This window comes from Melanerpes formicivorus, unplaced genomic scaffold, assembly GCF_026170545.1.
Source record: "Melanerpes formicivorus ecotype bairdi unplaced genomic scaffold, bMelFor1.0.p_v2 SCAF_7, whole genome shotgun sequence".
In the NCBI taxonomy this organism is placed as follows: Eukaryota; Metazoa; Chordata; class Aves; order Piciformes; family Picidae; genus Melanerpes; species Melanerpes formicivorus.
Window position 1 is genome coordinate 17,548,984 of NW_027142359.1, and position 72,089 is coordinate 17,621,072.

A 72,089-nucleotide genomic window follows, 5' to 3' on the forward strand; every position below is an offset into this window, starting at 1 on the left:
ACTGGCTCTGCTGGTAAGGAGAAATTATCACTGTGCTTGGGGGATCTAAGTATGTGCTCACCCAAGATATGGGGAGGGGGAGGGGGCCGGGAGCACTCTGTCATGTCTTGAGAAGAACATTCAGCAATGTTTGAATTAAAAAGGATTTCAACCACTGCTTTGTCTGCTAAGCTGGAGGCAGAAAAGATCGGATGGAGTGGTTCTGGATTAGATGCATGAAACTGTCAAAGGAGTCTCCAGTCTAAAATCTCAGTTTAAATCTTCTTCCTAAAATGCAGATGTAAAGCAAAAGTGGGCTCACCCAAGGGTGTGAAGTCTCACCATTTTCTCCACAGAGTGCACTCCTGCACTCCTGTACCTTGTGTGCAGCCCTCGGTAGCTCCTGCCCATAGCAGGCTGCTCACCCTGTAACACAGGGCTGAGCAGGCTCAGGCTATAGAGAAATCGTCTCTTGGAGAAGGTCCAAACAGAGGCTGAGGAGACTGTGTTCAGCTTGGGATCTTACCGTGGCCAGGGCTAAGGCTGCGCTGCTGCAATCTGTGAGCTGTTTTGGGGGAAATAACATTGAAGAGGTTCAGCACTGGCTGTAATGTCTCCTCAGGCATAAAAATTAGCTACATATTTTAGAATCTGAAAGGCTTGTTGTTTGTTTTATTTTTTTCTTTTGCATAGATTAAAAAGGAGAGGAAACCAAGATAAACTCATATTAGTACAGCTGAGCCGCATGTGCATGTGCCTGTGTGTTTCTTTTCAAAGCCCTGTCTTGCAACATGGCACTTGCCCCTGCAGGCAGGCATGGTGCTTAGAAACAGAAAGGTGCAGTTCAGAGAAAAGGTCTCTTACAGGAAAGAAGTGTTATGGCTTAGCCAAACACAAGTTATTAGGCTTGGTGCAGGGCAGCTGGGTAAGATGCAGTGGTCTGTGATGCAGAAGATGTTAGTTCAGATGGTCAAATGTTTCTGTCTACCCTTAGGTTCTATTAATTAAACTACACAGAAAAAGTCACGGGAGTTGTGTTTGTTAAAGTCTCTTGACCTTCAGTGGTTAAAGATTGAGATCAGCTATTGTTGTGAGATTTGTGTTATTTTAGGGGGGGGAAAAAAAAATCTGTTTAGAAAGGCTTGGAGAATTTTGGAGCCATCTAACCCAGATTAGATTCCTGGCTCAGAATTGAATCACAGACACTAGTTTAAACCCCATAGCTAAACAGTGCCTCCTTTCCCATTTCCAAAAATATTATGCTGCTTTCTACATTTTGGCCACATGTGCCATTTCTTGTATAGAAATAAATCATCTGGGATTTAGTATGATTTAGTTCATTTAAATGAAAGCAACTTTCATGTTGAGTTGAATATTCTGCTTCCTAGATTATATTCCAAGCATTTGGTGGTTGTTTTTTTTTTTGTTGTTGTTGTTGTGGGGTGGGGTTTTGTTTGGTTGGTTGGTTTGTTTTGTTTTAGTAGAAGAAAACCAGCACCCTTTCTTTTTGTGCTCCAGCATCACGAGCATTTGCATGGTGTGATGTATTTCTCACCACATGCTGACTGCAAATTGTATTTGAAATGGAAAGTATCAATTAAATAGGCCTTTCTGAACTGTCTGGTGACAGCTGCCATGCTGCTGAATGCTGATGACACTTGCAATATCAACAGATTTGGGCCTTTGCACTGAACATTATAAAACACTTTCTAGCCATTTCAATACTGGTTTAACAAGCAGATTAAGATCATAATTTAAGACGTTAAAGACGGAAACATTCACTGGGGAAGTCTTTTCTCCACAAGCATACCCAATAGCATCTACACTGGTAATGGCTTCAAAATCCTGCACAAGCTAATGGAGGGGCAAAATGAAGTCGGTGCACAAGGTCAGTGGGAGGCTAGGCTAACTGCTCAGATAGGCAAAATCACCCTAGCAATCCAGGGATGGTTTGAGGGTCTGAAGACTCACTGAGAATTCCCTTGGAGAAGTCCCTCATCTGGTCTAGCCAAGAGGCTTGCCTTGGCTGTGGATGGCAGGGCTCTTCCTCACCAGCTCAGCCACAGCACAACAGGCATCGGGAGGCAAGGGTGGACAAAAAAATTGAACATTTTCTTTACAAAATGCCCATCTGATTAAGACAATTTTTCTTTTGAATGAACATGGCAAGTTTAAGTGAAGCTGCCTTTTATTCCAGGTTGCAGCTCCTGAGCTGAAGAGAAAGACCTCAGACATTCCAGTGGAGAGACCTCAACTGGGATACTCAGCATTCCTGGTAGACAGTGTGCCTGTGGAGCTACTGGTGATTGTGCGTTATACTTTTTGCCCTGGGGGTTTCTTTTTCTTGGTAAGTTTGTAAGATCTTGTATTTAGTCCAAATGAAAATTATTATTATTATTGTTGTTGTTGTTGTTACTGTTTTATGCTTCTCATGGTCAAGGGGCGATAGTGATAGAGTGTACGGTACATGGAAAAGGAAGTAATTTAGCAAAACCAGGAATTCCTCCACTAACAACTGAACCTTAACAACATCTCCATTTCTCTAGCACATCTCTCCATTTCTCTAGGCATTTTCCACATGCCTTTGCCAGCCTTGCATGAAAAAAATTCCGTGTAGACAGGAGGCATGAGTTGACGTGCCTATGCCAACACACAGAATGTGTGCGATCCGGCTCCTGCAAAGTCTAGGGGAAAACATGACCTGGGTATTGCTTTTATGAATAGCAGATGCACTGCATTTTTAATATGAGCAGTGTGCATGATCATGTCTAGTGTACAGTACTTAGGTTAACAATATAAACTAGACACTGAGAAATACAGCTATTGTACTCTTTTCATTATTTATCCATTTTAATCTCTCTCTATTAGAAGATTATATATAATTTATTTTTTATTTCTGCAATGAATACTATAACTAACATCTCTTGGCATTATTTTTTATTTGAAAATTCTGGTTTAAAGCACTCTGTTGGGTGACATCAGCTATATTTTCTATTTATTTTTTTTTTCATATAATGAAAGGGAAAATAATATGCTAAGCTTTTGTATAGGAATGCATATTAAAATACCCTTAATGCAGTGGTGTGCCTGGCACTCCAGAGTCAAGAAGTCCTTCAGCTGTACATTGAGACCTTGGAGCTGTATGGCCCAGCACTGAAGACCTGAATACTTGTACTAAATTGTTGGATTCCTGTGCCTTTATAATCCTGTCTTAAATTTCTTCTCTTCCTCTATCCTATCCAGATTGTATTGCCCTTGAAACTGTTGTTGCTGTCATCAGAACTGCTCCGTTTGCCAGCAGAGCTGAAATGAGGACTGGGCATGGACCCTACACTGCACCTGGAATAGGCAAAATCACAAGTGGGGAAGAGGTCAGTAAGAGGTGTTCTGGTCAGAGAAATGTGATCCAGGATCCATGCCTTCTGCAATCCTCTTTCTCAGCGGTCTTGAGGGGGAGTATCTGAAGGTGTGGATTGCTTCCCAAAATGTCTGTTCAGAGGTTTGCCCCCAGGTGAGGGTGAAAAGTGTCTGGATGGAGATGGCCTTCAAAACAAAACCTCCTCTTCAAAGATGCAAATTGCAAATAATACTAGTCTGACAGCCTCCAAAAACAAAATGGCAACAAATTTTGTGGAATGACAGACAAAAATAAAAAGGGCTGTCTCCATCAATTTGTCTCTTGAAGGGAAGTAGGTTGAGCAGCACTGCAGAAAGCAAGGATAGAAAAATATCACCCAAGTCTCAGTCCAAGAGACATGCTCCTTAAGTGGCCTTCTGGCAGACCTGCATTAATATCCTGGCTATGGTGGAGGAGACAAGTCCCTAGGCTGTCCATTGCACTGAGCTTCCATCAGCCTGCACACTCCAGGAGGACTTGGCTCTGATTTTAGGAGGCCTATGTATCTCAGCTCCCCATGAGAAGTGACAAACAGAATGTCTGTTTCAAATCTTGTCCTCGAGAGTTCCTCCTCTCTTTTAATGGTTGCCATCACTTCCACAGGTATTTATCCCTCCGGAAAATCAGAGCTAAGTAAAAGAAATAGGAAAATTCTAGTCCCGTGGGATTTATTTCCTGAATTAAAAGATTGGTACAAACTATTAAATATGAGCCATGTCCTTCTGGAAACACAACTGCCAAATTAATTTGGTGTACAGTAAGGCTAGTTCCCTGCCTTTCAAAATTCCCTGCATGACCATAAAGAACTAGAACTAGACCATCTTAATTCAGAATTAAAATTGTTCAGAATCAAAATTAACTCTGCTGTGGTTTCCCCGCTGCCCTCCCTGCCTTGCAATTCACAGCAGCAGCATCTACGGTAATGGAGAACAGCTGTATAGTTTATGCAAAAGCCAAGAGGTTTGGACACCATGAAAGCAACCCTCCCTACTCCCTGCCTCATGGAAGGAAAGGCATTGTGCCCATGAATGTAGGGCCCTAGGGTGGTTTTAAATTAGCTGAAGACTCTACTTCTGTGTGAAGTTTGACTGCAAGAACAGTGTGGTAAAACACATATTACCACTTTCCTACATTATAGTTAATCACTATTTTCTAGAATAGTTAAACTGCCATCCCCTCCCAGAGAATAATTACTGCTATTTAATTGTATTTATAATTTAGTATACACCTGAAAAATATGCTATAAAATATCAGGGGGGTTCCCTTTAATACTGGTGTTCCATTTACAAACTGTCACATTTATAATGCGTCTTTAATCTTCTGTGGTCTGCTAGAATTTTATATTAAAGTCTGCTTTGTGCTTTAAATATTAAAGATTCTGCAGTACTTCAAAAGGTGATAATGCCTGATGCTCTGGTGGTGCTTAAATCTCAACAGCTAAATATATTGAGGAATGTTCGGTGGCCCTGGCTTAATTAAACATGTATGTGTATTTTCAAATGCAATCTTTTTCTGCTTGTTAGGTTTTTGACAAACCTCCAAACAGGTCCAGGTGGAACAAAGCATGTAAACAAGCTTGTGAATGCAAGCTTAAAACACTCAAATTAGCACCTTCTTACAATTAATATGCAAACCCTGGGATCTCTGTTATTGATAATGCCATTTAATATTATTTGCAGCTGAGCCTTATACTCTAGCCTTTTCATTTTTCTAAACCATATCCACTTTAATTATGTGAAAATGTACTGTTAGAGACTAGTCATCCAATAAGAGCCTATTTACTGCAAGAAACTTATTCTGCCCTGTGTAACAGTATAAATTGCAAGGCTGTGATAGCATTTCAGTGTGCCACTTGCCTTGCAGTGTTTAATGGTATAATTTAGCGCATACAGCTAAATCTAGAAGCATGCACATAGGTTAACACATAGTCTTTTTTATTCTTTTCATTGCTTGTCCCCACCCCCAGTGAGTTAATAAATTCACTTACGTCCATCTTCTTCTAGTTTGGATTGCAAGTGCTATAGGGGAGGGAAATACTCTGGTAGGAGCAAGTACAATACCCACTGATGAGGCTCTGCTCAGAGCTGGGGCAGAATGTGAACACTTCTCAGCACCCTGCTACGAAGTGATGCATTTATTAGGAGCAGACTTCTCTTTATGTGAGTAAAATCAGTCTGACGGCAGCACACGCTCACGCAAGTTTTTAGCAACAGAAAGATGTTTCAGAAGGCTTTCATTCTTCCCAAAATAACAGAAATGCCTCAAAACATGCAGAGATTGTGCCCTACAGCTGGTCCACTCATGCAGTCAATTTCATTTGCAGTCCCTTTAATCTGTCTGCTTTTACCTAGTTAGAGTAACTGGTGCGGTCATAGATAGTGTGTGTAATTAAGGTCTCATGTTAATGCTATGCTACTTTTGCTACCTTAAAATTAGTCTGTATCCAAGTGACCTGACCTGCCACTTATTTTTATATTTTGCACTTTAAAGTGTAGGTTTTCTTTTAAATCAAAGTGCTGTATATTAAAAAAAAACCAAACCACAATAGCACACCCATGTACTCTGAACACAGATCATGTTATACATATGCATATGATATGAGATACATATAGATATAGATGTATCAACAAACCAAACAGTTCTGTATGCGTGTGAGAGCATTGCCTTCCAAATAGAAATTTTCCATAATTTGAACAAGGAAGGAGATATTCCATATGTGAAGAGATGTGGGGAATTATTCCATTTGTTTTAGTGCAAATGTGTAGCAATTGTCTGAAGGCATTTGAAATCTGATGAAAATATCTATGAATGCACTCAGGAAATGTTCTTTTATTCTACTGTAATAGGTAAGGTGATGGCAGAAACTGGGGAAGCTGAAATAGAGCTACTGCAGTTTTACAGGTGAGGCAGTGTTAGCAGGAAATGACAAGCAGGCTATAGTTATTATAATACCCAGGGCAAAGCAGCAAGCATGCACAGTGATAGACAAATCTAAATTAATGATAGTAAGGGTGGTGTGGCATTTTAATGTAAACTTACTCTACTGTAGGGAAACTTGTAAGAATCCTGTAAAATAGGTGAAATACCAGTCATGATGTGTGACTAACAAAATGTTTTGTATAGAAAATACAAATGCAAGCTGTAATATTGCAGCTGTCTGTTGTTAAGGGAACTAACTTTATTTTAGCAACACCTTAAAAGCCTAATGATTTCTTTTGGCAAACATAGGACTACTATAATTTTAAACCTGTCAAACAAACACCTTGAGAAACCAAACACCCCATTTTGCCTTGCATTTTAGTATTATTCTATTATATTTAGACAGAAGGTGACTGGTTAGAGGTAGTCATCATTAAGTCGTTACGAGTGAAAACTATTTGTTTCCCTGTTGGAATCAGCATGTTTTCTCAGTCTGTAATCACCACCTGTAATTAAAATGTTGTCCTAACAACATCAACATACAGAGAGTTCACCTCCCAACTGCATGCTTTATGGAGCTCTGTAACCCCTCAGAAATGGAAGCTTGGAGAACCTGTCTCTGTGATCTTTAATGGATTTTTAAAGATGACAAGAAAGGAAATGGGAAACTAAAGGCATGGAAGACATAAATTCCCTAAAGGTGCATTCTGAAGTAAATCAGAGCAACTGAAAAAGTGAATTCTTTGAGCCCTGGGATATCTCCCAGGTTTTTCAGCTGGACACTTACAGCTTGTCGGGTCCCTGAACACCTCTGCTCTGGGCATGCTTTGACACAGTGAGTCACAGAAAGATGAACAACATCACCTGAAGTGCTGTTTGAGGGGCAGAAAATTGCTCCCACTGCACACTGCGCTGCCTTTACTCTAAATCACATGACTTATTACAACCTTCTCTTTATGAAAGAAGTGCCATTTAGGTATGTTAACTTCTCCAGCTGCAATAGGCATGTTTCCCTCCTTATTTCCACAACAGCTAAATGCAGTCAGAGAAGGAGGTGAAGATCAGGTTTTATAAAATCAGACCCTAATTGTTCTGAGGGCTACAGCTGCACCAAAGGTAAATAACAATAGGCAAGAACAAGAAGCTTTAAAAAAGCTCTATGCTATCCAATATGTGTTATTTATATATGTCTGTTTCTATAAACTGGTAGGAGAAAAAAGGAAATCTGTTTCCCTTCCAAAGATATTAGAATTAGAATAAACCTTTATTAGAATAAACCAAACCAGGTTGGAAGAGACCTTCAAGATCATCGTGTCCAACCCATCAACCAATCCAACCCACCCAAACAGCTAACCCATGGCACCAAGCACCCCGTCAAGTCTCCTACAAGTCTGACTACAGTTGTGTTTTGTAGTTCTCAGTGAATGATGCAGGCTAAAGCTGAACACAGTCAAACTCCAGAAGCAAAAATATATTGTATTTTTAAGCAGTTTCATTTGTTTTTCAATTTATTAAATCAAGTAACACATATTCATCTTGCCAAATAGAATTTGCTTATAGAGCTTACAGGCAAAATTGCAATGCTAGTATCATGTCTTAATAATGAAAATACTTGATCACATGCACAAGCACAAGAACTGCATATATTTGAGTGGGAAAGAGGTTTGTGCAGACCTGATTCAATCTCTTTGATATGTGATGGTACAATAGCAAATGCACCATCTCTCCTGTTTTGAATATGTTAGTATCACTGCTACTGTCCCTCTCTGGTGTCTCTTCATGTGACACCACCTGACCATATATTCCTACCCCACTGAGGACCCAGTGCCCTGCTCGTGAGGCTTTGCTGGGAAGGAGGACACAACACACTGTGTTGTGTTGGGGAACCAACAGAACTCACATCTGTCAGAACTGCCACTGGTACCTGCATGGCTGACACCAGCCTGCTCTCATTGTACCAGGGCTTTATGCTGAAACAAGGGAGGCATTCCTGCATTATAGTACTTAATTATTTTTTACTCTTTCAGATCTTCAGTTTAAAAAAGGAAAAAACACCATTTAAGCTGTTTTTTACATTGACTTCTTACTTTCTTTTTGCCTGCAATCTATTGCTAAATCAATATGATTAAATGTGATTCTCGAGTTACAAGATCACTTTGGAGAAACTTTAGTTCCTACCTTTTACATTTCTTATGTGTACTATGTGCAGTGCATTTATCTATCCTCCAGGGAGAAAAAAAATCCTTCTATTAAGTGAAAAGAGGAACACTGATAAAGGTAGTGGCAAGTATTACAGGAGGTATGGAACGTATACCGGAGCAATACCTTTAGACTACTCTGTTTGGAAAGTGTTATTCTGACTTTTTTCTCCAGTGTGAATAGGTCCATAGAAAATATTACACTTTGCCAGTCAGTCACAATTTTACCCAATAATCATAAATAACACCAATCAGATATAAGCAAAAAAGAAATTTTCTGTATTCTCCAGCATCCTTGAATCATACATGCTAAATCATACAAGGAAGATGACTTGCTCAAAACTATTAGTATTATAAACTACTAGCCCAGAAGTCAGCTGCAGCGTTCATGTACCAGCATTGTTTACAGTTCAGTAAAATTTGGTTTGGGAAGGACAAGACAGGATTTCTTAAAATACTACTGTATTGCCAAGTGTGGAGTGTGGCTGTATAAGAGGTCAAAGGAAGTCACTGAAGGACAGGAATTCAGTGTTCACTTGGACTAAAGGCAGAATATGTAACTGCAGCTAAATCATTTGGCAACAGGAGCAGCATTTTTCTCTCCCAACAGGTACAACGTGAATACAAAGGCCACAGTAACTTTGCATCCAGTACAATACAATCACTTCATGGGTGCAAGTGCTCTGCTGGAACATCTCCCAGTATGAGCTTTTCGGAAGCAAAGGGCACAAGATCAGCCCCTTAATCTGAGTAACTCATTCTTACAGTAGGTTTTGGTTTTATTAGCTTTCTAGCATTACAGCCCTATCGATTAATGAGTGCATCTGGAGACCTGTATAGGAGGAAGAAGTGTGAGTGATATGATCACATACTACCTGATACTGCTCAGGGGAAATAGCAATAACCATAGTGAGAATTCAGGGTAAATGTCCTAAGAATCTGTCTTAAATCACTCACAGTTCCCTTGCTCTCTTTTTCCCCTTTTACCTTTTTACTTCTGGCCACTTTTCCATGCAGCTCTCTGCCTCTTTGCTTTCTGATGCCATTATCTCCAGGAAAAAAAAAAAAAGTCCCCAAACCAACCTTTACTTCTGCCAATCTCTGTTGGCACCTTTGTGTTTAAAGCACTCATTTGTAAATAATTCCCCCCACCTGTACACCAGGTAATCACTTCTAAAGTTAATTGAAAAGAAACAGATAATCTTGTTTTGTGAGGCTACTTTCCAATATGTTATCATTTTCAGACTCCAGTAAAGTTCTTCCTGGTGAAATATTCCTCATATCTCTATCAGCCTGATTTATTGGATTATTGCTTTTATTTTTCTTTAGGGGGATTATGCTGGCCATTTTCAGTGATACCATTGCCTCCAATCAGAAATGGATTTTTTTCCAGCCTCAGAACACACCAGGATTTGCAACTTGATAATGTCTCCTGTTCTTGATTTTCAAGTGCCTGCTACATTGGAGAAAAGGTAACCACAATCCCAGAACTTGCCATGTATCAGCCTGCTGCTGCCTTTTCCACTGATAGTACTTAATTGCATTTACAATTTCCTCAGTTTTCCAACTATTTCTGTCAGATTTGCTTTTAACTCACTACAGATTGTGTGCATTGACTGTGCAACAACCTCACTCAGAGCTAAAATATTTAATCACTACCTGTGGATAAATGTTTTTATACTTTATGCTATGTTGTTTAGAAGTGAGGCATATATAAGGAACAAAAAATCTGTCAGTATGCATTTTCTATTGGAATGTTGCATAGGTTTTTAATTGGAAAATAGGCTTTTAAAGGTAATCATTGCTGAAGACTAGAGTTAGGAAGTGAAGCATATTTTTGCGTGATTTTCCTTCTTAACATAATGAACCTTTTTGTGTCTGTCATGGAAAACATGGAAATTTCATTCTCTTCTCTGTAACTATCTTCACTTAAATGTTTTAGGTTCAGTTGCTTTGAATGGTTTGCAAGTAACCTAAAGGGCTGTGTTAATATTAGCCTGCAGTGAGCACGTACTGGCACTTTGTTGCTGTTTGGAGAAATGACCGGTTTACTTGGTTATATTGACAGCTCTACTGTAAAATTTGCTGGCATTAAAGGTCAAAAAGATCCAGTTTTTCCTCCAGTTGCTTCTATCCAAAAGAGAATAAATCTCAGAGCAGAATCACTTCTCTGACAATAATTTATGAATTATGCACTGACTGTGTTTGAATTGAGAAAGGCTTTCATATCCTTTCCATTAGCTCAGATTAAGTTTTCATATAGATGCTGGGAAGCATGCTAGCAATATCCTTAGCTCATTTTTATGAAAATTTTATCAGTGCTTTTTTCTGTACTACACTCCAATTGGGATGTCTCAGAATCTAAAGCTCAGCTTTGGACATGAACTTCTCTCAACCTGGCTGGCTGCTGCTCTAAAGGTTTCAATATTTTATGGGCTCTGGCTAACTCAGCCGTGAGATTCAAGCTGCAGAGATTTAACTCTAATGTAAAATCATGAACGGATGAAAACTGGGATGTCATAAGTAATACATCTACAAGAGCAGGATGCAGTTACCATTTTTAAAAGGTTTTTAAAAAGAAAACAGCATTCTCTACTCCCTCTTTGTATCCTAAAATGAAAAGCCTCTGAGCTATTGTACTAATACATAGCCATCTTTTCTTGCCTGCTTTTCTTCAATTGCTGCTTAATTGTTGTGGGTTTTTTCCTTCAGGTCCACCATCAACAAGAAAGCCCCTAATGTCAGCTTCCTAGAGAAATGGGCATCACATCACTTAATGTTTTGAGGCCAAATCCATTCCTTAGCATCTTCTCTTTTTGTCTCAAAACTGATTTAAAACATTTGGAAAATCTGTCTATTCAGCCAGAGTGTTCTGGTGCATTCTTTCCTAGAAACAGTGGGGTCAGATGCGATCTGTCTGATGGACTTTTTTGCTGCAATCTATAGCTGTTTCCCTTGAGTCCTGCCGAGTCTAGCAAAGCAGCACAACCCTATAATGGCCCCAATGACAATATGTTCTTTGTGTGAAAGAATCCAGGGGGAAGTGCTGGAAGGTGCTCTGGTCAGTAAAAAAATAGTTTTAGTGTTTGCTTATTTTTATCATTATGTACGTTGCCTCCACTGGAAATATTTTCTTGACAGTAAATAAGCGTCACCATAAAACATTTAACAAGCATGAAGAGAACAAATATAGAGTCCTTTTCATCTTAAAAGGCTTCAGTTGTTAATGTCTGTTATTAGCACGTTTCATTTGAGAGGGCATAAAAGGAGGACTGTATCTTCTGTATTTTTGGAGTCACAGTCAAGAGTTTAATCTGTTTACAAATGTAACTCCCTTATGTGTCATGACAGAAAGATTTCTCTCCCTTTTAAAAAATTTGGCCTAGTCCAAAACTCTGTTAGGCCAATACAATGACAAGATCTGTAGTTGCATTTTGCCAGGGTTATTCAGGCAGAAAGCGTAGGCATAATTAGGGAAGCCCCTCTGTACAAACTGCTTCAGATGCTCGCATAATTGGTGCCCATTTCTGGCTCCTCTAGTACACTGCTCCAGTGTGCAATCTTGCCTTTGTTTTTTCTGGACTCCAGTAATACCTACTCACCATGCTAAGTGCAAATCATGCTCTACTCTTTCAGCTTTGCACAGTATTTATTGACAGCTATAAATATTCACAGTCAGAAACATCTCAGCCCTGTATAACTGGCGTGTGAAGTAAAACAAAGCTCTGCTGCACTGGCTTAGAGTACCCCTTAGGACTAAGTCCTCTGTCACCTCTCCTTAATAAATAATTCGAGGTGTATAGGACTTGGAAATATACAGGTAAATAGGTACCTCTTTTTCTAAAATTTCTAGCCATTTGCCTGATCATAACCACACTGTAAAGCTGTCACAAAAATGTGGCTTCCACAGTGAGGGGGCACCAGCCTGCTGTGGTGAAAGGGAAGGATAGAGACATTTTAAAAGGTCAGTAATGGACCAGGTTTTACACTTTAACTTCAATTACCCACACACAGGTCAGGCAGAACATTTATCTGGCTTGTCATCACCTCGCTGTGCTTGCCCTTGGCAATACCATCATCTGGGCAAGCCCTTGCCAAGAGATAACAACACCATGGCCAAGCATTGCCAGCAGCAGCCATGCTGAGCACCCACTCCGCCAGCCAGCCAGCCAGAGCTTTTCCCCACATGTCCTGGGTGCCGCTTAGCACAGGGCATCCTCCTGCAGACAGCACCAGTGTTAAACCTTGCCTGCTAATTTAGAGCCAAATTCCCTGACTGATTCAGAAGCAGTAGACCCACTGGGGTGAGCAGATTTACCAGCTGTCCAGCTTCCTTCCAGATTGATCTCTGAATGTTTGATGTTTGATTCACTTTTGCTTCCTTTCAGCTGTAAGACTATTTGCATTTGTGCTGTCCTCTACCCATACTCTTCTCTCTTGGCAATGGGGTGGATCTTCTCTTTGCAGCCCACAGTCCTTTCCTAGTTTTCGTATCTGCAGTAATCCCTACCTGCACCTTGTTATCATTTAAAATCAGAGTGGGGAAACGGTGGGATTATACTAACAACCTGACTGAAAATAACCTAAAAAGAAGAGTTTTGCAGTTTGATTACTCTTTGTATTTCCCATATTAGAGTCATCTAAGGCTTTTGTTTTATGCTAGGCATTGCATGAAATCCTTAACCCAGGTCATCTGGTATCGCTCTTGCAGCTTTGCTGTGGCATGTTAATGTATATCAACTGAGGGTCTGGCAGGTCTGGTCCCACTGCAGGCGTGTTGGGAGCAGCCCCAGTGAGGTCTGCTCTCCACATAGCAGGGTCTGGCCAGGGCTCTGTAACTGCACAAGGGTGTGTAATATCAAGTGCCTAGTGGAGACTCACAAGGAGTCTGGAAACAAAGCAAGCCCAGGAAATCAGCAAGGCGATGCTGACCCACAGAGAGGAATGTGTACCTCTGCTCAAGAGCTGGTTTGTACCTATGTGTTAGCAAGTACTTTCTCCTGAACAGCTGGGTCTCTAGCAAAGTTCTGAAAAATTGCTTTTCAGAAATTAATACAATTATAGAGCTTAGATTAAAATCTATATGCTTCTTACAAGTGACTGTTATGTATAGCAAAAGAAGCAAGCAATAGCCACAGAAAAGGTTATTGAACAGAATCTTTAAGCATAAACAAGTGCAGCTTGCTTTATCAGTGCTGCTATTGTGTGCTGCTTATTAACCTTTGAAAGCTTAACACTTCCAAATAGTGTTAGTGCTTATGAGAGGTCTTTGCTCATTGCCACTTGCTACATGTTCCGGTGTTTAAAGGGTGGATACCAAGAAAGAGATGGAGACCCCCTTTTCTCAAGGAATTCTGCTGAAAAGATGAGGGATAATGGGCCCAAGTTACTCTTGGGGACATTCTGATCAGACACAAGAGGATAATTTTTCACAGTGAGAACAATCAGACATTGGAATAATGTCCATGGGGAAGTGGTGGATTCTCCAACACTGGATACTTTTGAGATGCAGCTGGATAGGGTGCTGGGCCCTCTTATCTAGGTTGTGCTTTTGCCAAGAAAGGTTGAACCAGATGATCCTTGAGTTCCCTTCCAACCTGCTATTCTATGAGCATCTTAACTTTGTTAGTTGCTTATTGGAAATGAGATGGGTACAGCTGGATTAGATGTAGGAGGGATAGTTTCTCCGTAATATTCCCAAAATCTTGTTCTGCACAGTAGGAACTTTGGTCTCCTCTGAGAAAAGGGTGTGTGAGAGAGAAACAGCATGGAGGAGCATTTGCCAGCTGACCTGTTTTCAGCACAGGAAAGACCAGAGCCAGATCCCCCAGGCAGGTTGCTCTGGTCTGCAAGACATTGCCAAAGGTGAGTTGGGCTGTGAGATAGATGATAATCTTACTCTTAATCTGCCTCAGATTTGCCTGGCTAACTCTCTTTTGGATTTCAGCAAGGTATTGTTGTTAATACTGATGAGCCTTTTTTAGATAAGTATTCCTAAAGCTAATATAAAAGATTTGAGATCTGGGGAGCCAACACCACTTTTCAGACCAGCCACCACATTATTCTCCATCACGGTGAGACATGACAGCAGGGTATGACAGGATGTGTTTTGGAGGATGAAGGTGCTGGGTCTTTGGCCTAGTCTGAGGCCTGTCTCTGACTATTGTCTAAAATGAAGCCATTCACTAAAGGCAAACCATATCTTAAATGTAGCCACTGAAGGAACACACAGATATCTTTGAGAGATTATCTAAGTGTACTAGATCCTGCCTCAGTGCAGGAATTTAAAGAAGGTGGTCTATTTTTCCATGCATTTTTAGGACTCAGTAGGGTTTTTTCTATATTACACAACTGAGTCAGGCTGATTTTGAGGAAGGAGGGCTGCCATATAACTGATTAGCAAGTGGTTTTCTACTAGCTTCTCTGGTAGACAAATGTTCTCATTAGCAGCAGAAGCATGGTGGCAATATCTTGCTTGTACTAGCTCCAGGAAAACAGGCCAGAGAAAACACCTCTAACTGTAAGATCCAGCAGTGGAAAAAGGAATTGCTCCTTGGTGTCTTTGGTATCACTGAGTACTTCCCTTGTATGGGGGATCTGGCTGTCCATATCCCTCCATTTGAGGCCTGGAGGGGATAAAAAAGACCGAATAACCTTAAGATCCATCAGAACTACTGCAAACAGTCTTTAGTCTAAGAGTTTGCATTGATCCACTTCGGTTTTGGATGCTTCCACTGTTTATGGTGGCAGAGTTGCTCTGCTCCAGAAATAGCTCCAGCAGGCAGCTGTGCGGTAGCTTCAGCAGTGGCAATCACAGAAAAAACAGCAAGCAGTGGGGCTGCTACCTGGTGTACACACACAGGTTCTCAGAGCAGTCTCCATTTGACTGTCTGTAGACTATAAGACAGCTTGCTCCACCTGAAAGAAAGGCAGTGCCACAGAGTTTTCTGTGAAAAAGGGATTGTTGTATACTGGTGTTTGTGTTTCATAGCAGCAGTATGAGATGCTCAGTTTCCTGAGGCATACCCGCAGATCCAGAAGTAATCCAAAATACATGGCTGCTTCTAAAACAAGATAAACCATCAGGCACAGACTTGATGACCTTCTGTCTCCAGATGGACATTACGTACATGGCCAATCATTAAAGGTAAACCATATGGCAATCTCTCCTTTTGTGTGTGTGTGTGTGTGTGTGTGTGTGTATTTCGCTCATATGTCAATGTCTGGAATACATTTGGAGTACTTGACTGGAACAGGGGCAGGAGTTGGCCTTTCCCACCTTACAAGTGTTTTACCAGCCAGAGCTCTATCAGGCTGCAGAAAGGCAGATTTTGTACATTTCCTTGCACTGGGTCTCTTTTTGTAATTCCGGTGTGGACTCTCTAGACAGTGCCATTAGAGCATGTAAAATTTAATTTCCATCTCATCAGTGTCAGAAGCTGATCAAAGAATGCCTGCAAAAAAATTATTGTGCCATTGGCTGCATCCAGAACATATGGGCATAGCATTAGTCACCATGGCCTCCATAGCTCCTCCAGCAATTACCATCAAGGAGAAGAGGCATGTCATACACTTTAAAGGAAGACACATATTTCCCATGTCTTCTAATAGCAAACACCTCTAATTCTAGAAAGGCAAGAGAAGTCAGAAGTTGAGTCTTATTTAAATCCATAATGTAAAGAGTTGGCCTCATTGTCATCTAAACCACAGTGCCCAGGGCATGTGTGTTACAAGCCACTTCTATGCACTTTGTCTGGGGGCAACCCTCCAGTGCAAGCAAACACGGCTCCTGCCTAGGGCAGCAAGGTTGATAGGGTGGCAAGAAACAGCAGGACTGGGATTTTCCCCTCTTCTAATACCAGCTTCTTATTTCTGCCTTAACATACTGAGGAATGACACATTCCTTACACTCCTCACACCAACGGGTATTTTCTGTTCCCTAAACAACATAAAGTATGTCATTTTATTTAACCATCTTTGTAATCTCAGATAATGAAGCCACCAGGCACATATTAAAATTAGCATCACTGCCCCAAATTAGACATTTGGGTCCTGGGCAGACTTGTCCCTAGGTTTGTTCTGCAGCAGGAAAAATGCTGATTAAAGTGCAAAAATGAAGTTTACCAGAAAAGTCCAGAGCCTTTGTAACATGCACAAATTGTACCATTTTCTGGGGAAGGTGTCTGGTGCACATCCACTCAGGGCCCTGGGAGGATCTTAACCATTAGGAACAATTTTTCAGCTATTTTCTCATCTTGATTACCACAAGGGATGAAACCCAGTGAGGGGAAGTCAGTGGCCATCCTTCATGGGACACAGGCTAGGAAGGACTGCTGGTCATCCACCAGTCAAGGAGGAAGAGGAGGTCTGAGGATTCCTTCAGACTCTGTAAACCTTGTTAGTAACAGAGTTTGGGGGTGTTTTTTTTGTGCCATTTGATCTTTTTCTGGGGCAACTGACCTTGGCATGAGGATGGCCTAAAGACCACATTGCTCTTTGGAACCCTTAAGGATTTATCTAGCACAGGAACATCACCTCAAAGTAGCCACTGATCACAACAAAAAAAAAAAAATAAGGCAGAGGAATTTGTATATCTCATCAACTTTGTGAGGGCTGCAGAAATAAGAAGAAAGCTTGCTGATTGATGTGCTGCTTGTTCAGAAAACACTTGTGCTATAGTGCATATAGATGTGCAGTCTTTCATACCTCCTTGTTTGTTCTCATGTAGACATGTATCAAAAGAGATGCCTCCTCCTGCCATAGCTGGGGTACTGACTTGCCTCAGGAAATTCACCTTGACTGAATTTCAGTGTCTACAGGCTCCCACAAATCCCGTCATATATAATTTTGTTATTGTTTACTGTTAATAACCATATGTATAGTAGATAAATATATGGCTGTTTCTTGCCTCCCGTGTGTGCAAAGAGGAGCAAATATATCACCTCTACTCTGACTCTGTTTACATGATGATGAAGTTGAAAGTTTCCACCTTTATGTTTTATACCCTCTGTGATACAGACTTACTTGGAATTATGGTCTTTCTTTCTTTACTCCTGTGGTGGGTTGAAGGTTCCCTCAGCATTAACTTTTAAGCCAGACCAACTCAGAAGCAAATGAAGCTGTATTTACAAGCAAAACCTATGCTCTACAATGGAATACAATGAACATGTACAAAATATACAGTATTTACAATATTATACAGATATTTACAATTAGCAAACAACATGGAAACCCCCCTGGTCTAAAAGACCAGGGAGGCTGCTCCACTGCCCTTCCCCCTCTGCCCCCTACCAGAGAGAAAAAAGGGTAGTTGAGAGGAAGCAGTGTTAGTTAGCCAAGTTAGTCAGTGTTAGTTAGCCAAGGTCAAAGGAGAAGAGAAAAAGAATGGGAATGGAAGTGAAATGTGAAGAATTGTTATGATACAGCTTTTACCCCAAACACTTATCCAATGAATTTGTTTAGAATAATCTTTTGTTTGGCTTTTTACACCCAATAGTGATTTGTTTATATTTTTCTACTTTTCTGCTCACAATCTGCAGCTAACTTTTAAAGGCATAGCCTAACACTGCCACAACTCCTTCAGATGATCATTCACTAGCTGCTGTGGTCCCCTGTCTGTCTGCACAAACAGAAGAAAAAAATACAGAAACCTTCTCCTATGACATTTCCATCAGGAATAAAATTCCCTCTCTGTGTGCCCTTTGCTAACTTCTCACTTGTGTTTGAGTTTGCTCCAAACAGTAAAGAAAGAGCCATTCTCAGAAGCACTAGCTCTTTGTGAAAAGCCATTCTACAAGCCATAGGCAGATTTCAAACCATGCCAGATAGTAGTCTTTTTAGATAAAATTTAGCTTTAAAAAAAATATTGCTATATTAATATTAGGTAGTTTTCTGGGAAGTATTTAGGCAAAATACGTCCTTTGGAAATATATCTGCTGATTTTATTTATGATTTTAAAAAATCTGTGTTATGGAAATTAATTTAATCCTCTTTCTCTGTAGCTTTTTACTTTTTCCTCTCTAGTAGTGATCTTCAGACTTCCTAGGTCTTACATGTCATTGTAAGAGATTATATTGGTCACAAATGATAGGCCAACATGCAGTTCTTCATAATTTTACATATATTTTCTTCTAGAGAATTACAATAGAAATAGGAGTGTTAGAATGAAGAAAAAAAAATTCCTTCAGTGTCTTTTCAGGAAACTGTGCTTTAGCAAAGTGAGACAAATAGTAGGGGCTGTAATGCACTGGGCATCTTGCCCTTTAAAACCAAATACATCTCCTTCAAAGAAGAGGTTTGCTTATTTCCGTGCAATGGAGCATCTAAAGCCAGTAGGACAAAGTGAATCAGGTCATGAATGTACAGTTTGGAGCTTATCTTGTTTGAAGCAGTAATTGCACTGCCCAACACTTGCTAAGAAGCTGCTGTTTGCACGGCAAATATTTTGTATCAAGTCATTACTGGGTTTGTTACAAGCTGTAGACACATAATAAAAAATGACTACCGTAATATCTTGCTGATAGTCCCTACACTGATCAACTGCAAATGATCTGATTAACAGTCAGCTGCTGATTCCCAGTTTAATTAATCCTGATGGGCTATTGATGCGCTGCAACTGTTTGTCCTAATAATGAGTTTTGAAATTAGACTGCAACAAGCCACTTAGACAGCTGCCAAGGAAAATAATCATTTAGGAAGGCAAGCAATGGAGACGACAGAGGAGGAATGGCTGCTATTTGACAGAAAATTCACATGGCTGTGTCACATGTGTTTTATTTTTACATTTGGAGCGCATTAACTGTACCAGCAGTAAGTGGTGACTGCAAGACACATAACTAGCTTCACAATTAAGAATGCTACTTCTCATCAGTATGCAAAAGCTAAACATGAAACATGAAGTGTGTTAATAGCAGAATATATGTAGCTACAGACCATTGAACAATTTAGGTCAGTCCTTTGAAATGTTTAATTAGACTAATATATCTGTTTGCAATTAATAACAGATGTGACAAGCTAATGTGTCCATGTACTGACAAATTAACCTTTGCCCATCAGCTGCTCGGATCTGTGAGAAAAGTGCCATGTTTTGCCTCTGTTCAACTGAACCTAAATAAAATTGCATGATAATTATAAACATAAATGTTAATAGAATGTGCTTTCCATGGGAAGCAGAAACCAAAGGCAAGTATTTCTCAGCGAGGTCATTGTACTGTACTTTGCCATGTGACAAAACCTGCAAATTATATTTTTCCATTTGTCTCAGTGCAATTAATGTTTGGTTTGACAGATGCTAGTTCGATAGTCCTCATCACCAATGGACCTGGGACATACCAGAGACCGTAAATTAATAGCCAGGGTAAGAATGCTTCTGTAGGTATTCAGTCTTTGGATTTATTTGCTGTCTGTGAGCAATTGTGCCCTCAATTTGTGACAAGCCTTGCTACTGAAGTGACGTGGCAGACATGTCTGTCAGGACTTGGGCTGAGGCCATCAGCATATGCATTCCACATAACTAATGGGAGCATCTCTCACCCCTGGGCTGGTGGTCTGTTTGCATTTCAGATATAACATCCCTCTTACTCTCTTTCACTCTCTCTCCCGCCTCCCCTCCTATAGATATATTTAGAAATTACAGGCACTATATATATATGTATGTATATATATTTATTACAGGCATCTTCCTCTGCTCTGCATTAGACTGTTTAAAAAAAAAACCCAACTGTTATTGATGGCATTTATGAAGGTTGTGTATATATATTTATATACACATATACACATAAATGTGTGTGTATATATGTATGCACTTGTGTGTATATATATATACACAGATGTATGCACGTCTTTTATTTATAGTAAATGTACTTGCACATAGTATTACACTATAAAATTTCAAATTCCATAACATGTTTATTTTTCTCTAGATTTGACAAAAACTGCATCCTTTTTACATTTTAAGATTTCAAAATTGAGTGGCATGTTTGGATGCTCCATGCCTGCATACTTGCTCCTTCTGGAAAGCTATCTTTTGGGGGACAATATTGTTGGCATGTTGGATTCCTCTAAAGTACTCTCTGGGAGTGGCTGTCTAAGACTAGGTACTGAACTAGGCAGCCCAGTACGACCACTCTTAAGAGTCTTGCTCCACATTTTTGCTTGCTTGCTTGCTTTTGTTGATTAGGTGACATCCCTGGGGGCTGGCTTCATGATGAGATGGCATGAAACCTGTTGTGTGATTCAGCATGGCACATTCTGAGGAGCTACCGAGCCTGGGACTCCTACTGTGAACCAAGAGATGAAGGTCTTCAGCACTGGTTAGTGTAAAGAAACATTCAGTACGTACTCTTGATAAGTGCTTTTCACTAATACCTAAAGTTCTGGTTCCAGGATCACTCATTCTTTGGATTATATTTATAACATTACATTGGAGACTGGGTAATATCAAATTGTCAACAGCCTAGAACTAGCATTAGATTTGAGGAAAAATTCATAAAAATAGGGCAACATTAAAACACACAGGAGCTATCAATTACATGTGCTACTGCTCACTTGGACACCTGCTTTGTGCTGCTCAAATGTACACATTAGGAATAGATGTATATTGACATCCCAAATAAGTGTCAAGAGGCAAAGCATCATTATCTTTCAGACATAAAACCACACTATCCACCTATTTTCCCACTCAGCTACATGTACTACCCCTAAAATGAATGCCACCTTGTCATCAGCATTCAGCACCACAGTCACAGAATAAAGGGAGCCCAGCCAGCCACATGAGAAAGAGGAGATAAAAAAGAAAGCAGAAAGAAAAAATAAAATGCCTTAAGTCTGTGCTGCCCTCCTTCGTTAATCAATAGTCCTCCCAGTGTTCATTCTCTACAGTGACCGGTGTGCAGTATGGGCTGTGGATAGACAGGCAAATACATGGCAGAACCCTGGCTCATGCAAGTGACAGCAGCAGGAGGTCAGGCAGCTCTTCCACCTGAAGAGTAAGTGTTGCTCCCACAGCACAGAGGACTTGTTCTCCTTGGCTCTGACAGACCTTAAGTAGACACCATTCTTCCCTTTTCACTTGCTGGAAATTTTGCTCCACAGTGAAAGGTTTCTCTGCAAAAGCTGTTCCTTCCCAGACGGGCGGAGATGGAAAGCAACATTTGGTTGCTCTCTGCTCTGCATTAGGTCCGTTAATAAACCCATGATATTTACGGGATTTATTTGGAGCAGACCTTGGGCAGTCTGCCCACCTGCTGTGCTCATCAGTGTTAACAGCAGCAAGTCATGGGATGTCCCTAACTCTTAAGGTCAAATATCTTAGCTGTCCCATAGCCCACATCTTAAGGTTGGGGTTTGTTTTGGGTTTTTTGTTTTGCTTTGTTTTGTTTTTTCCTTTTTTTTTTTTTTTCAGTGAAATTAATGCCTCACATGAAACTCTCAATGGGCTTTTTTTTTTTTTTTCTGCTTTAGAATCATTAGGGTTTTTTTTCTTCAGGCCTATTAGACATGTTCATTCTGCAAATTAAAAATAAATTAGAAACACCCCAAGTAGTTAAGGTACAGATCTAAGTGTGCTTACAAAAGAGATATGCCTTTGCCTAAGCACCAGTTCAAGTTTCAGGTTCTTCTCTTTCTTCTAGGCAAGAGCTTTGAACTTTGCTCTGTGTGTTTGGTGACAGGATGATGGGGGGCACATCGGGCATATTTTTCTCTTTACACATCAGCAGAGAGGAATGGTTGCACCATACTCAGGTACTGTAAATGCCCAGAGCATGATCTGCAGCAGGCCCGTGCCAGCTGCACTATGGACTGGTCTTTTCAGAGAGTTTGTTTTTAGTAATTATACAACTGCTCGTGTGTTTGAAGGAGGGAATAGATTTTGAGATGACTCCTGCCCCTTTGTTGCCCTGTGTATCCTTGGGAGCATGGCAGAAAGGTAGCTGCTGGTGCTCAGGGGAAAAAAAAGGTGTAATGGATTGGAAAAGTGTATACTTTACTTTGAAAACTTCATCCACGTATTTCTGAGTAGTTTTCAAAAAGAAAGGGAAAAAAAGAAGTAATCTACAAATGCTACATAACTTTTTCATGACTATGGCCTTTAGCTAGGCTGAACTTCCAAAAATGGGTTTGAACTACTACAATACTGTATCCTGACAGCTCCTAGTGTAAGGAAACCCACTCTTGTGTGCTTCCAGGAAACCACTGTGACAGCTATAGGAGCCTAGATAGCAAGAGGTATAGAACCAATAATTTCTAAATGATGTGTGAGACATTGGAGTGGATTAACCCTCTCATGTCAGTTCTGACAAGCTCCTCACCAGTGAGTGAGTGTTTTACTGTCTTACATGTGTCTGCTGAGCCTTTGGGTTAGCATGTTCCTGCTGTGGCAAATCTCACTGCAGAGGTGCTGAAGGTGGTAACTGTGGGCAGGATCCCAGTGTAGTGCCCCGTGCACGTGCTCAACACTGAATACATTCTTCTGAATAGGCTTTATATATACACAGAAAATCTGATACCTTCAACATACAGGCAGGCACAGCCAAAAGGGTGCAATGAACAGTTTGTCGGTCTTCCTGTTTTACTTTAAAATGTGAGGCGCTGCAATGTTTCTTCTTGGGCATCACAACTTCCGCATCTCACATTGCAAGAGTTATTTCATTTCTCTGTAGAGCTACAATCAAGGCATACATGTATGAGGGGCCTAATAATTTTCTGAGATTTTTGTTTCAAGCCATTAAAGCTGAAATACATTACTCCCTTTCCAAAGCTTTCAGAAAATAAGCAGATGAAAGCTCTGGGCTTTTTGTTGTTCTTGTTCCTCCACTTGTACAAATAACATATAATAATACTTGCATTCAAAAACTGAGGGTTTTTTGCCCTTCATATCCCAAAGCAGTATAAATTGATGTGGTTTAGATTGGCTATTAAAAATTCCTCTCTACTTTCTCAGTTCACAGCAGAGCAATATGGCTCTGGTAGACTAGTATTATGGATACACGGTATTACTGCATAACCTATCATCATATGAAATTATGTTCTCTATCAAACCCAAAAGTTTTAGCAAGATGAAATTATGATTCTATGAGCAGGTTTCCTGCTCTGGCATCAACATTGATGCAAAATTGATGAAACTTCCAAGTGAAATTGCATTGTTTGATCTTCACAGTCCTGGAATAACATAGCCTAAAGCTACAGTTTCTGTAAACTTACTTTGCACAAACGACTTAGCCAGTACTGATGTATTGACATAGTGTGCCCATGAATGACATTAGGGCTACTTAGAAAAGAGACAAAATAACAGTGAAAGAATGCAGCAATTGGTTCTGAAATTACCTTTTTCCAGTGAACCTCTCTGAAAAATTACCTTTTTCTGCTGAGTTTCAGTCCAAAATTACCTTTTCCAACTGAAGCTCTCTCAAAGTGCCTTGATGTTAAGCAATATAGTTTTTAGTTGAAAATGTCACAAGGCCATGAAAAGAAATTGATAGAAAATTTCAGGGTTTCTTGTTGATATTTGAGGCAGCCTGTGGATTTTTGTTCTTTACGACAGATCTTCTCTGCTGTGCTACCACTTTGATTTCTGTACTGCCAAAACCAGCATGTTTCTAGGCTTAATGGCTTCACCGACAGGAGTGTGAAGGTGATTTAGTTATTGCTATGGAGGCGATGTTACCAGTAGGAAATTGGCAAGCAGATGTCTTCTGAGCCCCTTCCAATTGCGTAGAAGGGAATGGTACGGTTTTAATTGAGAAATAGAATAAATGTCTTTAGATCTCTTTCTTTTTAAGGCATACATAAATACAATAGTACTCTGATTAGCTGAGCTGCTTGGGTGAGGGTGTGCAGATACTTGTCTACATATGGATTGAGAGGGAATAGTGATCCAGAGCTCATGGAAATCAATGGAAGGGCTCCCACAGCCTCAATGGGCTTTATCTCAGACCTGTAACTGGAAGTTAAGACACCAGGTGACTGCCAGTCGGAATTTAGAGTGGAGCATTGCACAGACAGGGATCAGGTTTTTCTATACATGGTAAGACCAAAGCCTCAGGCTGTTCATGCAGGTGGATCTAACACCTGTACACAATATCAGTGAACTGCAGCAGGCAGAAGAGGCAGTGTATTAGCACAACTGGAGGCCACAAGACACCAAGATTTAAGGTATGGGCACCTGAATAAGATACCATGAGATGGCTAGGGGTTAATTTTACAGTGCGTTGACAGTAATTGCATGTGTGCAAGTTCTTATTGTGGTAAATGCAAAGCTGCTTTTCTCTGAGGAGTAAGGTACTTTGCTTACTGGGGATAAGAGAATACATGCAGGGCAATTACTGCAAAAGAGATGACACTTAGTAAGCTCTCATTCTTGTAACAAGTTTGCATGCTCATGATATCAGGGAGAATTCATCTCCCTTGCAGCCAGGTTCTTGGTCTAAACTATCAATTGATGTTCCTTCAATAGTCAGTGGAGACAGAGAGGCCCCTCCAGGTACCTCCCACCTGTCCTAGTGGAACTTTCACCCCTTATGATCACAGGTGTTTAGGAAGCTCCAGCTGATGGCAAGCAGTCAAAATAAAACTACATCACACACATAGTGTTTTCACAGAGTGACACTTGTAATATACTTTGTGCAATAGTACCTTTGTGGTTAACCTTCAGTCTACTGTAGTAGACTGTAGTACTACTACTGTAGTAGTCCTCACTACCACAGGCCTGTGGCTTGGGAGGAACTAGCTGGAGACCTCTGTCTCTTTCTATTGATGGTGCGGGGACCCCAATGTAGCACAGCATATTGTTAGATCAAAGACGACCATGACTGAATGGGGCAGTTTCTTTAGGAAGGTGTGGGAACAAGGGCTGGCAACTTGTTGTAGGGATGCTCTGGGCTGATTTACCTCTGAAATGTATTGCAGGATCAGCAGCTTATGGAGACAGTGAACACTGAGCTGCCCAATAAGAAAGCAGAAATGCAGTCTTAGACTTTGTAACAACCAAAAGGACTGTGCCTTCAGATGGGTTTCACAGGAGAAAAGGTGCATGCAAGTCATGATTTCAAACCCAATTTGTTTGAAACAGATTACTGATAACTAGATAAATTAAGCACAAATTTATTAGAGAATAATAGTAAGATGGATTATGAATCCCTTTTGGTTGTGTATTCTGCTACACAGGAAACAGAACAATACATTTAACAGAGCATCAGCTGTTATCGGTTGATGAACACTGAAAGATCAGCTTTGAGGTTTATATTTAATTTACAATATTGAGCAGATTCAGCCAGATAAAAGCCTGCAGGAGTAAAACAATTCTCATAGAAACATCCATGTTCTTCATGTAAGTTTTTGAGGCACTGTAAAATATGTTTATTACAAATCATGGCATTTTAAACTGCTGCCTCTGAGTTCCTGAATTCAGGGCTAGCATGGAATTAACCAGAACCCTTCAAGTTGTGAATATTTTACTTTCTTCCAAAAAATCTATTCAATACCTTTATTGATGTCATGTATATTGACTTCAATCACTGGTCAATATTCTGCCTGTGGCTCTGACATTGTTACCAGGATTGTAGCTACAGCTGCTAAGAAACAGACGGTTGCACGTTGTGAAAGAGGTTTCAGAATTTTTTTCAATATCTATTAGTGCAAAAACATGAACCCTTCTGTATTACTGCATTAGCTGAAGTCTAACGTGGGGGCTCTAGACCCCACAACACATTTTCAAGTGTATGTACGTGTGTTGCTAGTTGTGGAGGAGTGCTGTGCATCTGAGTGTGGAGCATGCTGGCTCCAATACAGTTCACAGAGTGGTAGGAAGGGTGCCAGTATCCGGCGTGAAAATGTAGTTTTTGCACAGATTTGAAACTGGTGATTGCCTTTGTCAGCTCTCCCTCAGCTCACAGAAGGCTTCAGGTTTTTTTCCAGCAGGGGTGGGAGGAAGGATGTGAATGTTTGTATGTATACATACAGTACAACAGTAACATACAGTTTACATGTGCAATATTTGAAGATCAATCTTTTTAGTGAGAGATAGTAATTATTTCTTTAATCCTGTTTTCTTGTGCCAGTCCATTTCTTTCTGAGTGTAAACAGTTTACCATCAATGATATATGGAAAAGGAATGAACCTTTCCACATGGGGCTTAGGCAAGGAGTGCTATGAAGCCCTTTAACCCAAAGCCAGTAGTGCGGGCCCTCGAGGGTGATGCTAGTACAGGCAGCACAGGTATCTGTGCAGAAGTCAGTGGTCTCTAGACCCGGATGCAGTGACAACAAAGGAGACAATAGCAGAAGGTTCCTGAGCAAATCCTGCAGAAGACAGCCTTTTGCAGGATTAGTGCATTTTTGTAGATTTGAGGCTGTGAAGCCATATTATGTCTTTTTTCAAGCCCTTTCTCTTTCTCCCAGGAAGGGGAGTTTCCCTGTCAGAAATACCATTGGGTGATTCTTTGCTAGTCCCTCCCTGAGGAAGCACATGATACCAGGCCAAAATGATTATTTCTATGCTTCTGTGAAAAATCAAAAAAATAAAATTACATAGCTACAGTCTACTGGGCACGGCAGTAAATGCTCTACAGTCTCCTTGAAGAAAAAAGTACTTTAAATCTTTCCATTTAAAAGATGTGGGATGGGGCTCTTCCCAAATCAGCATCCCTTTCAGAATAGTCACCTCCAGGACCTCACAGCCCAGCCAAGTCTGCCTCTGGGTCTGCCGGCAAAGCCCAGCTTGGATAGTTTTTGGAGCTGTATAGATCAATGCACTCCCACTCTTCCTGAGGAAGGCTGTTGTCTTGAAAGAATTGTCTGGTTTTAATTGGGAAACACAGGCCAGTTCTTTTAGCAGTAATCAGTGTGGTGCACTCAGGTATTCTGGCATGAGAAGAACACAGTTTAACACTCAACTTCATTCCATGCTGAAGCAAAGCTATTAAAACATTTGGCATTTCACTCATTACTACCTCATTAGCCTGCTAATAGACGTGTCACAGGACACATGTCTGTAATTATACAAAAATTAAGGGCAGAAGGGCGATTCTGTAGGTTTCTGAATTCCATTGCAATAAGCAAAAGCTCTTTTATGGAGCTAAATGTGAAGGAAAACAGAATGATGCTGGATCAGTTTGATGTTATTTTATAAAGACAGGAACGCCTTGTACATCTAAACATCAGAGTGACTAGGAATTTGAGGTATAGAAGAAGCATAGGCTAAAGCTATGGAGGTCTCCCCTGCAGAATATACAAGCTAAATGCACTGCTTGAGATTTCTATGAGTTACAGGTAGGAACTCTATGTCTCCTTCCCCATTATAAATAAATATATCACAGTATCACTAGGGTGATATACAGAATATGATATACAAAGTAAAAGTGGGGGACTTGGGTTATTAATAGGCCAGATAGGGTACTATCAAAGTGTCTGTGGCTCCTCCTATCCATTAGTGGTGGAACATGCTTTCCATAAAGAGCCCAGTAAATTAACTTCTCTCTAAACAAATCCTTCTACAGAAAATGCTCAGGTTAGAAGTCAAAATCCCCTCATTACCTTGTTTTTTACATCACACACATATATATTTAATGTTCTTTCCAGTATTCTTAATGTTATTTTCCACCTAGCAAGATCCCAAACAACACAGTGCCCACTTTCATTCCCAGTAATTTCAGAGGCTGTATCAGTGCCTGGGCAGACAAATCATGTATTTATATTTTTGGCAGCTCACCTGTAGATCCAAGCTACAGCTACAAGCTCCTTGTGAGGAGGAGCAGATCAGCGCCAGAGGAATCCAGTGTGGCAGATGCTGGAGCTTGTTTTCCCCTGCATTGTCCCTGCCCTGTCCTGAGCGGGCACCACTCCACCCTCGGGGCCCCACCCTGCACCTGGCCGCCGAGCTCCGCGGCGGCCGAGTCCCTCTGCTATTTGGGAGCCCACCACTAGATGTCCCATGGAATAAATAGGAGGGGAAAATCGCTGCCGTGGCGCTGTCAGCCGCCAGTGAGGGCTTGTAAGTTTGGCAACACCAGGCTGAGTCCATGAGAGCAGGGTCAGAGCGGCTTCAGCACGGCTACCACGCGTGTTGTGCTCTGCACACACGGCACCGTTTATTTTGCAGAGAAACAGTTACCAAGATCCTGCACGGACTAGCTAAAGCCCCAATTTTAAGGTGTGATGCACTGCACTGCTGTCAGATGAGGTTTTGGTTAAAGTTTTGCCCACCTCTCGGGCCACACAGAGCTGCCTGCCCTGGAATCAAACTTTTCCCTCTTTTTTCTTTTTTTTTTTTTTTTTAGGATATACATTTTTAATGCAAGCAGGTATCACATTTTTCTTTCACAAGAGGGACATAAAGCTCTCTGTATTAATCTCTAGGAGACCACAGACAAATTGAAGATAGCTCTTATTTTCTGTCAGAGTCTGCAGGTGTCCTAAGTTACAACACAGGGCAGCCCAATAGTTTGAAAACATGAAGCTGTCACTGCCTTCTCCAGATCTCTGCTAGGACCTGAGAGATTCAGGAATCCTTTTTCATACTGATGTCCTTTAATATCAACAAATAGGGGAACAAATAGGGCTAGGGGAAACATTTATCAATATTTTTTTAAATCTATTTAAAATATGGCAATAAAATCTAAACTACTACACTGCTTCCCAATGCCTCAGAAAGAGAGTTCCAGAGAGATGGACATAGCCACCATTCAGATTGCTTCCCAGAAATTCAGCACTGGAAACTGGGAGGCAAGAAAGTTTATATTACACAAAGACACACTCTAGGGGGGCAAAAAAAAGTAAGAGAATATAATCACCTGGACCAATTGTTGTGGACTTGTTTTATGTGCTGGGAAAACTCTTGACAATGCGTAGCTGTCTGGAACAAAAAATCTGGCATGACAGTAAAAAATATGCAGCTAGTATTTATGTCTTGCAAAAAAAATGCAGCTAGTATTTATGTCTTGCAAAAAAAGATTAGGAAGGATGAGTATGATCATTTATATATTACAGGGAATATGAGACTGACTTGATTAAAACCTACCTGAAAGAATAAACCTGTTTCAAAACCCTGGCAGATTAGTTTCTATAAGGCCAGGGATTAAGGATACCTCCAATGTCATATGCCTTTTTTTGGTATGCTGTGTTATGGCACCCTTGAAAATTTCTGCACTAGCCACAGGCAGTGACATGCAACAGTGAGGGCAAAAATGAGCAACTACCAGGTTTTCTTCCAGCTGCTAAACTTACCTGATAAATAGCTCAAAACATGGTTCTTCTCTGTGACAGCCCTCAGGCTGTGGAGCGCTTGTAGGCAAAGTGCCACCCAGCCCTTCAGCTTGCAGAACAGGTTAAAAGCAGCAGCTGTAGACAAAAAAATTAAAGACTTGTTTACTGTGGTTTGGGTTGCTTCTTAAGAGGAACTGCCTGAGTTTATTGCCATTAATTTCTATCAATATCCCCAAGACAAAAATCATGTTTAAAACCACAGACCTTCAATATAGCAGCAGAGCCAAGACCCTCAGAAATTGAGTTGAGCACTGGGCTTCTGGAAAGCTGCTTAGGGTGGGAAAAGCAAAAACAAAAAAAATCCTTCATGGTAGTACAAGTCTGGCAACTACACTGGCTGTTGTTCTTAACTACACAGTATGAGAACTTTATTTAATAATTTAATGTTCCCATCACTGCTAAACAGAAATGTAAACTAGTACCTTGCATGTCTAGGAGCCTGAAATTGGAACAGGCCAGGACAGACGCATGTGGAAAGTAGATCACAATTCAGACTTGGAGAAGGCTGCTGCTTTCTGCTGCTCTGCCGGCTTTCCTGGAGAAAGAAAAGGTTGGATTTGAAAATGTCTCTGAGCAAAAGGGAGACCTGGGAGGAGGGAGCCTGAGGAGCAACCTGGGTATTGCTGCTCATCAGGCATAACAGCACTGGCAAAGCCAGCATAAATCACATGCTGAATTCATGTGTTGTTATGGATATATTGATGGCTGATGTCCTTTGAGTTAAATAACACAATAAACATGGATTTGTAATTTTAAACCCCCTTCTGTCGTGTTTAATGAATTTTTAGTTCAGGGTGTACATAAATAATCAGGCAAGTCAAACAACAGGACTTACATTTTACAATGAAAAATAATTAAACCTAAAATATAGACTAAATCTATAACCTCTGCCAAAACGTGGAGGATTACCCTTGCTCAGCGTTAGCAGTCACACACACCAACAGACAGGAGGCTTAGACAAATACTGCCTTTTGTTATAGTGTAGAAAACACAAAGCTGTATCAAGAGCAATAATAACTTCTGAAAGCTCCTGTAAAAAAAAAAAAAAAATTAAATAAATTTGAAATTTGCATCCAATAATTAAATTTTAACATAAATAATAATTCCAAGTAGGATGATTAGATAAAAATGGCTTGTTAGGGAAATGAAAATAAAACCCAAACCCCAACATTATTGAAAGGAGTGCAGAGCAGAATTTTTCTTAAACCTAAGACACGCAGTAATACTGACATAACGCTGTCACATTTGATACTGCTCTTCTGAAAACTTAATAAGGAGAATTTTCTGTGGCTGGGACTTGATAGTCTATAATGTGCCATCTCGGGGTTTCGTTTGGGTTGGTTGGTTTCTTTTGTGAGCATCCTGTTATTTCAGATGCTTTCTTCCTTTTATTTTTTTTTCTCATTCCCCTGTTTAGAAAGAAAAAAGTGAACAAGCGACGCACCACCTTTGGTAGACTGATCTGTGACACCCCGGAATCTTTTGATACCGCCTTGATTTCTAATTGTGTTTTTCACATTTTTAGCAAAAGAAATACGGAGGGGGAGATGGAAAAAAAAAAAAAATCAGAAATGTAACCTATATTATTATACTTTAATGTGATGTTCTACTTTTCTGTTTGTAGTTCTTGAAGTTTTTGTCTTACTTCATTAAACATTTAATAAATCACTGCCAGTTTTGTGACAGATTTTAACCATAACACAAACAGCAGGAGGTGTAAACTGAGTTCAGTTCGTATAGGCATATAATATCCGTGTCGACATCATCATCCCCTCAAGGCATATTGGCAAAACGGCCAATGGAAGCTAAGCTTTTTCCGACAAAGCTTCGAAAATAAAGTTTTCTCCTTTTATCTTACTACAAATCAATTGGAGCCCTTACAGCAAAATCCTATAAAATAACTTCAAACACCGCTTCTTAGTCTAAAAATTTGTATTATGGCTAAAACTCTTTGAAGATTTATGACTGAAGTTTGGAGAAAAATGATTTAAGTGCTATCTGCTAGACATCAGAGTGTCAAAATTTCACTCAGTTTTCTTGACACATAAACTGCTACCTACTGTATGTTTTTAGGAGGGTTTTTTTTTCTTCCTTTTAAACACCTAACCCAGCTTGCCTGATGAAAGTTTCTTAACTGCAGTTTATCCCCTTGAATTAGTACCCTTTCAAGCTTCAGCTTAAAATAACTGATTATTTTTCATTTTTGGCTCCTTCAACAACGCAGGTGGTAAGGAGGTGGAGAAAAGAGCTACTTTGCAAGTGTCATATTGATTTTTGAACACAAAAGGAAGCAGGTAAAAAAAACAAAACAAAACAAAACCCACAACCACATTTGCAAAATGCACAACTGAGTCCATCCTCACCCCATGGTTTTGGGTAAATGTTGGAAGGAGGTCTGTTGTGGTGAAAGAGTTTGCACAGGGGAGGAAAAACCCTTCCTGCAGGAAAACGTGCAGTGCAGGTGGCTCATAGGACACCCAGAAATGCTGGCAGTAATTCAGGTTTCTTGCTGCTCCTTTTGAAACATGAGTGAAAAAGACTTGATCCACATCCCCTCACATGCCCAGGGTGATGCTGACAGGCAATTTGCATGGATATTGAGGTTCCTGAAGGCCCAGGGAGAACAGAAGCAGGATGTGTTCTGGCCAGCTGCTGTCAGGTAGACCCACAGGCAAGAGGCTGATCGTCTTAAACCACACACCCATTGGTGCCTTGCATTGGACATGGTGGTCTACGTACAAACACCATCATGAAACACAGCTTGGAACCCCTTTGTTTGGTAAAAATGCCTATCAAGCACAAAAACTGAAGGAAGGATTTTGAAACTGAGGGCACCAAAAAGAAAAGCTTGATTTAAACTATCTTTTTCTGTTAACATTTTTTTTTCTTTTCAATCAACTACAAGAAATACTCAGAAAAGAGTGTCAAAAGTAGTTGCTGTAAAAGAAAAATGATGCTGTATTGTGAGAGTTGCATCAAAGTGATGTGTGTCAGAATTCAGGAAGATGGTTTGCATACCAAAATTAAGCAAGCAGTGTGAAATCTTCTGCAGAGAGCAATGGCAAAAGAAAAAAAGGGGAAAAAAAATAAAAAGAAGCCAATCCCAAATCCAAACTGTGTCATCCAGCATACTGCAGCCTTGCAAAATTTTATTCACCCAAGATGAGTGATTTGTTTTGATGGGCAAGCAAAATATAATCATTTGGGGGAAGATGGAGAGAAAAGGGAGGGGGTCCATTATCATCATCTTGGAAAGGGGTGAGTGAATAGATTTTGTGCCTGAGCTGGTAAATTTGTAGCACAGCTCTGCATGGCTGGAATAATATAATAAACTGACTTAAATATAAATGCCATTTAGGAACTATTCCATAGTGAACAGTTAAAATGATGGCATTCAACAGAACTGCCACAACAGAGCCTGCTGTTGTTGCTAATTTGCTGAAGTAGATCTGCTGTCTTTACTTCCTCCACTGCTCCTGCTGCACCTCAAGGCATGCTGAGGGCTCATCCATCATATGCTGGCACATAAGAAGGCAAGACGAGGGAGCTCAATGGTAGCATACAAGAAAGTGAACTGTAGATCCAAAAGGGCACAGAAAGCCATCGACTGTTTAGAATGGGTGAGCTGGAAACAAGATGTTGCTGAGGAAAACATTGCATGAATCTACTTGGTATCTTCCTCCAAGAGTAGCTGTGGAGGTTGCAGTTAGCAGGGGAAATGGAGATGCTTGCGGTCAAAGCAAAACAGAGCACGCTAAGGACAAAGCCCTGGAGGGCTACATCATGCTTGATAAGCTTCTAGTGCAGAAAAATTTCAAATTGCCATTAATGCCCCAATGGTGAACTGAGATATTCAAGATTTTTCTCTTCTATCATGTGGCATTAGGTCAAAAGAGTGGATAATAACAATGATACATTAGTCCGGCCAGAAAGCTGCAATGGAACATTCTACACAGGCACTTGGCCATGTTTTCAGCACCTATGCATGAGCTAACAGAGCCTAACTTTCAAAGAGTTGCTCTCACATCATGCAACCAATACATGGCATTGAGCTGGCCCCAGGCTCTACCAGGGAGTTGTGGAAGTGTGTCTTACTTTTTTATAATCTTTTCACTTGGCCTTTTATAAGATGGTAAGTAAAGGAAGCCATGCCAGTCTGTGCTTTCAGGCAATGGCTGGCTGAACATTAAAGCTCCTGGCAAGCAGTTTAGCACACTCTTCCTAAACCAGTTCTGCACGATAAACCACCAGGCTGCAACACAGATGATAAAGCTCCATCTGACAACACAATCCAGACTTCACACTAGCAGTCACGTCGATCAACATCTGAACTAATGTCAGAGTCTTCTCTTACTAATGAGCTGCTGCACTGAGATTCAGCCTTGCTATCAGTCAGATACCTGTAATGAGGTAGAATGAATGGCAAGACCCCTCTTCAGACGCTTCCTCTCATCTAGCCACAGAGAGGTTTAGTTGTTCACTTATTTCAGTATAAGACCAATGGTTTCTTCCTGGAGGTCTCTACCAGCCTCACATGCAGTTACTCTAGCACCTCATTTACATGTTAACTGCAGCTGTTTGGAGAATTCTGCTGCAAATGAATCTGGGTTTTTTTTTTTCTTCTAATAATTTGCAATCCCAGTGCTAGCATATCAGGGATGTAGTCCCAGTGCTTGCATATTAGGATATCTTAATGTACGCTTCAGATTCAAATGAAGTGCCTTGCCTTGTCACCTAGTTGGAGAACTCCATGCAGCAGTGTGCTCTCCTTAAACTACTGAACTACAAGACACATTTGTCCAGCTGCTCCTGCTTTGATTTTAAGCAGTAGCTACCACACAGTTGTGTATCCTATTTACACATCCCTTAATACCGCTGGAAGAACCAGAAGAATATACTCCAGATCCATAACTTTCCATCAATGTTACAAAGCCACAGTAATGATTTCTTTTCTTTTTTCCCCTTTGCCTGTCAAACTACTGCAGAATGGTCTGAACTGAGCAGTTACTGCTAGGCCCAGAGGTTCTGCCCAAAACAGATCTAGGGCAGTTTGCTAAGGTAATTTGTAGCTGCAGTGACTGAAAAAGCACCCATAAACTGTAGGAGGTAAGTCGATGAGCACTAAGGAAAGCTCCAGCATTTGAAAGAATCTCCCACTCAACCTCTCTATTATTTTTTCAGGTACAAAATTAAGAGCAGGGTGTTCTTACTCCTGTACTGGTGTAACTATCAACACAGACAGCTTAGGTTTTATGGGTTCTTCCTTTCAAAATAATAATTACAGAAAAGCTGAGCTTTGTTTGTGTTGTAACCTGGGGTTGCAAGGTGTATCTTTTTCATCTTACTGAATATTACAGTCAGGTTTTATTTTTCTTTATCTTAAAACAATATCTTGCACCTCTTAGTGGCAGAGCTCAGCATGCAATTTACTCACTTCTCATCCCACGCCACATAAAAAGGGTGAGCAAGTTTGTATTTTTAAGACTAATGAGCTACTGGTTAACACTTTTGAGGCAATTAACCAGCAGTATTACTTCTTATCAACTAAGAGGGACATTGTTGCATCCAAATTTCTCTGTGGGGCAGCTCATACATCCTGAGCTCAGCCTTTGCTTGTTTGCTCTGACAGATAAGGCTGCAAGTGACTAGCGATGGGAAGCCATAAAAGACCTGCCCAATGGAGCCCAAATATGGTGGTTCATGTGTCAGTTTGGTGATGTATTGATGTCAGCTGATGATATATTGAGGCAGATAGGTTAGTGCACTCAGCAGAAGTGTTTGGATTTGTTAGTCCATACATGCAGCCCTTCTCATACTGGTTTTCAGAGCATGGCAGCACACCATGTCTGCTGCCTGAATAGAGCTCCTGACCAAGTCTCCTAAGCATCCTGTCAGTGTCTGGATGCTGCAGCAGTCCCCCAGCGTCAGTGGCATCTCGCTCAGGCTAAAGTTGCCCTTCAGGTTCCTCTGCTGCTGCTAAGGGACCAATAAACTGGACTGAAGATCAGGGCAAAGCAAGTAATCTTCAGTGATGGCTGTGCCATTATCCTTGACTACAACACACAAAGGAAAAAGTCGAATGAGGGTGTAAGCAAGTCTCCCAGGGTGTGTCCTCTGTGAGGACCCAGAGTTTTTCATTTCATGCTCAAGCATCTACAGAGAAGTAATCTAGAAGCTGCACCATTTCTCTGTGCCTTTAAAATATGCTTTTAAAGCACATGCTTTGATTTCCTGAACAGCTGAGATTTCTTGCTGTGAAATAATTCTTTGTGAAAACACTAATCCTCCACACACACCTCACTGAAAAATGTTTTTTTCTGTTTCCAGGATTAGTATTTCATTTGAAGTTTACTTTTTATTAATAAAAAGGGAGGGTCTCATTTTCTTCTCAAGTGTGTCCTTATCAAAAGGCCATTGTTTTTTATCACAGTGAACTTCACAGGATTCTTGCTGGCCTATTTGGTTGTGGGAGGAAAGAGTCATGGCTCCTGGAAGCAGCAGCCCCATTCCTGCCAGTCCAGCATGTGTGAGACCTGCAAGTCCCTGCATTGGACACCTACCAACAGCTCCTGATGGAGAATGATGTGGGGAATAACACAAGAAATACAAGAGAAAGCTGTCCCTTCTCTGGGGCTGGCAGTGTAAGAAGAGCTGCCTGCACACCTCCCCTCCTAGTAGGTATCACAGACCAGCCATTGACTGGCTATAAGCAGAACAGGCATATCTGAACAGGCAGCCACCACAGCACCCCTTCAACTTGGGAAGAAGCCTAAGGAGCTCTATTCTGCTGCCTGGACTAAGCATCACTCAAACACAGAGGATGTATAACCACCATGCAGAAAGCAAAGCCCTGCTCACCAAACACAAGAGTCAAAGCCACAGCTTTTCCTCAGTGCGTATCCTGCTCCCAGGGCTCTGCTCCCAGATTTTTGCTGGCAGAAGTTTGCATAATACTTACCTGCACCCAAGAGAGGGATTCTGCTACCTGGACCATGGCTGCCATTCCCTATTTATACAGAAAACCACTAGTGGAAAAGTATGGCATTCTAGATAAAATAAATCCATGAGGCTACAGGGAAGTAATGTTCCACCTGAGATTTATATGCAAACTCTGAAATATTAAAAGCACCCTAGTGAAGGCATTGCTAATTAAAAAGATAAAATGTTAATGTGTAGATAACAGATTATCTAAACCATAAATTATTTCTTATTAGGATAATAGTGTCTAATTAAATGTTGAAAGAGTTGGGTAGCAGTTTATACTGTAAAATGATCTGTTAAACATGTTCTCATTAACATCAATACAGCTATTGACAAGCAGATCCAATTTTGTTTTACTTTGAGAGAGCAGACAATAGCAAGTTTTACTACCTCTATCTTATTTTACAAGCATTAATGAACAATTAACCAACACTAGCACTCTTCCATCTGTAATCCTGTGGTAGGATCGCTAATCTCCACCACTAGCAGCTAATGATGAAGGTCTCTTAAGCTTTGCTTCTTATCTCAGCCAGTTCTTAATACTTGCATAAGTATGCTTTCTGAGCAGAGCGGCCCCCCATTGCTCTGCAACTTGAATACAAAAGACTGCTGAAATTTTTGAAGGGTTTTCTGTTCAATAACACTTCTATACTTATGTTTGCCTTCCTACAACAACAAACACAAGTGATCAGCAGAGGACTAGCAAGGTCACTAAGGGCTCCGTGTTTCCATACTTGTTCTAATACTTATAAGAATGTATTCATGCCCTATTATATATATTCCCTGGATGCTCAAGCAGAAGCTCTAAACTAAACTAAACTGAAATGAAATAAAGGGAAAAAAACACAGAAGACTAAACCAGTGTTTGCTTCAAGAACAAGTTTGCTGTTTGTATCGAACAAAAGGAAGTTGGGAAGTAGCTGCTATTAAAAATACATGCAAGATAAACTGAAATTTTTATAGTACACAATACACATGACATTTTCTAGCTTCTCTTTCAAAGTGTTCTTTTGTATACCATACACACAAGATCTGTGTACTGGGGTGGTAGGGAAAGTTGCCATTCTGTTAAGCTGTTCAGGAATAGCTAAGCCAAGTAAATCAGCAATGTCTTCCTAGCTGGGAAGCCATGAATACTGTGGGTTCTATGTGGACTTCCATGAGGAGAAGGTTCTCCATAGTTAAGGCAGTCACCCTGGTACTAAAATTGAGACATACAGGCCTTCATCTCCTTCAAGGATATTTTTTGCTTTCAAGAGAAGCAGATGAGCCTAAGCAAGAGTAACATGTTTTCTTTAGTCAATTTATTACATGCATGATACCTGAACATGCTGGCCCTGGCCCAAGCAGAACTCAGGACAACTTAGGAAGATAGTTTCTTGGCCTAAATGAAAGCCTTGACACAACTGCTCCAACTGAATCCAAACATCCACTGCAGCTGCTGAGATTGCTGAAGATGGCGAACAACCGATTGAGTAGCAAAAGGCTGGTTCCAGTGGGGAAGGTGATACAAGCCCATTAAAACTCAGCCTGACCCTGAATTCATTAAGCTGTGTGGCTGATGGATGAGCAACAAGTTGTCTCATCATGCTTAGAGATGGAGGTACATACTTAGATTTCAACAGGTTACCAAGAGCTGAGAACAAGCAGATCTACAATCTATACGTCCAGAGATACTTTAGCAATAGCTAATAGTATGAGGTATTGTCGAGGAAACATGCTGTATAAGCAGCTAGAAATTGAGAATTAATATTTCTAATGCAATCTCCAAAGCTGCCTCCTTGTATGTTCTGTTCCAAGACACCTTCTAGTCTGAGGCATACAAAGAAGCTGAATTCATCTGTCACCCATGGCTGAGAGATATCTTGGAAAAGACTCCTACTCACAGATCCTAATTGGCCCCTACACAGATCTGTATCTGTGGGTTTTGTTGTGTTTGTACAATGCACATCACAATGCTGACCTTTTCCTTCACCAAAACTCCTCAGCACATAAAATAAATAGCATTAATTAGAGAGAGGGAGAAAAAAAACAAACACTTGTTCACTACAGTTCAGACCTGGAACATCTCTTTCTTACACAAATTCTCTCTTGCAAATACCTATTGGGAACCCAGGCACATTTTCCTGGAAAAGTCACACAAATGGAAATAGCTTTCAAGATCATTTTTTAAGGGAAGGATTAACAAGAAAAACAAAAATTTGATGCTGTGAAGTATATTCTGAGGAGTGGACAGAGGATGGCCTACTTGTAATTGCCCTGCACCTCCTGCTCACTTGTACAGCTGTCAATCCTAGGGTTGTTGGGAGTGGCTGGATCAGCAACAGATATAGCCAGAGTGGAAGCAGAACTGCAGATGGGCCACTGGAGCAGATGAGCATAAGCACACCCTGGTCAAATAGTTCCTTGGATCAAGCATAGAAAACCAGCAATGGTTTTCCTTCAACTGCAGTGAAAATGCTCCTGTACTTCCATTTAATTTTTGTGTTTTCCCAAAGGGATGGCATTTTCATTCATACCTGCTGTATAAAGAAAATGTCAGTGTTTAGTGCATTGTTTCCATTTTTATGATATGATAAGGGAGAAGCTAGAAGCTAATTAACAGTACTGTTTCCAAGATAGCAAAAGAGCTTGTCTGTGAAAATAGTGCTTTGAATTAACCAGGATGAAGCCAAACCCTTGGTTTGTAGATACTGGATATAGCCCTCCACCAGCACCCAGCTCATATATTCATTACCCAAATTGCCTATCCTCAAAGTGATAATATAGTGCGGCACAACATGCCCCAACAGGACACAAATTGACTCTGTGCCTAGATACTACACAGACAGTGTAAAGCAAATATCTCACTCTATTATCTGTTGTCTCTATGAATCAACAGATTACATGGTTCACTGGGTAGCTGAATAACTTTTACACAGTTTGCGCATATCCATTTACACATATTCTACAAAAAAATACATTAACACCAAAGAACAAATATATATAAAAAAATATATACCTGTGGAATCCAAATAAATTACATGTGAAAAAAACCTCACAATAAACAGTCATGCTTAAATTCCACATACAGTATCTGTAGATGTGAAGGAGGCCCTTCTCTAATGACAGAAACCTAAGACCAATACTCCTGTGGAAAGCCCTAAAAACTTCAAGAGGAACCTTTAATTTTGAGGCAAGTTATGTTTGTAGCTGAGATTGTGTACCACATTTTAAAGAGTCTTAAGTGTTCCACAAAATAGAGCTGTAATCACAGGACGTTCTTCACTGATGATCTCTGTGTAAAGGCACCTCCACCCGTCACTAAGCTATGATATTCAGAGCACCATGTCTCATGCACTCAGTGTCTTCCTAACTGCTGTTTTGTACAACATGGAGTTTTGGGGGGAGAGAATGCAGCATGGCATGCCCTCCCTTTTCATACCTTATGTGGCAACACAGTGAGTGAAGCGGTTTGCCCCACGTCACCCTAGAAGTGAACAGAGCTGCAGCCAGATGGCTAACCTGGGATTTACACAGAGCTCTCATGGATACTGTGCTGTCTAGATCACTTGCCCTGGCTTATCAGTTCCTTCTGAAACCACAGTCAAGAGTGAAGGTTGTGCGAGAAGCCTGTGTGTGTGCTTTGCAGCGCTGTGCCTTACAAGAGTGGTAAAGTTCCAGTTTCCCACCCACCCACCCAAGTGTATACATGCTTTGTATACGTTATTCACACACACATCTATACGTGCTTTATAGAAATTATACACACCTACATATATGTGTACACACGCAGAGTGGCCTCCCCAGGCAAGCTTCCCTGTCCATTATCTTCAGCAATTCCCTACATTCTTCTCCACCCAGCTCTGTAACACACCTGTGTAAGCATTTACCCTGGTTCATTACAAGCTGTTCTCTCCTTTCCTGGTCTATGTTGCCCACAGCTAACACTATTGCCTTCCAGATACTATTTAAACCCACTCCCTGATTAGGTAAGACCTCCACTTTTACCACGTCTCACTCTAGAGAGTGACTTTTCCAGGTAGTCACACACTTACCCTCAGATGGCGTCAGAAGAAGCTGTTGCATTCTGCTCCTGCCCCGTTGCCTGTCTCCTGTGTCCCTGATACTTCTTCCGGCCAGGGATGCTGCTCTCTTCAACAGATATACAGGCAGTGAGGACTTTGGTCCACCTAATGGTAAAGTGCTTCTTTCTTGAATTTCATGGCCAGTTATTTCAAAGCTAAAAGTACAATGGAGTAGAATAGTTTAAAAATTAGCTGTACCACATGGAAATAAATTAAACGGTACAATCACAAACTTGCAGCTATTCATCCAATTATATCAAACTGAGTGGCAACAGTAATTTCTTTTAAGATTAAAATTAAACAGAGGGGTGCATTTTGCTAAATTTAGTGCCATGTAGTACTTAGTTGCAGGTAAGGAATAAGTATTTGTGAAAGAAAGGCTTTTCAGTGTTAATTAAGCAGTAGGTGAATATTCAAAAACTGCTGGATATTGGATTTTTAAAAGAGCATGGGGTGAGGGGGATTTCTGGTACTCTGAGTTGCTTAATGATATTTAATTTGAGAAGGAAGATTTGTTAAAATGAGTAGATTTTCCTCTGTCAGTGATGCCTGCTACTCTGGGCAACAAATTCTACATGCTTTTGGTAATGGAAGATGCTGTTATAACAGCCTTTTGTGCATCCTGATTGAAAATTCAGCTACATAACCTTCACTGAACTGTTTATCTTATGTACTTATTTAACTAACATTCAAACTGACAAGTCTCCTATTTCTGGGCTTTCTTTTTATACTTTAATGTATGCCTTATCAGATGAAGCTCAGATACTACCAAACTTTGCATGTTTTTGATTTTGCACATAAACTGAAGGGCAGAATTCCAGTCTATGTCCTCAGTCATTCAATTTTTCAAAATCTTTGAACAAGACTTCAAACCCTGCAAAAATACAACCCAAATACAGGCTTGCTTCTCTGTCTGTACAAATACGTGAAAGAAACTAGTATGTCAAGTTTCAGTGTAGGCAAGCCTAATTGAAGCTTTAACTACGTTCGAAACAAGAGGCAGGCAGCGCTACCAAGCTGCTTTATTCAAGGGCAGAAAGACATTAAGGAATAGAACTCCTCGAATTATTCATTACAAATAAATTATCCAATTAATTTAGGCAATTTTTCTGATCATTAATAATTCACAAGCTGCTCCCAGTGGTGGTGGATGTGTGAATCAGCCCTGATCCTGACAACTCTTAGACACATGTTTAGCTTGTCATATTCCACATAATCCAATTGAACTCCCCTGGTTTTCTTGGTGTGCTGCAGGTGAGCCTATGGAGAGTTTGTGGATGGCTTATTTCCCTCAGTAGTTTTTTTAAGGAGTAGTCATTTTCTTGAGTTGTGCAATATTGCATCTGCACCTAATTGGAGGAATGACAGTTCTCTGAGAGAAGACTGAATGATGAATAGCAAAAGATGAATGTTCTTTTTCAAGCCCTTTTCTCACAGAAAGAGCTTTTATTTGAACAAAGCAGCGGTTTCACAAACACTGGTGTGAGCAATGCCAAATAGTGATGCAAGCATCTGCAACAGTAATAAAGCAGGACATAACCCTACATGAATACAGACCATGGGAATGAAGAGTTCTGAACGCTGTTTGGCCATAGGTGCCTTAGCAAGAATCAGGTTCCCAGGAGAAGGTAGGAACACAAATGCCATGTGTTGGAAAGTACTGTGGACTGCATTTTTAAAAACTAAAGGCATTCCAAGAAGCCTATTGTGAGCACTGGCTTCCTGGTCTGTGTGCATATTTTAGATTTTGCCATTCTAAATGATCAACACATTCTTGTGCCACCTGTTCACAGAAGCTCTTACAGTTCCAAGGTACTTTAACTGCAATAAAATCTCACCTAGATTGTTCTGTAACAATGAGGAAAGCCATGAGGTGTCTGGATTATGTCATGCCTATGCTCCTGTTGCAGTGCACTTACGAGATGTTTGAATGGTTATCATTTCCAGGGCTTTAATAATATCTTATTATGAAGTACTTCCAAAAAGAAAAAAATAATTATTAGTTAGCCAGCTTATAATGAGCTTCCTTATATGCTGGTTCCTGTTTTTCCACAGGTCCTTTTTTTTTTGTACCTCAGTTGATGTGCTCTCAGGTATCATCAAATATTGCAGCATGTCCCCTGTAAAAAAAAATATAATTAAACGTAACTATTCTCATTGATGGTTTAAACAACTACAGAAATTCAGAGCTGTGCTGATAGCCAAGTGTAATGCCTTGCAAACTTTCAATTACCTGCTGTCCACCAACTGCTGTCTCACTCAAATCAGCATAAATTGCAGATCACTTAGGTTTCGTTGCAGAGACACCCAGTCAAACACAGTGTAATCCCAGAGTTTGACATAACAAAGCATGATAGCTAAAACACAAAGGGAAGCAGGCTTATTTTTGTATCTGATATCTGACAACAACTTGGGTATAGTGAGTATTTGATTCAATTTCGTGTGTCAGATAGCAGTGGAGCAGACAAAAAAGTGTCCACAGTATTCATGAACAGTAAGACACCACAGTTCACTGATGAGGCAAAATAATTCTAGGTAGCACTGAACTTGTCTGCTTGCATTAGATAGGGGCAGGTTTCTAGATAGAATGGGAAAGCTACACTTCAGTTGTCTGGGTTTGGGGTTTTTTCTTCTCTTTTAACCAAAGGCTGATCGCTCTCACTGCTAGCATGGAACTCAGACCACTAAGTCTTTTTGTCACCTTTTCACCTAACTGTTACAGAATCAACCAGGTTGGAAGAGACCTCCAAGATCATCAACTCCAACTGATCACCCAACCCTATCAACTAATCATGGCACTAAGTGCCTCATCCAGTCTCTTCTTCAACACCTCCAGGGATGTTGACTCCACCACCTTCCTGGGCAACCCATTCCAATGTTCTTCTAACAGAGCCATTTTAATTTGCACTCAGCACAGCACAGGTATATTCCTGGCTGGCTTTCCATCATATTGATGCACTGTCTACTTAGCATAGGAAAATAAATGTTACCCCTAAGGTCACAGGGAGGAATAACTTGTTCAAGTTTCAAATCAAGTGGCTCTGGGTACTGGGGAGGCTCTAACCCATGCTCCATGGTGAGTATACTTACATACCAGCATCTCCAGTCTTCCTCTAAAATAAAGCATGGTGGTTTTTTTTTTCAGTTACTGCTCCACTGGCAATCAGGAATAATATTAACACAATTTCTACTGCATTATTAGGAAAATTCTTTCCTCTAGAAGTTTCTTCAGCCTGCCAGAAGGAGCAACCACACCCCAAGCTGTAACTGCACACTATCAAAATTCCACTATTGCAGTTCATACATTTGAGAACAGACCTGGATGATCCTTTCAGTTGCACAGAGATAAGTATTTCCAGCAAGGCCAGAAGCAGTAGAGATTTACATATCAAGACCTGTGGTGAGTTGTAACTTGTTCAGCACTCTTACATCAATGCAAAATCCAAATAAAGACACTACACTGACAGGTGTTTTCCTTGGCTGAGTTCAACAGATCTAGAGATACATTAAAACTGCTAACTCAGAGGATTAAACATTACTGATCATTTAGTGCAAAAATCTCTACATTCATATAGAATGAAGAATCTGGGAGGCCAAATGTCATTTCAACTGTTCACTAATATGGTGACACAGATATGTAACATCCAAAGCCTTTGGACTGATGGACACAGCTTGGAAAAGGCTAATAACACTGTGTCTATCTCAGCCTCTCTGCAGCATTTGCCATGGGAGAAGCTGCATTTCTTGGTGAATTGCAAAGATGGGTAGTGAGACTCTTCTTACTCATCAAGGAAATTTTGGCCCCAGGTAGGTAAAGGCAGCTTGTCCTCCACCACCCCAGGCTGCCCAGGGCAAGATGGGCAGGGGAAATACACTGTCCCTCTGCTAAAGAGAAGGAGCCTGGCAAGGCAGAGGGACCTAACCCTGCCCTGAAACCTGCTCCTGCCCTTGCATTGCCATCAGCACCTGCTGTCTTGACCAATGTCTTTGCTAGGGGACTGTTTTCTTAGGTAGCCTGCCTCCTAGAGTGATGTTTCAATCAGGCAGAGGCTTTTCTGGGGGTGAGTAAGAAAGAAAACAATCAGCTATTCCCTCTCAGAAAGTTTCACAGTGATCCTCTGAATTATTATTATTTGAGTCTGACCATATTCAGAGATGTATTTTCCCCAAAATTGCCAACTGCCTCCAAATTTTCTGACCTAACTGCACTCGGAAGTCTTCATCCTAATCCCAAACTATTCAACCCAACACTTCTGCTGCCATCAATAGATTTAAGATGTTTTTAATGCCTTCCTTGAACTCGCCTTGTCTCCTGTCAGCCAGCCAGAAGTGGTTTTTATCAGGAATAAGATTCAAAGAGCCTGCCCTGCAGCAATCCCATCGTGCACTTCTCTGTCAGAATCCTAATGACGATTTATATATACTTAAGAGACTATCTCCAGCTGTAAAACTGAAAAGCTTCTGGGAGTCTCTACAGTTCCCTGACCTCAGACCTATTTTTATATTTTGATCTTGGGGATAGTGCCTCCCAACACTCCGAATCCTCCAGTTATCCCTGCAGTAACAAAGCGCCAGCTTAACCAGTAGTAGCAAGACTTAAAACAGGGCACTCAGGATCAAAGTGGCTAACAAACTTGAGTATTAGCCACTGCATCAGCCCTAGAGATAGTCACGTCAAACTGTAATATGGATACAGCAAGGTCTCCATGCTAAAACTAAAAATTGTGTCCAGAGGATGTGCATTTAAGAAGCCATTTTCACTGAGTTATATAGGAAAGCATGCTCAATTTACCATGCTAAACAGGCATCCACTGTAGACTTTCTCCTCCCAAGCAGAGAGGAATTATACAATTATGTTGCTTTCAGGCTCTGAAGAGCTATTTTTAGGATTTTTTTTTCCCCTGCATTATTTGCTTTTACTTTCATCTCAAACAAATACAAAAGAGATTTTGCCTTATTGATTCAGAAGAAATGAGGAAATACAGAGAGTGCAAGAGCACTGATGTGTCTGGATTAAGAAAAAAACACAGTCAGGATAAGGTTCTGTCAATGAACTGACACTTCATTTTCCTTCCATTGTCTGATTACCAGAAGAACAGTACACTAGCAACAAGGATGATCACATGAAGGCGGGAAAACACAACTGTCAGGCTTCAAGGACAAAGCCTATTCTTACATTGCCATTCCTTAAATCCAAACATTAGAGCAAAAGGAAAGAGAAAAAAGCAGCTCACTCATGGATAGCTTACTGAGGATACTGCAAAAGATTATGCTAATCTTCACTTCATTGTCCTCTGCAAAATGTTTTCATACCATGCCTTTTATCTGTGGAAGGGATGCACAACCTCTCAACTCTGTGACAGTGAACACTTTCTGTGTGGTTTCTGCGTAATTAACACCAGCACTAGATCTTTTCATTTTTGCTACTCAAGCTTATGGCCTTTTAAGGGTACCCACAGGGGAGCATCCCTCACCCCTTTGCTTGTGGCCTAAGTGATAGTCCCAGCTTATCCTTAGCTACATATACCATCTGTTAATAGCAGAAGGATCAAAAACTTTTGGCTAGCCTGCACTTTTCAAAGAATGGGGGCAGGCAGCATAAACAACACATTAAACAAGACTTCTAGGAGTTTTAATTCTGAGTTGGGGCCTAAAGACATTCAGTTTTATTTAAACTGCCATTGTGTTATTGTCTAGACTGTGCTCACATGCACGGTCATCTTAGGAGGTGGCTTGAATTAGATAAAATTCAGTATTTATGATAAAATCTACTCTAACATAGTCTTATTTTATCCAGGAAGTGTGATATGTTGAATACCCATATTTTCTGGCAATCTGCACACAATAAACACCAAGGCTGCAATTTTGCCCTGGAGTAACCATCACACTTTTTGAGAGTAAAATCAGATGCTTGAGAGTGTATTTGATACCACTGATAGTGGGAAATGCCCTCCGATAGTGGCACAGGAATTTTCTCTGTACACAAACCTCATCTGAGACTCACAATCAAAACACTTTTATATTTGTCTCCAGAAAGTATAGAATGCTTCAATTTTGAAAACAACCATGGCACTTCATCATTAACACTTCTTTCACCAGATTTCCTATATCCAGATTTTATCAGGTTAACCATGGGGTGGACTTTTAGTTTTTTCCTGCCTAGGTACATTATTGCCTTGTCATGCCAAGTCTCCAGGCACATACCACATTTGCTTTGAAGGCAATACACTTAAATACACCACACAAGTGTATTTAAGAAGTAGTATGTGTTTTCAAGGCTCATCTCCTGCTTTGCCCCCTGCCTGGGAGCAGGGACTAACACAAGAGCAGCCTGCATAAAGGTGCAGCAGGCATGTCTAACAGCAGGGCGATGACCTCCAGAGGCTTTGGCCTGTCCATGCAGCTCCCACACCCACTGACACTCCACTAGCCCATCTTTGTGTCCTACCTCTTTTGAGTTTGTGGGAAGGCTACTAGTCACCCAATGAATCAAACAGCAGCGATATTTTAGTGATGCTCATTAGATCACAACCGAAGCTGTGCTGGAAGTGGACTGCACTGCAGAGACTGACTAAATCACTGCATTACCTTTCTGATCATGAGCTTGGATAGATGGAGCTAAACTCCTTTAAGGTCTGTCTAGGAGCACCAGATGTGGTTACATGGTAGGGATGTGCTAAAAGCACAGCTTTTCCTTTCATTTCCCTGTGCATTGACATACTCTCCCCTCCCCAAAAAAAGATAAATGTGCCTTAAGATAGTTTGGCAACATGACAGATGGTAACTACCACTGTGGCTTATTATAGTGCTGCCAATGTCTCAGATGTGCATTAAACTCATACACTGACAGGAATTCTCAAGAAAATGTTGTTCTACATTTTTCTGCACAGGCATAACCCCTTCTCAAATAAATAAATAAACAAACAAACAAAAAACCCACAACCACCAACATCCACCAACCACCAAATGAACAAAAAAAAAAAGACATGAAGATTTTAAAACCCCGTCTGTCAGGATGTCCTGCATCAAAGGGTAAATGCTGCAGAGAAACTCTGTGTTCCTGATCTGAAGGAACACCATGTTCTTAACTGTAAAACCAGCTTGTTCATCACAGCACATAAAGAACTTGAAAGCCTCACGACTCCAGCCAGTTCTCTTCCAAACAACCTAAAGTTCTACCACACAGAGAAATAAGCTGCAAAATAAGTGTCTGAGAGTTTCTGTAAAACTTACAGGTGAAAGTTAAACTATTTGTTAAATTCATATCACTTCAGTGTTCAGAACCAATGAATGCAGCTTGTCTTGCTTTTTTTTTTGCCTTTTTTTTTGTTTGTTTGTTTTGTTTGTTTGCCATTTTTTTAAAATCATCCTTTGGGCAGTTAAGACTTATATGTGCTCAGGTCCCCTCAAAACCAATGCAAATTTTATATATATGGAAAATACAGGCAGGTCAGATGTTGGCTCTCACCTTTCGCCTCTGGAAACCTGAGCTGCAATCCTTTGTTAGGTGGCAAATGAATATAAATGTTCTGATTTCTTGCAATCCCTGTCCATGCCTGAAAAATGAACCCAGAATTTGCCATTATACCTTCTTTTTAGCTAGAGAGGCTGCCAAAAAAGGATCTTTAAAATCTGGACTTAGGCTAACAAGATAAAAAAAAACGTGAGGAAGTTTCCCAGCATCCAATCACACTTTTGTCAGTCTCCAGCTCAGACCTGTGAGCCTTCATTTTCATAGGTACTGCAAATAACATTTTATTTTACAAAGATATTTGGGAAAAAGAACTGCACTAATAAATGTTACCACAGATTCAACTGCAGTGAATCTGTTGCTGAGGAAAGTGGGAAAACAAACACCTTTTTCACATTTTGAAGCTGCTGTATGAGAAATAGTTCATGATCTGGAAAAGGAGGACTAAAAGCTTGCTATCATTACCCAAATAGTCATAGTGTTCTAAAGTAATTATTCCAGCAAGGATTTTAGATAGGAAAATCAAGCAGAATTCACAGAAACTGTGATAAAAATCAAATAGACTGTTCATGTGTTGTCTGCATTATAAAACAGATTGGAGAAACCACACAAAACCAAAGGTGTGGAAAAGTCACATGATAAATTTTCACTTTCTTCTAAAAGGGAAATACCTCAGTGCACACCAAAAAAGAAAAGCCAACACTCATCAGACAGGATCTCTTTTTCTGGTTGTCCTTCAGCTCCACTGACATACATGGAAGTACTTCTTGTCTTTACCGGTTTAAGTGAAAGGAGAAGAACGCTTGTTCCTGTCTGGACTCTGAAACCAGATTTTCAGTTCAGGTAAACAGGAATAATTTAAGATTGCCCCTATGTCATGGGGATAATTTAAAGTAATCTTAATAGGACCATTTATGTGCAAACATAAAAATAGAACATAAATAGAACATTTCCTTGTTGCCAAGATTCATGGAAGGCTTAGAATGCCAACAGAATAATAATTCTTGTAAACTGTCTGAAACATCAAAAGAAAGCAATTTCCTTTCCTACCTTCAGCCAGGATCCTGGTACAGTGACACTCCAAACAAAACTAAATAGGCCTGTGTTTGTAGGACGAAAACCTTCATTAGACTCAATCTAGTAAGGTCAAAACCTTTAGCTCCCTGCTAATAACACTATTGTCTTTCAGAAGTTCCTGGAATTTTCCCATGATTTGATAAAAGTAAGGTACATTTGCTACTATCTCTTTAAATGAGCTTTTAAAAAGTTAACCAAACTGCTCTATCAGTAGCTTCTCTGTTACATCTTATATTGACTTATATTGACAAAAAGTTTCACTAGCAACTGAGGTTTTCTGTAACAAATGCACAAATAGTCTAGTTTGAGTTTCATCAAATTGGCAGCCCACCTAATAGTCACAGTCTCTGCAAGTGCTAAGAGCCACTAGTTTCTGTCTTCAGTGAGGTAGTTTTGTGGAATTATATTATGTTAGATCTCATACACCTCTGCAAAACAACATTGCTGTGAAAACACCACTTACTGGCTACCTAGAGTTTTACTTGCTATAAGCTGTTTAGGCCACGTGAAACCTGCAACACACTGTTAGATCTTTACAAATTTCATGAAATCTTTTTCGGATATCCAAAAAATCCTGAACTGCTTGAATCTTTTGTCTCCCAGCACTGGGGACTGACCCATAATCTCTTTCCCAGCCAGTATACCAAATCTGTAGCCAACCTTGTCACTGACTCCAACAGCTGCTTAAATTCACCAGAGGGGATAGCAGCAATCCTACTTCTAAAAGAACACCACAAGGCTTACGTTCATGATGCCTTGAGGAGACATTGAAAGGAAGGTCAAAGGTGAAGAAAAGATAAAGTGCAGTACAAGAAGATCAGTAAAGTTGAATCTTCTTGATGAAAAACTCATGTCTGTTTCTTCATGATGCAAACAACATAACTTCATTTCAAAAAGCCTCTGTTTTTTGTTGATTTTTTTCCCTTCTCTTTTGGTTTGCAGCATTTTGAAGTTTATTGAAGGTTTTTTTTCTTTCTTTTTTTTTAGGTCAGAGCTCTGTGCATCTAAAAGCCTTATTCAGTTGTTCTTGTCACGAGTACTTTGTCTTACACAGGCTGCATTACTCTTGTAAACAGAAGCAGCATCAAAGTGAAAGCAGATAGACTCACATCAGTGGATTAAGGCCTTCTGCATGATAAAGTAGCTACCTAGGGTGGGATAAACTTAATATGTGAAAGAATGTTATTGAGGAAGAATAAAGTGCCAAAACTCTGTCATTCTCTTCGTAATGTCCTAATCTAATGCCTGACACCAAGGCCTTAGGCCAGTGTTAGTGTTAATCAATGAAATACCCATCTGTGTTCCCTGTCCTTATCGCTATTTAAAACTAGCCTAAACTCAATTATTTTCCCTTAGAGACCAAGATGGGATATTAAGTTGAGTGAAAGGGATTGTGTCCCACAAAGAAATCCCAGTGTTAAAATGCAGAGGTGTCAACATTGCTAACTAAATTTCAGTTAAACAGAGATTAAATGCTAGTTCTTTGGACATGAAACACTGCATAGATTAAATCTGGTTAAAAATCCTTATTTAGAGAGTGGCTAAAAACTGTTAAGCAGGTTAATCAACTTATAATGTAAATTTTGTTCCCTCGTATGCATTATTTATCCCCTGCAATAACCATTGTACAATAAATGTTTGAAGAGCACACTCAGCTAAAGCAATAGGAAAGCACAGCCTCTTGCTGTTACCCAAAGCCATGAATGATACAGATATTGCCAGATACTGAATTGTTATCTGAGGAGCATGTAATTTATCCCACAAGTGAACTGCAAATCTCATAGTTCAGGACTGCCTTAGTCACAAATGAGTTATGGAGGTGTTTTTCACAAGTGGGATTAGTCTCACATCCCATCAGTGCTCATTATTGCATTTTTGGTTTATGTGACCAAGATATAAAACATTATCTTTCTTACTTTATTAAGTTATCAAAGTTGTTTGGCTTGTCTTTTTGTCACTTGGTTGGTTGGTTGTTTTTTTTTAATTAGAACTCTGTGAAGACTGGAAGGCTATGCAGAACTACGTGGATGTTAAGGGCACTTCCAAATGGATACATAGAAAAGAGATAAATAATCCTCCAAACTAACAAGGAATGAATGCTTTCAGCTGCTTTGTAATGAGCACTTTCTGGAGTTAATTTCTGAATAGTCTCTGTGCTGAATTGACTGTCTCTAGAATTTTCTTTTGCTTCTTTTTTTTTAATTACAAAGAATTAAAGGTGCTTCACTACCACAAGTCTTCTTTTTCAATTTCAAATATTTTAAGGTTGACAGTCTAAAATGCTACATAAGTGAACAACAAATATATTTTCTTCTAAGCTAGAGGTGTACATTCTCTTAGGTATATATGAATAAGAAATGTAATCAAGTTACTAAAATCAGAGAAACATTTCTAATACAACCATCATGGCAGTACCTAAGGAAAAAAAAAAAACCAGAAGAAACATCTCTTTGGCTCTCCTTCTCTGATAGGAATTCAATGAGTGCAAAAGTCCTCATGGCGTTGGCCTTACTCTTAGACATCCCACTTGTGGTTTTGGTTCACTACGCAGTTTTTGTTTCCCTTCGAACTATCAGCATAATTTTCTTGATTGCCACCTTGCATTTTTGTTTAGCATCTCAAGCAAATTGACTGAAGAGAAGGTAATAACATTGATAAGCTCAGGGTGCCAAAAGGGGTTTTGATGCTGTGAATGGGATTTTTTTTTTCTCAGCCAGAAGTATAGGCATAAATGCAGTGGAGATTTCTGACTGTGTGAGTCCCTCCGCTTTTGCTCTTCGGCAGAAGCTACACTTAGTATGTACTTTCTTATTGATAAGCAAGGTGTACATCTTCTCATTTTCCAGGCTAGGCTCTACTGTTTATAGACTTTAAAACTTTTAGTTTAAAAAATAATGGATTTCAGTCTTGATTACTTGGCACCTCAGACAGCAGAGCTAGTTTTATGTGGTATACAGTCAAGGGGAAAAAGCAAACATGATTGTGTGAAGAGGTGTTTGGTTTGGTTTGTTTTTTTCCAAGAGGGAGGGATACAATATTTCAAATTATAGGCAGTTGTGAAATTTAAGTTTACACAGTGTGGAAAATGTAAGTAGTTCTTGGGTCATTTAGATATTTCTCAAGGTGACAGTTGGAAAAGTTCATAAAAAAAGTGTTGTTTGAAGCCTGAAAAAGTCATTTTGTCAAAATTTATGGGCAGTATTAAAGACTTGAGGAACCAAGGGATTCAAAAATCTGCTTCTAACATAGCTGAGCAGGCTTTGGCTTGTACTTTAGAAAGTGCTGTGTTTTCTTGGGTTAGCAGAAATTGTTAATGATAATATAGAACAGAAGGTTGGTGTGAGGGCTTCTCTTTAAAAAAAAAAAATAAAATCACACTTTTTAGATCCATTCTCCTCTCCAAGGTCTCAGTATGACTTTGACTGAATAAAATTGTTCCTAGAGGGTTGCATTACAAAGGCTGAGTCTACCCTATTTTGATGATTCCCAAACTTAAAGTGAGGCACATATCACAATAAATAAAAAGGCGCTGCTAGTAGCAGGCATTTAGAAGTCCCATACTGGTGAAAATCTGAAGCCAGCTGTAACTGTCCTCATTACAAATCAACCTTTCATGTTCACAGTGACAAACACTAAAAGAATGTGCTGGTTGAAAATTCTTAGTATTTTGTTTGGGTTTTGTTTGTTTGCTTGTTTTGCAAATTTAGGGGTACTGGAGTGGCTTTATATGGGTTTAGGCTTACATTGGTGGCTAGGGGAAGAATGCCTGAGGAGGTCATTGAACTAGGTTATGAACTAGGGCAAAGTTTTGTTACTTACTTCACTCTTCAGCCTGGCACTACAGGCATTGTATTATTATGGCTCCCATCTCACAAGAGAGACATAAAACAAGAGATTCATCCACATATATATAAATAAAGGTCCTGATTCCCTGCCACAAATTATATCAATTGTATTAGCACTGCAGCTCTATTTCATTCTTCCTACTTGAATTCTCCTGCAGTTGATACAAGTATTTTCCTTTCTGCCTGTAATTGCTGGATACTATTTCTGCATGTGATAAATACATGCTGCACTGCAGAAGTGGCTGCATTACAGTGACAGTTAAATGTTCCCCTGCTTAAGCTGTATGCAAAAAGTATGGCCAACCACTTGAAATCCTTATAGCAAATATTGTGATCTCTGAGATGCTGCTGGCAGGAGGGCCTCAGGCTAAGCGTTGAGTGTTCACAAAAAGCATTTGATACAGCATGATGTTTTCTTTCTTTTAAAATTTTTGAGGTAGGGGATCCCAGAAAAAAGTGACAGTGGCAGATTTCCTTGGAGCATATCACACACAAGAAGAACTGAATCCAAATCAGCAATCCACCTGCAGGAAATTAGTTCCCCTTTTGCAGATGGAGAACTACTTTTACTGATGGAGGACTAAGGAACAGACATGCCTCAGGCAGACACACAGAGCCAAGGGAAGTGTCTCCCATGCCCTATGCACCCCTGTGCTGTGTCAAGCACAGCCCACTCTCCCAAAGTCCTGCTCTTGGCAAACAGCATCACAGTGCTGGAGCTACCAGCTACAGGACAGCCAATCTCATGCAAAGGACACAACCTAATGCAATTCCAATATAAATTATGTATGAACATTGTAGCACAAGACAGTCAGAAAGCCCACTGTGTAATTCAGCAATTCAATCACGTTTGTTGTTAGTGTACAGTACTGTACACTACCGTTGGAGTGGGGAACTGTCTCAGAGTCAAGTGGATCAAAACCAGTCTATGAGAGCTAACTAAAAAGTCTATTCTATTTAGTTGACTGAAGTGGAGAATTAAGTGCTCTCCCTCAATTAAGAAAAGTGTGGTGAAGCTGATTAACCTGCTTGTTACCTTGGTAACCTGAGATTTAGATTGTGAAAGAACATGTAAGATTGTGGATACCTTTTATCAGAGGAGAGTGTAATGAACGGTTGGAATGACAGAACTGCAGGGCTGAGAGGTACTGGCACTTAATCTGTTTGTAAGACAACATTCTAAATTTACAAGAGGTAGTCAGTGCTACTCTATATGCAAGTCCCCAACAAATAGCATGGCAGGTGCATGCTATGCTGCAGCTGCCTTGCAGGTTGTGCACACAGACCTAAAGACTCAAAATCCTTTATTGGTGCAACTCCTCTGAGCAACCACAAAAGCTACCTGGCTTTGAGTTGGGCTGAGCTCTCACAGCATTCCCTGAAGTTACCAGAGCTTCTATCTGCCAAGTACTCAAGCTGCACCTTGTGCACTTTATTTCCCTGCTTACTTCTTTTCCTTGTCTCAGACTGATGGATAATACTTTGTGTTTATTAACATTAAGCATCTTTCACCACCTCTCCACCCCTTTCTAGAAAAGGCCTGAGGCTACATTCTCCCCTCAGTTACACCTGTCCAATCCCATTGACTTCAGTGAGATTGAACAGGGGTAAGCAAGGAGAAAATTTGGCCCCCTGTTGTCTATGAATTGCATTATCTGCATTCACCAGTGCCTGGACTTTATGTCACTAGCAAGTATAATTAATTTATAGTTTGTCTTACCCTCTTAGTTGTTTAATAAATAGATGAAAACAGAAGACTCCTGGGGGACTTACTCCACTTACCTGTAATAGAAACTCCCCTACTGATACAGCTTCTTCAGGAATATTCTTCATACTTCCTCTTTATCAATTCTTTATGAATTTTCACTATCTTTTCTGGATTTTGCAGTTCTGCAAAATAACATTTCTTGTGTGTCATGATGTGTTCTCTTGACTAAAAACACCAATACCACTAGCTACTGAAAATAGAGCTGATATTAAACTAAAAATGTCTTCCATTTGACTTTTGCCAGCATCAGTGACTGTTTGTAATTAACACAAGGAACACCATCAACTATCAATTAGTTACAACAAATCACATTTCCAAAAGGCTGTTGCCTGAATTAAATCAAAGACTAAACCAGGAAGTCCTAAGGAAACAAAACTGACACTTTAGGAGATTTAACTACTTTTGTGAGTCTGAATTGAAGCTTTATGAATAGCAGTTGTTGGTCTGCATGCTTAGCTGCCTTAGAAAGGTGATGCTATCTGACCACCTTCAATATATCCCAGTAGATTTGGAAAGCTACTCTTTGTTAAACTAGTAATGTATGAAACTGTTGCGTGATACGAGCACAATTAGTCAAGCATAGATAAATGGTCATCTAAAGTAGTAAAGAGAAAGCTTCAGCTTGATGAGAAGGAAATGCCTCCAATGAGATAATTATGGATATTTCTGATAAAGCCAAGATTAATATACTTTAAACATGAAGAAGGAAATTAATAATTCTTACATGTCTTCCATATGGCACATTTTAGCTTTCTGAGCATTTTTCAGTAGGCACTATCAGCATCTCTACCCTGTAGATGTGTTATGAAGTGACACACTTGAGCCAATGATCCTTCAGCAGGTTAAAGAGAGTGCAACAACTAGAACGCAGGCTTCCCAAGGTCCAGCCTAGTGTGCTGCTCTCTAGACTACATTTATTGTGCACTACAATCAGTCAGTTGAGTTGAATTCTACTACAGTATTGGAATTTTGTACATTCCTGTGACATGTATAGTCTTTTTGCTTTTGACATTTTTCAAATACGATCACTGGTTTCCTCTGAACCTAAGTAGTATTAAGAAGTTTACAAATGCGGTGTGTTGAATGACTGACAGAGCCTTTTGCTGTATTAGTGATGCATTTAGAGTAATTATTGAATGGCTGTTAAGTCAAGAGCAAGCCACCCACTCCACATGTGACACTCTTTTCACCTTCTACTAAATTAATGCCTCTTTTCCTAGATATATGGATTTCCTGTCATGGAAACAATCTTCTTCCAGTAGAGCTACAACAGTCTGTTTTGCAGCATTGTGCAACTTTCAGCTGATAACTAGAGCTCAATGTATTATGCATGTTATACTGCTCTAATAAATACAGGATTGACTTGTTTACTCCCACCAATGTTGCCTCGATTAGCACTGTGTTTCTCTAGGCCATTATTCACTGGTGAGAGGAAGCTGAGACCCACTTGGTTCTCCATTAATCCAACTGTGTGAAATAAACTGGTTAATTTTTCAGCTTGTGTTGTTTGTTACTTAATGAGGAGAAATCGATTATTTCATTGCTATCATTAACACCCTATTTATGAAGTGCAACGTCATTTATTTTTCAACTTTGAGTAACAAATTAGTACCTCAGTTCTCCATGGAAATTCTGTCTCAAAAGTTCCCTCATTGGCCCAAAATGCACATCCAGAGTTCACATCACAGTGCCCTGGAACAGGCTTCTAAACAAGACCTTTGGCTCTGACCAGTGTCAGAAATAATTCACCCTTCTCATTGTCACCGTTTAGAGTTCATAGAGACCTAGCATCCAGAATTTAGGGGTTTATTCACTCTGGTTGCTCACGTATCTCCAAAGAGTGTAAACAGGTAAATAACCCTAATTCTATACAGACTTTGAAATTCCATCCATATTTCTACATCTTTATATAGCATCTATCAAGGAATTACCCAACTGGACAAGAAGGGCTCCTCAGACTATAAGTGAAGACACAATGAACACCTGGATTTTGTTTAGTGCAGGCAATGGACAGTTGCTAGCTGAGATCACCTGTTTTGTCTAGAGATATGACTTCTCACTCAAGTACTTGATGTATCAAGCCAAATCAGACCCCTGGCTATTGTCAGGGTAAAGTAGGAATAGAGAATTACAAGTGAAATAAAGACCCTGCAAAGTAATACCAGGAACAAAACCAGGAATGGATTGAGAAAGCAGAATTCTTTTCTCTTTCTGCCCATCTGTCTAGTATCCAAGGGTAAACCTCTTACCAGCATTTGCATTAGATGACCACCTCTGCTGGGTCTAATCCCCAGCTATTTGTTGATGTGTTTTGAGGGGACATAGACCATAGCGGAAGGACAAAAAAAAAAACCAAACCAATCCAAAACAAACAAAAAAACCAAGCACATAGTGATACCAATCATGCAGTAGAAAAGAATTTTAACCTTGCACTTCCTAGCAGTCAAGAACTGCACACCTCACCTGAATATTTGTGTGGGGCAGCTGGAAGCACAATATCTGTAAAATTTGGCCTTGTTCATAAGAAGGATGGGAACACAAAGGGGAAAACAAATTAAACAAAAAACCAGCTACTTTTCTTTCAGATCTGAGAGTTCATTGAGTGCACCCTTTTACATTGTTCTGAAACACAGGAAAAAAAGAGTGTTCTGATAGCATTTAAAAGAGAAGCCAAACATTCAGAGATCACTGTTTTTCATGATACCTTGGAGTGAAGAATGGATGGAAGTAGCTGTGGATAGAAGATTCCTAACCAGCATTGGAAAGGTTTTCTGAAGAGCATGTAGTAATGTCCACAGTATATCACTGACTCAGCTCATTGGCTTCCTGGAAACCTAAACTTGGCTTTGCTGATATTATGTGAGATGACTGCTATTCACAGCCAGAAACTTACCATGTGAAGACAGCTACCTTTTTGCAGAACATGATGTATCCAGGAATCTCCTATGTAAAGCTATCTTTGCCTCTCTTTAGCCTGTCATATAAGCTGTCACTGAAATAAAAGCATGATTTTGTTGGAACCTGCTTCTTATCTTGTTCAGTTTATACAGGCCAGTATTAAACTTCATCTCCCATATGGTGCCACCAAATTGTAAAGAGAAAAAAAAAAAAACAAAAACAAAACCAAATCCCACCCTACCAAAAACTAAATGGTAGATACAGGGGGCAGGGGAGGAAAGCAAAATGAAGATTTAGAAAATCATTAACCAGGTTGGAAAAGACCTTCAAGATCATCAAGTCCAACCCATCACCCAACACTATCTAATCAACTAAACCGTGGCACCAAGCACCCCATCTAGTCTCTTCCTAAACACCTCCAGGGATGGTGACTCCACCACCTCCCTGGGCAGCACATTCCAATGGCAAATCTCTCTTTCTCTGAAGAACTTCTTAATATCCAGCCTAAACCTCCCCTGGTGCAGCTTGAGACTATGTCCTCTTGTTCTGGTGCTGGTTGCCTGGGAGAAGAGACCAACCCCCTCCTGGCTACAACCTCCCTTCAGGTATTTATAGACAGCAATAAAGTCTGCCCTGAGCCTCCTCTTGTCCAGGCTAAGCAACCCCAGCTCCCTCAGCCTCTCCTCATAGGGCTTGTGCTCCAAACCCCTCACCAGCTTTGTTACCCTTCTCTGGACACGTTCCAGCAACTCAACATCTTTCCTAAACTGAGGGGCCCAGAACTGGACACAGTACTTAAGGTGTGGCCTAACCAGTGCTGAGTAAAGGGCAGAATGACTTCCCTGCTCCTGCTGGCCACGCTATTCCTGACACAGGCCAGAATGCCATTAGCCTTCTTGGCCACCTGGGCACACTGCTGGCTCCTCTTCAGCCTCCTATCAACCAGTACACCCAGATCCCTTTCTGCCTGGCTGCTCTCCAGCCACTCTATCCCCAGCCTGTAGCACTGCATGGGGTTGTTGTGGCCAATGTATAGAACCTGGTGCTTAGATGTGTTAAAGCTCATCCCATTGGACTCTGCCCATCTGCCCAGCCTGTCAAGGTCCCTCTGCAGAGCTCTCCTACCCTCTAACAGTTCAACACCTACCCCCAGCTTGGTGTCATCTGTAAATTTACTAATGATGGCCTCAATCCCCTTGTCCAGATCATCAATAAAGATACTGAACAGGGTGGGGCCCAACACTGATCCCTGGGGGACACCACTTGTGACTGGCTGCCAGCTGGATGTGGCACCATTCACCACCACTCTCTGGGCTCAGCCCTCCAGTCAGTTCCTTACCCAGCACAGAGTGCTGCTGTCCAAGCCACAGCCCTGCTGAAGTCCTAGTAGACTACATCCACAGCCTTCCCCACATCCACCAGGCACTCACCTGATCACAGAAGGAGATCGGGTTGGTCAGACAGGACTTGCCCTTCCCAAATCCATGCTGGCTGGGCCTGATCCCTTGGCCATCCTCTAAGTGCTGTGTGATTGCATTCAAGATGACCTGTTCCATAATCTTGCCTGGCACTGAGGTCCGGCTGACAGGCCTGGAATTCCCTGGTTCCTCCTTCCAGCCATTCTTGCGGATGGGCGTCACACTGGCAGCTTCCAGTCATCTGGGACCTCTCCAGTGAGCCAGGATTGTTGAAAAATGATGGAGAGCAGCTTGGCCAGCTCATCTGCCAGCTCTCTCAGCACCCTAGGATGGATCCCATCCGGTCCCAAGGACGTGTGTGGATCCAAGCGGCTAAGAAGGTCTCTAACTACTTCCTCCTGGATTACAGGGGAACTGCACTGCTCCCTGACTCCATTTGCCAGCTCAGGAGGCCAGTTGTCCAGAAGACAACCTATCTTGCTATTAAAAATTGAGGCAAAGAAGGTGTTAAGTACCTCTGCCTTTTCCTCATCTTTAGTTAGAATATTCCCTTCTGTGTCCACCAAGGAGTGGAGGTTGTCCTTGCCCCTCCTCTTGCCATTAATATATTTACAAAAGCATTTTATGTTGTCCTTCACAGCAGTGGCCAGTCTAAGCTCTAAATGGGCTTTTGCATCCCTAATTTTTTTCATGCATGACCTAGCAACATCCTTAAACATTTCATGGGTAACCTCTCCTTACTTCCAAGGATGATACACCCTCTTTTTTTCCCCTTAATTCATTCACAAGCTCATTGTCCATCCAGGCTGGCTGTCTACCCAGGCAGCTCATCTTCCGGCACACTGGCACAGCCTGTTCCTGCACCTTCAAGATTTCTTTCTTGAAGTAGGTCCAGCCCTCCTGGACCCCTTTGTTTTTAAGGGCTGTTTCCCAGGGCACCTTCCGAGTTAGTTCCTTAAGGAACCTGAGTTAGAATACTTCAGCGTTTTACTGCAGGTCATATATGAAACAGAAGAGCTAGAATGTCACCTAGGTAGCTACTTGTAAATACTTAGATCAAAATTAATTATATACAGCAAACTCCTGCTCTAGATATCAAATCAGACATTCACAGCTACTCATCCATACTGAACTGATGTGCTGTTTTTCAGGACAGAATCACATCATGAACAAATAAAAGTACTTTGCAAAGGTTATAATCAATTATCTTTTTTCTTATTAACACATGTTGTGTTGTATCTCAAATTATTGTTTTTTCCCTCTGTTCATCTTCTACCTGAATCAACCATGGAAATTGCAACCAAGTTCCCAGAAATATACTACTGTTTTAACTGTGGACTTGCAGCAACTGGTTGGATGGGAATGGTCCTCTTCTTCCATTAGATTTTATGTTCATTCTGCCTGTATACACTGGAAGTCAGATTCTCATGTAACCTGAGGGGACTGTTTCCTTTATTCATTGCTCCACCAAACTGCAAACACCACAATAATCTATTCTGATTACAAGAAATAAAAAGGTTCCTGTAGCTATAGTTTGGATATGCTTCTGAAAGAGGTCAGCTCTGTTAATGGCATGTGAGAAGTATGTATACAAACATGCTCACTGCTGGGCAATCGCTAGCCTTGAAAGTGTAGAGAAACCAGCAGAGACTCATTCATATGTTTTATTAATTCTGCCTCTATCTTGGCCTATAAAGGCCTGGTGCATGCAGTTATGTAGGAATTTACATACCACTGGTTTTTAGGCTTGGGGCCAGATAAGAAAGTTGATTAACTGCCATGCAAATAAATTCAATGATGTCTTTGAAGAGCCAAGGCCTACATATAGTCATGTCACTGTTTTGCTGAAAAACTTTGGATAACTGCAGGATGTCAGCACCTATCAAACCAGCAAGGTGAGCTACAGCTCACAGTCACCTTATTCTGACACCGAACAGAAGAATCACACCCAGTTCGCATTCTAGATCAATATTTTGTCTGCTCTGCAAATACTGAAGACAAAGAGGAAAACAAGGTCCAACATTTCCTGGTACACTGTGTAGAGAAGTATACAAAATTTTACCTGCCTTACAAATAGAGTCCCTTTTTAGTTGCCTGCAAACAAACCTGCAATTTTCCTAAGCTGTTTGATAAAAGAGCATTTTGTTCTACATGTAGCTGTTTTCTGGCTTGCTTTCTGGTTCACAAGCCTAAGATGAGGAATAAGGACAATTCTCCAGATTTTCTAAGGCATTCTGGAAGAATGTGTTTGCTGCAAGAGATTTATGATAGGAATTCTCAGAATGCAATGCAAGCAACCAAAACATGGACTACAATAACAAGCAACACAGATAATGCCAGAGAACATGGTAGTTGTGTCTGAAGAAATAACTGCAGTGTCTGTAGGGCAATATTAATATTTCAGCTGTTAAAGTCAGTCAAAGCAGTAAGCATGATCACCATCTGCTCTGTAAGGTTCTTAAAACTGTGAGGTATAGAATCAGATATATGGGACTCACAACTCAAGTTACATTATGTTCAGGTTAGTCTCCCTGCTTCCATACAGAAAACCATAATCTGAGTGGTAGATGTGTTTTTGCCCTTCACATATAAAATTGATCCATTTCACAGGCAGCAGCAGCTGCTCATGAGTCTTATTCTAGGACATGGAAGAGCTCAAGAGTTTGCTCCCTCGTTTACAATGACAGTAAGTGTATCAGCATCTGTGAATAGCCTGTAACACTAAAAGAGTCATTGTCAAGGATAAACTAAATAAAACCTCCAGAAAATGTGAAAGAACATTCTGATTTCTTATTCTGACAGATTCAGTAATAGTGGCTTAAATTTTGAATCATTGCTGTATCTGCTTTCCTTTTCCAAGAACTTTTTCCAAAGTCAAGATGGCTTCTGGGTCAAGTGAATATGACAATTGCAGAGAAACTAGAAAGAAAATTTTGCAATACCTAGTCTTACAAAACATAAAGGGTTATGTTTGTTTGCATAGATTCACCCCTGGCACAGACATGAGAGGGCAAAGCTTGAGGATAAGAGAGATTTGTTTGTAGATGCCTCATTCTGAAATGTGTCAAGAGCAGATCAACATCCAATGGGAAGTCAGTCTCATATGCAGAAAACAAATGTAAGCTGCTTCCCCATGAGCACCTCTCTTTTTGCCATGTCCCTGCAAGGCTGGAATCAACTTGGCAAGCAGGCACAGAATGGCAAGCATCTGTCCTTAAAGACTTTACCCAGCAAGGGTCCTGATGGAATGAGATTCTCTTTAAATGATCCTGGTCAGAGGAGCCCTGCAGTATCCGGTGACAGTTTAACTTCGGAGACCACTAGCAAGTGACTAAACCCAAGACACCTGATGGCACTGGTGCTGAGCTGGCACAAGCCTGTATTTCCCATAGAACTGTCTAGATGTCTCCACAAAAGGGTCTTTCACATTCACTGTCTCTAAGAAACCTAATACTACAACATGAGGTGAAATGTGAAAAGTTTTTTCCATCACTTAAGCCCTCTCCCATTATATCTCATGGCTTGAGCCAAGGGAACAAAATAATAGCTTTGCTGCCTTTCGGTTGTTCCACATTTGTGTCAACAGAAACCAACATCCAATAACACCACACTAGTCCAACACCACAGCCAAATGAGTGCCTCTCGAAGGATGTAAAACCTTGACACAGCAGGATATATGTCTCAAGTGACTCAAATTCTATTGTCAGGTGAATAGAGTGATTACACATACAGGTTCACATCAATACAAGTTGCTGAAAGCAGAATTTAGCTGAGCATCTCTCCCCTGGCTGATTTTACTAATGACTGATTTAACTAGCATGTGCCATGTTCAAACCTCCCATCAGGACAGAATGAATTCTGCATAAGCTGGCATGAAACAGGAGCTTTTCTGCTCAGGTTAGCAGCATTCCTGCTGGACGGGGCTAAGCTGAAGTTTACTGGAATCCTAGGCAAAGACAAGCATCGCTATAGATTCTAAGACACAAGCATTTCAACACTGATTAAACCACTTACCTTTGAGAAGGTAGGGCCAATGATGCTTGAAGTGAGGTGAGTGTGGTGGGTTGAAGTGAGGTTCAATGTTTTGCTGACTGCTGTTGAAATTGGTAACAGACTTTGCATATTATATCACCAGGGTTTTTTTGGTTGTATTTCACATGCAGTGTTTTTCTGCTTTTGACTTTGAGGTGTGAGGGGGAAAGCTCTAATCATATGGCCTTGTGCAGATGCTCCATTTGCATTTCTATTAATCCAGGCCCTCCTGGAGACGTTTGAGCATAGGCACAGCATGCTCTGCGTTTGAACTTGTGAGAACCCACACCACTGCTTAATAACTTAATACATATGTATAGCCTCCTTCAGACAGCCCACTAGGAGGCAGAAGCAGGGGGAGGCACTGTTAGTGCACAGGCTGCAGGGCTCTATGTAAATGCATTTTGACAAGGATACCTTGCTGAATAAAGGGCCCAGCTCCTTAGTGCTGGTGCTGATTTAGGTCAGAAAACTTGTTTTACTAGAATTTGTACAAACAAGAGTTCACGTGAATTTGCTGGAGAATGCTTATGGTGTCTAGTAACTTGGCTCACAGCACTTGACTCTAATAATGGTACATTCCACATAAAACTGTCCTACAGGAACAAAAATTAAGTCTGGGTCTTTGTCTCCCTTTGCTTTTACTTTCCCTGAATACCTTCTCAAAAGGGTACCAAACCCTGACTCAGAAAAGCGCCACAATAATCATAGGAGATGGCAGTTTCCTCATGTTTGAAGTGTTCAGTAGCTGGTGGCATAGAATAGCAACCTCTGGATACAACTGGGTTGAGATCTCTAACTAAAAAACTCCTTTCATTGGAAAACAGTCAGAAGAAATATATATGTACACACACACATATACACACACTCAACATGCTCTGGAGCCCATTTCTGCAAAACATAAAAGATCCATAGATGTCAGTACAGACAGGTGCAGATAAAGTCCCAGAGCCACTATGTTAACCTTGCCTGTATGACCTGTGACTGGTCTGTAACCTGCCCATTGGGAAGGGCAAAAACCCTCCAACCCTGACAAACCCTTGTGCATACAGAGCCACCCCAAAACCGCTGCTAGCCACCTTGCTGCTTCTCCTCCCTGGGATGCCCTGCCCCAAGACTCACTCTGAAGGAGGCCAAGAAGAGATATGGAAAGGGCTTGGTCATATCCAAAGTGCATACAAACAGCCACATGTGGGAGAGAGAAGGGAGGAAGGACTGGTTCTGGATGCCTCCTTTTTCCCCTCCAAAAACTGCACCATTCATTTTGACACAAAGCAAAAACTAACCAACTCCTCAAATTTCCTCTCCCCCACACCAACAGTAATTTCCTGCTTTCCAGCCATCTCCATCAGATATTTTAAGCAGTTAATGAGAAACACTCTGTAGGGACAATGCCATTTTATCATTTTCCTAGACTTAAAAAAATAAAATGTCCATTCCTCTCTCCATCCCAAACACCCCTCAAGTTCACATTTAAAGTCTTCTCTATACAGGCCTGGCTCCCTGTGAAGTTGGTTTACATCAAATTCCAGTAAGAGGCTCCTAGCTCACCCATAATAAGACAAACTGAACTCAGAGAGGGGGATGCTATCCTCCAGGACTGGCACTCAGCTGCAGACAAAATAGCCACACAGGCAGTAAGCAATCCAGGTTGTAGTCTTTCAAGCAACAGCTACAGAAAAATGGAAAAATGTCATGCTGGAAATGATGCTAAGAGGAGGAAGAGAGCCCAGGTCTGAGAGTCAATCTTAATCCATCAGGTAAAGAGAACAGATACACATGGGGATAATTGGTGATGAGACACTTGAAATTAGGTGCATGATAGGTCCTCCACTGCCCAGCCACATTCATTTTTGTTACGCTAGATGAGCACTGATGGGTGGGGGTAAGCTAAGAATATTTCTTAAACCTTTGCATTCTCCTGTCACTTTTCCATGACTCTGTATCTCTCTCATAGACACACAGACAAGTGTCCTATGCGGGCTGTCACCAACACAGCTCTGCTATGGACATGTGGCTGCAAGCAGAGCTTGCAACACAGGCCCTGCTCTTGTTCCCACAAATCTCAGCAGAAAGCAATGAAGCTCAGTCAGCCTGTGGCAGCAGCCCACCACAGTGCATAGGACAGGGGACCGAGGCAGGGCAGGAGGGTATCCCCATTTTCTAACTAGTGGGGAGCTCACTAGGGGGAGAAGGGCAAGGGTAGCCTCAGCCTGCCCTCATCCACATTGGTGAGAGGACACAGTGGATTAAATCCCAGCCTGGTGAGTACTGGGAATGAGGACTGCTCGCCTGCACTGCCACTCTTCTCAAAATTACACGTTCTGACTCCTCTTAAGTGAGGTTTTTGAGTCCATGGACACAGTGGGAGTGAGCGGAGAGGGAAAGCTGGCAGCTTACAGGCCAGCTGAGGTACACTATTTTGGTTGCAGTACCTCAGGATGTTCCACAGCCATGAAGCCAACAAGGACACCACCCCCTGGGGCAAGTCAGCCAACACACACACAATGCTCCTTGGCTCCCCAGGGAGACTGGTGCTGGCCTCTGCTTGCCTCACATAAGCAAGAACACAGGAGACAAGCAGAAAAGCAGACAACCCTGCCCTGCGCCTGAGCATGCTCTGCCAAGTCAGCATCCCCATGCCCAGACCACGCAGTAGGGTCCTACAAGAGCAGGAAGACACAGAAAGCATTAGGCCTTTTTCCCCACCTCCCATTTAGTAATTGGTTGTGTGAAGTAATCCCTTACCTCAAACCACTGGTTCCATAGTTAGAAAAAGATAATGCCCAACCTTGTAGGGCCTGCTCCTGCCTTCCCACATGAGAAGCAGCCTCTCCCTCCAATAGCAGGCATTGGCACTCCTCACCGAGTTCAGCAATGCTTGCCTTCCCCCCTTTTCCTTATGAGCTCTATCAAATGGCACTAACCTGTGCTTACTAGCTTGCATTACCTTACTCAACACCAATGAAAGAGACCAGAAGTATCTAATGAACAAAACATAATGAGCTACCAGCTACTGTTAATCATGTTCAGTTTATGCATTCTTGCTTCATTCTTATGAAGTATTATTGTAGATAAATGCTTTGCTCTTATCTTACAAGGGGGAAAAAAACTTCTCTAGGTATTGTAGTTGTGAATAACAAAGGAATGAACAAGCTTAATAATCTCCAGTCTGGTTTTCCACTGCAGATAATGATAGAGATGCTGTGAATTCTGTGGACAAAGTACATGAAGAAGCACCTACAAGTACTGAAAATTTAATTAAAAGTCAGAAAGCCATTGCAACGAAGACTCAGCAGAAAGCCATTTATTTTTAAAATCTAATATATTCTTCATGACTAAAGGCTAAAGCACACGCTGACTTACACATTTAGTTGTAACTGATTTAAGCTACTTGATTTTTTTTTGCACACAGGGTGGCGCTCAATTTGCAATGGAGTAAATTGGCAGAATTTAATTTGGTGGGTTTTTTTAACTCTGCAAAAAGAATCCTCATTAAAACCTCACGATAGGCTGTATACTTTTTTCATCATTAACTAGCCTAACTGCAGGTAAAAGAGATACAATTATGGATTTATATAAATCCTATTGTCAATTTACAGCTCAAAGACTGGTGAGTTACCTCATTTTAAATAGGTTATTTTTTTCCCCTTAACCTTTCTTTGTTTTAATGAGGATTCAGTATGTCATTTTCAGAGCTCCTGTTTGCAGGAAAGTTTCTCATCATGTGAAGAAGGTGTAAGGAATAAGAAGATCTTCTGAATTTCAAATCCCATCACAAACTCTAGCCTGGACATTCAGCCTTTAAATGTTCATCTTTCCATGAGGATAGATGGACCTTAGTTGTAGCTTCCCCACCCTCTCAGCCCCACAGCTGCTCTATTTCTTACATTTTGGGGCTACCTCACTCATGCCCTGTTATTCCTTCCTTGTTGTGCCTTATCAAATTCTCCTCCCAACAAAGCACTATCAAATTCTTTGTTCCGCCCCATTCAGCACCACAGGCAACTTTCAGTCCTCATGAACTGTGTAGAAAACTGATGGGAAGATACAACTCAAAGCTAGAAACTCCTAAAAGAAGAAAACAGCCACTGCTGTCACCAAGAGACCCTTCTCCTTGGTGGGAGCCCAAGACTCAAGATAAAGTCACACCATAATCAATGAACTACATTATCAGGTGACAAAATGTACAGGTTGCAGCAGCTGAGGATTTGTCCCACTAAATGTCTTTCTGTTGACTTCAAAGATTAACTAAGTTTCTAGATTTAATTCTTAGTCTCCTGGTAGATTGACATGTTGTGCAAGAGAGAATGCCACACACCGTGTTACTTCACAACAGAAACCAGGAATGCAATTACTTGTCTCACCAAACTGATGCCTCTCCTTTCCTCCACCAAGCTCCTAAAGCACCTACCGAATAAGCTTGGGGACTGAAGGGATGACATGGGGAGGGAACCAGACTGTTGCCCACCCCCTTGATTTGGATATTTTCAGAAATTCCCTTATGAATGCGTCACTCATCTTCATCACCCAGCAACATATGAGAATGGTTACAGCAAGCCAATGGTGAAGGAATTGTTCCCATAAGCAGACTGAAGAAAGAAATGAAAAACACAAAGAAAAGGGATTTGTAAGAGGGGTTGGATTTTAACCTTCCTTAGGGTGAGGGAATAAGCACAGCTACTACTCTAAGCACTTAGATGTTGAAAGCTGTTGTTTTTTCTCTTTGAACTTTTTTACCAGATGTAGCAATTAAATGATAAAGTTGTCTTTAGCTCATTAGCTGATGAGTTAATTATATGCCAAAATTAACCTTTCTTAAGCTCATAATAGAACCTCTTTTATGTGAGTAGTTGCAGTCTTTGTTAAAATTCTTAATGATCTGGGCTAAAAAATCAATAATTTGTATGACTTCTATGTATGAACTGGGAATAAATGTATCTTTAAAATGTACTATAATGATAACCTCAAGCTGAAATTGAAATAAAGATATTCCTTAGTGGTTTCAAGGACAACACTTTCACCAGTGCAGAGGCCATGTAAGCCACTAAAGAACATTGCCACTGGGGACTTCTCTCCTGCCTGTAGCACAAAGATAAATCAAGCTGAGTCTAAGACCAAGATTTTGGGTTTTCAAATATTTTTGTGCTGCAGCCCTGCATTTCACATTTATGATCTTTCTACACACACCAATGCTCAGCCAGGAGTGACTATTCTCTTCTTTAAAAGCTGGAGGAGTAGATCCATTTTGAGACCTAATCTATCCCTGTCAATGATCAAAAGAATCAAATCATTCCCCCATACAGAGAGCTGATAGATGATGTGCCATCCTTTTCCCCATGTATCAATTTCTAGCAGATTTGACAGAAGTTCAGCAACCAGTTTGCATTTAGAGTTTTACATTTAAAGGAGCTCAAGTCCTATTGTTTGACAATTTTTAAGTATTCAGCAAAAGACAATTGAATATCTCTTACTGAATGTTACTTTGTATGACTTCTGTGTATGAATTGGGAAAATCTATCATGAAGCTTAAAGAATCCTCAATCTGAAATGACAGTGAACAATAATTTGATATGTTTTCTTTGGGTTCTCATTTCAGCCACTCTCAGAAGCCAAACTTCCTGCACCTGGTACCAATTCAGAGACAAGTCATCTTTAAAACTGAAGAGTAATCTTACTAATAAGTCCTAAGATCTGGGACAGACTCACCAAGAATCATTCTCCACAACCTTGACTGACACTGTGAGAAGTCAGACTGTCATCTTCAGGTTCGTTTTCTTCCCTTAATGCTAGAGAACAGCTCCTCCTTGAGAGATGGGCAATCATGGCTCCCTGAAAACTTTAAGGTGTGGCTTGCCATAGTGCCTTGCAGCCTGCACCACACCTCATTTAGCCTGTGTGGGAACCCAGAGTTGAGCTAATTTGCAAGCCTCACCATATGTGTGTTAATCAGTATTAACTGAGGGAAAGGAAAAACAGTAAAAATAATGGCAGTTCATAAGTAGTTTTTGGTCTGATAGCAAGTTTGTTCTAAGTATTTGTGGGAGAATGAAATAGGAAGGAAATAAAGGCAAGATTTTAGTTTCACAGTTAAGAATAAAATAATTTTCAAATGAGGTGTCAAGCATCTTCCAGCTAAAAGAATTACTTACATATATTTCACCACATGGCCCTGTTTATAATATTTACACAGCAACAAATTTTTACAGGGTCCATAAATCTAAGGCCTCCCAGACATGCTAAGGATGCTGTAAAATGGTCTAAATGGACTGACCTCTGACAGCTGGGCCTTGTAGTAGGAAGTGCCTCCTTGGGTGCTACAGACAGGGTGAGTGAATTTGAACAGATAGGGTAGGGCAGGCTGGGAATTATCAGTCAAGATTGCTCTGCCAACAGGCACAGTTCATTGTATGATAGCAGGCTGAAGGTTGTACTATTCCCTGGAGCCAGTTTGATAAATAAGAAGGTTATGGGTATGTGACTGTTCAAGCATGAAGAAATTTTTGTTGATATATTCTCAGAAACTAATTTTTTTTTTCCCCAATAACCTGCAGGGCTACTCTTCAGCAAGATTACCAGTCAACTCTGATAGCCTAGGCTGCAATAAGCTGAATCACACTCTCATTGTTTCAAACTCTGGGTGTGCTACAAGCTTGCTTTGTGTATAAGTGCAGTACAGGCAAAGTAACACCAAATCCTTACAGCCAACTAAAAGAGCAGAAGTTATTGGAGAAATGTTACACCTCTTTAAAGATGTATATCCATAATGGAGATGGAGATCAAACCAAGGAGAGTACTGGTCATTCTTAAAAAGGGTGCAAATTGCTAATCTGACTTTGGGGGAGTGGGAGGGGGCAGGTTTATTACCTTATCAAGAGTTTTTATTAGTAAAATTTTACACAACATTAAATGCTTAAAGAATACTGAAGATACATAGCATTCCTCAATCTCACTTCTGAAATGTAGTGATCTCGGCTACCAAATGCTGTCACTTTCACTGAATGCTGCAGAAGAGTCAAAACAAAATACTGCCCTTCCTACACCTACAGAATAAACAAAGGATTGTGTTTTGCTTCTCACTTTTCAATATGCACAAACAGGCAGCACAATAATACAAAAGGACTTACAGAGCAGGACCTGCTCATGCCAAGTGTTGGGCTGGAAAGCCCACCCTGGGCAGGGTTACACTTAAAAGGAAGGAGGCCACAGAGTCATGGCATTTCTGTGTGCTTGTATGCAAAGTCCCGTTTAATTTTAAAGCCTTTAAGAATCTGATAAGGATACCAGAACACACAAAAACCTTATAGTTAGCCCAGAAAATTAAAGTCCTGGATGACAACTTAGTTTCTGATATAATACCTCCCACCTTGGCCAGGTTAACTTGGCTTAGTTTGACAAGTACTAATTAAAAATTACCTGTCTGCTCACTGGTGATCAGCTGAAAAAGAAGCCTCCACAGACTTCTCTTTCTTGTGACTTATTGTGAGACATCACACAAGGCACTAGTTTTCCTGCAGTGCTGAGCAGCCTGCCTGCCTCTCTCCTTCTCTCTAAAAGTTCAGGTCCTGCAATTCACCATTGAAATGATGAGTTGCCCCAGGAAATTTGAGATCCCCCAAACTCTATCACACCAAGTGCTTGAATGTGACACTCTTTAAAAAAAAAAAAAATCCACACCAAAAAAACTCTGCAAGTTCTCCAGCCCCTTGTGCAGCTCCCTTCAATTTCGTTTCTCACCTGCCTGACAAGAGGCAGAAGTAGGAATTAGCATTGCTTTCACATCCTCCACCTTTCCTCACATCTCAGAACAGTGATGTTTCTCTTTCCATCACACAACCCAGAACCTGACCTGGAACTGGCTTGACAAGACTGTGGTTCTACTCTCCAAGGGCTTGATAGCTCATCCAAAAGCATCCTGAAACTGCCCACAGACTTCAGTGGCTTTAAATCAATCTTGTGACCACAGCATGTGGAACAAGCAGATATTACTGCAACAGAGTGCACCAAGCATTCAAAAAGTCTCTTTGCTGCTTAATTTAACCTATATTCCCCAAACCAACACACTTCTATAAAAGTTGTGCTGGAAACAATTGCTCTGCATGCCAAGCAGAGCAAGCCAGAAGGAACACTAAATCAAGCCACACACTACTAATCACCCCAAAATAAACCACTGATAGGACATCAGTTTTTCAGCCATATTTTATAAACAGATGGTGAAACTTAGAGGCATGTAGGAGAAAGGTAGCCCTCATGTATACTTTGTGTGGTCTCAGAAACACAGAGATGAAGCTTTGTTGCATGCATTAGGGTAAAAGACCAGAAGGGTTGCTTGGATGTTGATTAGACTGTGCCTATTTCAAGGGCTCTAAAATTGTCTTTCATCTCCTGCACCACAGAGAAACACAGAAGGAGTGATTGGCCATTGGAATGGGCTGCCCAGGGAGGCAGTGGAGTCACCATTGCTGGAAGTGTTTAAGAGGAGACTGGATGAGATGCTTGGTGCTATGGTTTAGTTATTTAGATAGTGTTGGATGATAGGTTGGACTCAATGATCTCGAAGGTCTTTTCCAACCTGGTTAATTCTATTCTATTCTATTCTGTTCTAACATGTAGCAAACCACAGACAGCCTAGGTCTGCACTGAGGCTGGAGAGGCAACACCTGAACCTCAGAGATGTGGCATGCAGTGGTCTGTCCACTCAGTCCTCCACCCTGAACCAAAGCTTTCATTCATCCTACTTAGCTAGATTTCAGAACTGGTCCCTGTATCTCTGTCAGCCCTC

At 40.7% G+C, this 72,089-nt stretch overlaps 1 long non-coding RNA gene across 1 annotated transcript; it reads left to right on the top strand.

The window, feature by feature from the left end:
- The first annotated feature begins 2,188 nt into the window (after nt 1–2,188).
- LOC137442168 (uncharacterized) lies at nt 2,189–31,219 on the top strand. The gene is made up of 9 exons (XR_010987601.1): nt 2,189–2,326; nt 3,223–3,350; nt 9,823–9,965; nt 14,212–14,358; nt 15,485–15,640; nt 19,781–19,849; nt 20,672–20,804; nt 30,186–30,300; nt 31,168–31,219. It is a non-coding gene; the product is annotated as an uncharacterized lncRNA (long non-coding RNA).
- Nucleotides 31,220–72,089: the final 40,870 nt, after the last annotated feature.